Genomic DNA, 56,070 nt, shown 5'->3' on the forward strand with positions numbered 1-56,070 from the left:
CAAAAGATGATAGTTAATTCTGTCACTTTCATAAATACTAATAAACAGTGAGCAAGCACGCACAAGTTTCTCCTCACTTGTTAACTTGTGAAACAGAATAAGTGAGTATGTTTTCCACATTATCTCCAATAAAAACATATGGAAGCAGAGGGTTTCAGGTCATAAAAACAGTTTTGAACCTCTGCCTTGGGGCAGGGCTGCCAGCACAGAAGCAGAGACATGACTTTCCAGCCATGAGAGCAATTCCTGTGTCACTTGGATGATCCAGTAGAAGATTAAGATAAACATGGATGGTCTCATGACTTTAGAAGTGTTTAGGGAGCTGCTAGAGGAAGATCTCTAGAAAATAAAAATATCTGCTCTGCTGAGGAACATATATTACTCTCCATCTATGGTACATAAATCTGGAATTAAGGACCTCAGAAACTACATAATGTAAAACCCACATCACCATCATCATGGTAGTGTTAAAGTGAATAGTGGTACTGTTGAAAAAATAACAACACAGAATTTGAAATTCAGCAGTCATATTGATGAATTACATTAATTTATGTGGATACAGATCTGAAGAAACAGCAATAGAATCAGACAAGAACTAAGCAGAACAGTAATTACACAGGACCTCAGAGTATATTAAGAAATATCCACCATAGATCTAAGGTTTATTTACTTAATAAAGTGTGGTATTTTACCAAATCACAGAATCACAAAACAGTTAAGGTTGGCAGGGCCCTCTGGAGGTCACCTGCTAAAACTCATTGCTCCAAAAGGGCCACACAGAACAGGGTGCCCAGAATCACGTCCAGGTGGCCTTTGAAGATCTCTAAAGAGGAGACTCCACAGCCTCTCAGGGCAACCTGTGCCAATGCTTGGTCATCCGCACAGCACAGAAGTGCTACCTGATGTGCAGAGCAAACTTCCTGTGTTCCAGTCTGTGCCCATTGTCCTCTTGTCCTGGCACTGGGCACCACTGAAAATAGCAGAGCTCTGCTGTCTTTGCACCTTCCCTTCAGGTACACATTGATAAGATTCCTCCAAGCCTCCTCTTCTACAGGCTTAACAGTCCCAAGCTCTCTCAGCCTCTCCTATTAGGAGAGGTGCTCCAGTCCCTACTTCAAAGATGGTATATTAGACTAGCAAAATATTCTTGATGATGTTTAATAAGTGGTGGAATATTACTAGTTGAAAATTTCTCAAGTTTATGTTTCTAGTAACACTATAGACTATTGGGAATTAAAGAACAGAAAAAAGTTTTGTGGAAAAGATTGGATAGAAAGGGTGAAAAGAAGACTCAGCACAGTGAAGTCATGTTGCATAGCTTATTTCACAGAATCACACAGAATCAATTTATCTCATACTTTTAAAATAACATTAGAATATATGGCAGAATAAACTACATCCAGAAAGGCAGCTCTTCAGACTTACTTTAGAAAGGCACAAATAATGATTCAATAGTGCAGTTTTATTGAGGATTAAGTAATCTGTATTTCAGACTTAGTGAATTCATAGAATCAGTCTTAAGTGGGGTGGCTATTATTACTACCTAGAAAATAAGGATCCTGTTGACTCTTAACTATGTTAGTTGACATAAAACATCACACCAGGCTGTAATATACAAAATGTGGAACAGAACTCCAGAAGTATAAGCTTTAGCACTTGCTAATTTCAATTTGTGCTATATAATGGTGAGATAAGATCACTGTGCTTCGTGGAAGACAATACCTCCCAGCATGTCCACCCATTTTATCAGCTCTTTTTGTCTTGACAGAAAGCTACAGAGACTGCCTCTTTCCTCTTTATATATTTATCTATTTATTTATTTATGCAGTGCTACAAGCTTGTTAGTGATTTATAGTCCCTGTCTTAACAAAAAATAAAGAATTAAAAAATATTAAAAAAAAAAGATTATGGCATGATAAAACATTTTATGAAGTCTGTTGAAATCGTAATAATGAGTACACTGGGAATTCTGAAATATGAAATAATATGGTGAGTTGTCCATATTGTAGCTACAGCTTATGTTGAATAGTGTGGGTTCTGATATTTTCTTTAACACTTCATGACATATTGCATCTACAGAAGTTCTTATGGTCTTATTTCAACAGGAGTCCAATTTAGCTTCTTGACGAAGATGACAGCCTCGTTTGTAATCATGATTGAACTCACCATTCCAGAGGAGAAAAAGAAACAATAATAATTAAAAAAAAAAAAAAGTTTTAAAGATCAAAATTCATTCAGGGGTGATCCAAATGAATTTTGATTGATTCTGATTGTAGTACAGTAGGCTCACAAAAATGTTAAAATCCTTTCATCAAAGGATGAGTTAGAAAAGTAAATACCATCACATTGTACACATGGCTAAGGTGGAAACACATCCCCTCACAGGCATAATTTTATGGTAAACATGGTCTTTTTGAAACCTTCTATGCCCTGAAGAATCCTTAACATGGGTGATATACATGAGATAAATATAGGACTCTGGTGGTGTTACAGGAAAAACAAGGAACAACAAGGCACAGTTTTATGTGCAAACACCTGGAGAGGATGGAATTTTCACCTTCAAGCATTTCTCCAAGCTAAAAAATACCCATGGTAATTGTAGCACGTTATAAAATGTGATAGACAAAGACTGTAGGAAATATGTGTCAGCTTCAAAGGGAAGGGAAGGGAATAATTGCAGACCCATGAGACAGATTGATGTTTGTCCTGTTCCTTTTCAGAGTGAAGCCTTAATCGGAAAAGGCTTTGCTTTTTTGGTGCTTCTGAAGCCCAGTGACAGCAAAGGCTTAAAAGCTTTGTTAAGAAAAAAGGAAACAGTGCCACCTAACTGCAGTAACTGTATATTTATTTATTTTTATCATTAAAGCTGAATAAACTGATATTTTGTATTGTAAAGCTTGGAGGGAGGAAGGTTCCATGTGAAACACAATCATCTGTAATTACAATTTTATTAGTGTCTGCTTTTTCTAAAATCATTACAGGGAAAAGTCTTAATTAGAGTAAAAAAGTTTTCTTGACCACTTCATAAATGTTGAAAATTGTGGGTTTATTTATTTCTTTGTTTGTTTGTTATTTCAAGATAAATAATCTGAACAGGATTCATTAAGGCTAACTCAGAACAGGTATGATGATGCTTAGCTTCAGGGACTCACTTTTAAACTGAATACCTGTATTAATGTGAACATTATTTATGTGTACCTGTATTAATGTGAACATTCCACATGTGTACACTTTTCCTGTAGTTGTTTTTTTTTTCCTTAACTTTTTTGTTTTAAATTGATCACTCCCATATTTCAAAAAATAAAGCCTATTGTGACTAATTATCATAACAGTCCCTCAACTGTGAGTAGAATGAGAGTTTTATGAAACCATCCACTGGTTTCATAAGAAATTTAACTCACACTGCCAAGGGAATCTGTACTTAGTACTGGCAGTGTGAACTGAAGTTATACATATGTAGGCTCATTGCTTCATTTCTAAAACTGTTCTAGCCACAGGTATTTGTGCAAAAACACTACACGTAATTTGTGAGCCTACTGCAAATGTTCGCTTTCGCAAGTATCTACTATAAATTCAAATATATAAGCATATTTTGATTCATTTTTTTACTGTTTGCAACAGGGTAAAGATGTGACATGGTGAGCAATGGGGTTGTCCTAAACCGGAAGGAAATCTCAGCTCTTATGTGGCATCTTATTCTTGTATCTCCTTCTGAACCTACCACTCATCTTCATACATACATATCTACTTCATGTCTCAAAATCTCTCACAAAGAAAAGGGGGAGAATGTGCAGCGAATGTCCATCAGCTCAAATTGAAACTTTTGTTGTTGGTGGTGGTGGGTTTTTTGTTTGTTAGTTTGTTTTAAGAATAAGAGCTAATAGTATGCTCTTGGTTATGGGACTTTTACCTACTTGCTTTGATGTTTTCACTGTAAACAAAATTTAATGTCAGCATCTGTATCATTTTGCATGATTTTGCCTAACAATGAGCTTTGCTGACTAACGGTATTGTAGATGAGAATCTCTTTACTTCAAAGGACAGCTTACATCTGACATTTTCAAATATTATTAAAGTATTCAGAGAGGCAAAGTGTTGCTTATTCTATCGCAGTAAGAAGAATTACACTTGAGTCTGATGCTAAGCATGAGATAAGGTGTCATTCCTAGATTTGGCATTTGATAGATGTTCTTCAACCAGTACATAAACTTACAATTATTTCCCTTTGAATTTTTTAGCTTGACAAAAAACACCGGTAAAACATTTCTATCAGCTGTAATATTTCTATATGATCCTTTCTGAAGATTTCCCTCATATTTTACTTCAGAAATGTTCTGGGGAAAATAAATAAATAAATAAAATACAATAAATATCTCAGGCTTAATCCTTGAAAGATTATGTGTATCTGAACATATAGGACAACCTCATACTCATTTCTGCAGTGTGAATGCCATGAATAGAGGCCTTCTTTTTTTTAAGGGTACTTTGACTAATTAACCAAATATAAGAAAAGAGCAATTTGTGGCTGCAGAAACAGAAGTTATAATCTATGTAACTGCTTGAGAAAGTTTATTCTCTTCCAGTAAAACTGAACTGTGGTTTTTTTGTCTGTTTGTTTGCTTAATCAGTTGTTGTTTTGTATGTTGTTTTTTTTTTTTTCTTTTTTGAGATCCCACACTACTTCAAAAGTTTAAAAAAATAAAAATAAAAAGATCAATTTAATTATTTTAATGCTAATGATAGTTTTATCATTAAGATGGAAAGGACAGCAAATTTTTACTATTTTATTCAGTTTCTTTATTAGGTGTTGATATTAACAGCTACAGTGTTAATGTGCACACAGAAAAGATTTCCCTCGGGCTGTAATTTGTTATATTGCTTTTTGACTTCAGTCAACAAATTGGAAAAATGCCACAGAGAGTTTATGCTGAAGTCTGCTGAAGTCTGCACAACAACTAGAGAAGAAGGTGATTGTTCAAAAAATCTGATACTAGTGCTGAAATATAGCACACATCTAACAGGGGCATTTAAATGTCACTCTGCTCTTCGCTCTTGCTGTCACACTTTCAGTCTCTCACATTCTGCTGAATTTACCCTCCCCCCTGCCTCCATACAAACATACTCACACACACAAATACAAACACAAACACACAGAGTTAGCCACATGGTTCATGAACAATTACAAGAGAGATAATTGAATGCCACATTCCTTAAAAACAATTTTAAAAGAGTATTTGACATCTGCATGTGTATGTCTTCTGTGTATGTACACACACACATATACATACACAAACAAATATTGGAATATATGTCAGTATATTTCCTTTTGCTACAGGAAATAACAGGTGAGTACTATCCACATCAGCAAATAGATAAGCTAGGCTGTAGCATCATGATCTGGAAGTCATAATGTATTTTGTGTGTTTTACAGAAAAAGGACATCTGGGAAGAAATGGCAGCATGTGGAGCTCCCTCTCCTTCTGCATCTTCTTTCCACACCAGCACTAAATGTCTGAATGACAGTGACCTGATGTAGGCAAATGCCTTTCTTACCTTGTACAGAAGTAATCCAACCCCTTTGCAGCAACCTACATTTGACCAAGAAGCACCCAGGAGGCAACACACTGCGTGTGCTTTTTCACCGGAGCTAGACCATGGGTCAAGATAGAGCACCTTTCATCTGGGAAGTTTCGAGCACTACTTAGCTGGAGTGCCATTACCAGCATACCAGCAGATTTTTTACTTTTAAAAGCCTTCCAAAAGAGCAAAACCTGTATAACTGACAGTCTCTAGTGCCTTCTCTGTTGCTACTTTCTGGTTTATTTTCTTCTCTGTAATTCCCCAACCCACAAGACATGCTCACTCTTAATGCAGGGACCCTTTTGCCTCTTACATGAGGTTTCATTAAGAACTGATTAAAATAAACCACCTGTATAAATACCATGGGATAGCAAGACAGATGGCTACAAAACCTCCTGATATTTTTAGATTAATCTCTTTTGTCTTTCAGAAATCAAAGCAGGTCCTACCCATCTAATATTGTATCAGGGTGCAAACCAGAGTCACCTCCCATTTTATCTCAACTGAAATAGAAATAGACATATTCATGGACATTTCTGCAACAATATATAATGTATATGTACATTTAAGCACACAAACTTACTGCTATATACCTACGTATGTGTATGTATATATAAATGCATACACATATATATAGACACCTGTTTCCTGTTGCGAAGTTTTAAAATAAAATATAATAAGGTTATTATACCCATTTCTTGAAAATGTATTTATGCTCAAATTCACACCATAAATAAATAAATACATTACCTTATTTGTGTGATGAAAAATTTGAACTTCACTAGTCAAAGGCATTTGGTTAATGAAGGATTATTTTAAGTTCGTCTACTTACAAATGTATCCACTTAATTTCACCCTGAAGTAGATTTGTGTTTAAAAGAATAAGCAAAATAAATGAGAGAGGGAAAACAAAAATCTCAACATGAGACACAGACTGCCTTTCTTCTTTGCAACCATTTGATCTTATTGTCCACTAAGCAAAAAGTGTTGTCTGTGCTATTAAAGTCCTGGGTCTATTCAAAACCTATCCAAAACCAAGTTCAGAATAATTGACCCTGTATGTATAACATATTTACATTGATTAACAGAACAGAGAATTGCTAGGATGCAATGGAGAACAGGTGTGTTCTTCAATATTATAGGTACTGACAGTTTGAAATTAAGAAAATCATCTTTGGTATAACTTATTTCAATGTGATTACATTGATAGTTTTTTGTTGGTTTTTTTTTGTTGTTGTTGTTGTTTGTTTGTTTGTTTGTCTCCTGAGAAAATTATTCTGGGATACATTATTCCATGATACAATATTTCAAGGATATTTGAATAACAGACGAGGTAGCATACATTTTCCTAAATATCCGTCACATCACCTCATGTGATGTGACATCTCAAAATGAGATGGTGCTCATTTTTAATTCATATTTTTGTCATTCTTTAAAACAGAAAACTTTCCTAGAACTACTTTTATTTAAAATAATGCTACATATGCTCAGAATTCCCCATGTGCAGGGTTTTAGCACACATCTGTTAAACTAAAGCCTATGTGTTGAGGTTGCACAAGGTGGCTGTTGTTTACACTGTATATTTTCTGCTGATAGCTCTATAAAAGCTCCCAATTCATTACATATGTTGCTGCTGAAAAGAGGAACAGATTACTGGTCAGATCCCGAAGGAATTGTACAACTCACTGTACTTTAATGAGAGTCAGTGGGATGCAGGTACAATGAAAATGTATTATCACTCAGGCTGTGGATGAAATTGAAGACAAGATACAACAAGAAATGCTGACTAATGTTGGCAAAAAGGAAGATGGAAAGTCAAACAAAAAGTTTCCCTAGAGGTAATACAATAAGTATGGAGGCATCTATGTCAGTATATAGGATTGGTGCCTGCTGCTTGTCCGGGGAAGCAATCAGAGAGGCAGCTGAACTTGATATTAGAGCAATTCCCTTGGGTAAATGGAATCAGTGGGTGAAAGATAGATAGCAAATCAGAGGTGGAAAAAGTAGAGCCAAAGGCCCTTATGCCACATTGGTTCTTGGCTGCCAAAGTTGTCCTGGTGGGTGATAGGCAGCTGGATGTGAGTCATAGCAGTCTGAAACTATTCTCACTTATTATCTAGAACTGGAGAACTGTGAAGCTGGGTGTTCAGCTGCATTATCTCTTCTCACCCTGCAAGCACCTGATCTGATTTCAGCTTGGCTATTCCTACAGGTGGTAACTGAAATAGGACCCAGTAGTGAAACATTCTGGCCAAGAGGAGCCATGGGCTGACACTGTAGCTTTTGTTAAACAAGACACCCCTGAGACAAGAGACTAAATCTGGGACACAGAACAGAACAATAGGTATAAGGGTGAATAACAGGCTCAGAGCTACCCCAGCATTATGTCAGGGCTTGTGGAGAGGCCACATTATTGAAAATAAATAAATAAATAAATAAATAAATAAAATACAAACATTCAGGAGAAGAGATCCACCTTCCCTTCTCTCTGGTTGAAATCATTAGGAAAGTTACAGAATGATTCTGCTTCCAAACCTTTGCATCTACTTGTTCCTTGTATTCGTACATTTCATTTGTACATTTTGTTAACGAGAGCCTGCCTTCCTGTTTTCCTTCCTTCCTTTGTTTCAATTCCATCATGGGCTTTCACATTCTTATATTTCCAGAACATCTTAACGACAGATGCATTTCTGCAGGTATTTGTCACAGCACCTCATATGCATGTTATTGCAAAATGAGATGGTGCTGGTGTTTCTTATTTATTATGTGCAGAATCTCTAGAGATGTATTTTTTCTGCCAGGGCTGCTGGACTTCTATTCATTTCAGGTTGTTTCTGATGCAGTGACCAAATTTCTGTATAGCTTATTCTTTTTGAAAATATGCTAGTGATTTCTGTAATGGTATTACCCTTACAGTTTTCTCTGCTTCTCTTTATGCAGCTCACTAAGAGCTCGATAATACATCTGAATATACTCTGCAGTAGATCTCTGAAGATGAAGAGATGCTGTTGGACATTTTCAGCAATTTTGGGGAAAAAAAAATATCTTTTTAATTCAGATTAATCAAATGTAAAATCACTCCTCAACATCCATTTAATTACATGTGTTCAAACTGAGTTTCACTGGCCATTAGTAAAGGTTCATTTATTAATTTGGTAGAACAAGCTGATAGAGAGTGCTTCTCTCCTTAGTGGTTAATTATTATTCTTATTTCTACAGTGGGAGTGTGAAGTTTGAGGTCATAGCTTGACAACTAAGATGCTCAAGCCCTGAATAATTTGGGATGCATTCCTAAGAGGCCATCTAGGTTTTGTTATTTGTTATACATTCTTGCCATTCATTGCAAAGAATAACATGATTGAGAAAAGAAGAGGGAAAGACTAAATGCTTTTGTTGTAATATTTAACACGTAAATCAACATGTAAATATGATGAATGTGTTCTAAAATGCCATTAACCATCAAAGTGTATTTCTGAACAAAATTCAGCTTCTTCTAGATAAGAAAACAACAATCATTTGTAATAATCACTCTTAGTGGCTTATTGAGTTTACAGTCACAAACAAATGTGAGGTTCTTGGAACCAGATATTTATGCTGGATATGCTATTTAATCCTTCAGCCTTTGTTGCAGAAGGATGTCTGTAGTCACATTTCATGACCCTTAGGCCTTTTTCTCAGTATCTTTTGCAGTCTTTTCCAGCAAACACACAATATATATATAATGAAATCCTGATCCCTTTGAAGTAAATCACAGTTTTGTTATGGACTTTCAGGATTCAATTCTTACATGTTTGCTGTTTAAAAATGGAAAGTAACTTCCTCAGGGAGATTAAGTGGGGGGGGGGGGGAAAGAAAAAGAAAAAGAAAAAAAAAGTTAAAGCCACTAATATGCTTTGTCTTTGTTTATTAATAAAGCATTCATTAGTTCTTTATACAGATAGAATCTGTCAGTTGCTGAATAACGTATTTTTCTGTTTATTAAAAAATTCATATGTATTTACATGGATATATGCAAAAAATGATATACCAGGTTTAATTTTGTTAAAATATAGTGTGTGTAGAACTGCTTTTGACTACATGAGTTCTTATTTCAGAACCTCATTCAAAACAAAATTAGTCCCACTGTACAGCTTTTCAGCCATCTCCTTCATGATTTCCCTAAAGTCCTTTTTCCTGCAACAATGATAAACAATGCTCAAATATCTGTAGTTCTACATATGCACTCATTTTTTGGTTTTATATTATCAGAGGATACTTCAAATGCAGAACAGATTTTTGTGAAGCAGACATCTTTCATGGAGTATTTAACATCCCATTTTGTTCAGTGTATCTATGTTAACAGAAGCTTAAAGTATTAATGTTACTCTTGGAAGATGGCTTAGCTTTTATTCATTACACTTTTGCTGTATGCTATACAAAAACAAAATTAACATAGTTACAGCTTGTTAATATATCTGGCACAAAACATGGATGCTTGGAATTACTGGGCTTTTGGCAGCAAAATACCAGTAGTGCAGCATGACAGGCTTGAGAGGCTTGTGATTATCACTCTGTGACACCTTCAGCATTCAAATTATTCACCCATTTGCCTAGTTAGCAGGTCAGCCACTGGTGAAAAAACTACAGACTTAATGTTTTTCTAAAATTCAGTTCCCCACCAAGATCAGTTCATTAAGCTAAAAGCTCCTAGCTATGCTTTCTTGGCCAAAACCAATTAGTACCATTTAAAGGTTTGAAAAGAAAAAGAACAACTCACTCTGTCATGTCCAGGCAAGTGAAATCAAAATTGCTAATTTGTTTGTCCTTTTTCCTGAGATTTGTTCTTATATTAACAAAAGAAAACACCTCAGAACTTCTGCATCATCTAATACCTCTGTATAACATTGGTCAGATTCTGCTTTTATTTCAACCAAGTATTTCTCTCTTTCTTGACTTATATCTTCGAACATTTTGCTTTTGCTCTGCTTGGATCTGTCAGTGATCACTTTATGTTTTCTTATTTTGTCTGTAATCCAAAAACAGTGGGAGACCCATATAACTTTCGAGAGGTTTATATAAAGCAAGAAAACAGACTGCTGGGACATTCAGTGATATGTTAGTCCTCATTTCTTTTGGTGTTGACTCTGTAAGGGGATTGAATGACTTTCCTTAACTTCAGAAAAAAAATATTTGAGTTGTTCCATTACCTTTAGATACTATAGAAGGCATAAAAAGAAAGTGTATGCTATTAATACAGCAGCAAAAGAGAACTGTGTTGCCTATGCTTTTTCTGAAGGCTGCTACATAGTGGAGGAATACTTAGAGTCAGCATTGGCCCATACATTGTAATGCCAATGTATCCCAATAATAATTATTATTAAAATATTTTATTTATAACATATATAATATAATATATAAATATATAAATAATATATAATGTTTATTATATATAATATTATATATATTATTTAATAATTATTAAAATGTAATGCCAATCTAGACCCAAAGCTGGGAAAAAAAAAAAAATTGAAAAAGTTTGTTGTAACAGTTCAAAGTTCACAAAATGACAGAAATCTGTCTGAATCATAATGATTTAAGGCAAGCATTCAGACCATTTTTCCAAGGCTCACACATTGAATCCACATACACAGTTTTTGCCACTTTTTTGTTTTCATAGATGCCAACAAGAGTGACAGTACTTCAGCAAATTCAACAGCTAAATGTATGTCTGTCCCTTAAGTGCAAAACCCTGTGGCACACATAGTATCAATTGCGCACCCATGTTTGAGAGTCAGGAGTCAGGCAAACACCAGTATATGTTTAAAAATCAGCCTGAATTACTCCAAGTATATTTTACCTTTTTCCTGAGTTCCATAAGTAAATAAATAAATAAATAAATAATGACAACAACCACCACTTTGGATATTTGACTGTGACACTAAAACCCCTTTATCTGTAAAACTGTTCCACTTAATATAAAGCTGTGACTGCAAGCATCTGCCTGTGCTCATTTTCTGGAGAAGTAAAAGGTTTATGCTCTCTTTGGAATACCTTTCCTTTTTGTTCTGTAAAATGAAATGCCACGTTACACTGTTAGATGAATGAATTCTTATTACTGTATTTATATCAAAGCAGACTTCAATCTCTTCTCCAGAGATCAAGTTGCAGATATTATACCAGCCTTATTAAGCAACAGGACCTCTTACAAGTATCTTCTTTTTCTTCTTCTTTTTTTTTTTCCTCTCTCTTCTTTTTTTTTTTTTTTTTTTTTTTTTCAAAGCCCTGAGAGAACAGGAATGGGATTTCAAAGCAGCTGATTTTTTTTTTCTTCAGCTTTTAGCTTTATATCAATTTTATATCTCACAATACTGGTGGGAAGGTACCTTAGAAGGTCTCCAGCGCAAGTTCTTGGTCCATACAGGGTCAGCTATGTGATTCATCTGGTTTGCTCAGGGATTTGACCAGTTGGATCTTGAAAACCTTTAAGGACTGAGACTGCACAGACTCCCTGGGCAGCCTGTGAGCCTGTGCCCCTGCATAATTGTCCTGAGGGTAAAAACCTTCCTGAAAATCAAGCAAATCATGTGAAACTGAAGACTGAACCCCTCTTATTTCCATTTTTGCCTGTCGTCTTACATCTTCCCATCATGTTCCACTGTGAAGAACCTGTTTCTGTTCTCTGGATGTCAAGGGTTGCTGTTAGGTGCACCCAAAGCCTTGTCATCTCCAGGCTGAACCAGCCCTGGTCCCTCAATCTCTCCCCACAGGACAAGTGCTCCAGCCCCAACTGACCTGGTGGTCCTCCACCTAGACTGTAACAGCCTAACACCGATACCACAACACTGTGGGAGAAAATTTCAAAAGCCCTGCTAAAGTCACAGTAAGTAACATCTGCTGGTCACCCCTTGTCACTGTATCACTGAGGGCAGTTGGGCTGCTCAGGCAACACCCACCCTTGGCAGAGCCATGATGGCAACTCCAGTTCAACTTCTTCACGTGCCCAGAAGCATTCTACAAGGAGACACGCTCCATGATTTTCCCATAGATCAAAGTGAGTGAGGCTTCTCATTTATGAATCAAAGTTTGTTTACAAATCAAAGGCAAATAGGAAAATAGCATACAAATATGATGAACTCATGAGAAACATTCTTTGGGCAAGTTACATTATTTTGCTGAGCAGTTCAAATTTCATTTTCATGTTAGAGCTGAAGGTAGCAAATTTATCTGTGGTTAATAGCAGGGAAGATATTTTCTGGTTTTTGTTTGTTTGCTTTTTGGCTTTTGTTTTGATAACTCTATATTTTTTAAAACATTTCAGAGAATGCTCCTGCTTAGACCTCATTCATAATTAGTGCTTCTGCCAGCCTTCACAAAAACTAAACATTTATGAAAATGTTAGAAAATTTTATTCAACCTTTTTTGCTATGGAATATGTATATGTAGTTCATACTGTGTGCAGAGCTATTTAAATATTTTTCTTTAAACAAAAACTTTGAAAATATGAATTGTCTATAGTAAGAAATTATAATTCATATAGATTCTGTTAGAGGAAGAATTAATATAAAATTAAAATTGGGTGAACCATATCTTTCTGCAGTAGCTCTTTCCTGGTTTGAATATCAGCCCCTTATTTCCTTATTTCAAAATATTAAAGGTTTGATTATTTTATTTATTAATTTTATTCTTCAGAAATAATTGATGAAGGTGAAATATATTCTTAATTCTGCACACCACTGATATGGATACTATTGAAAGGTATTATAGAACATTAATAACTTATGCAAAATGATCTATGCATATGGATTGATTTAAATGTATTTTGTTGTGATATTTATTAACAATAATAGTAATGAAACAATGTAATGCATGTGAAAACTACTAACAGTAAGAGTTTTCATATGTATTGTTGTATTGCCTTACATTTCTGACCTCAGCATCTCATGATGCTAATGTGCCATGCCATGTATATTCAGATGGTGTTTAGTAGCTGAATATGTTTTTGACCCTCAGCAATTTCATCAGAAAGCTGTAAGAACAGAAAACCTTTTCATGCTATTTCCAAAACTGCATAGTTTCCTGGAATAGCAATATGAAAAATAGTATATTATTCAAATGCATAATAAATTAATTAGTTAATCTATGCATCCTTTTATAATTATCACTGCTTCTCCTGAATATTTTTCATTCATTTTTTTAACCTTTTTCATTATGCTTATGTCGCTGTCACCTCTTACACATTCCACATACATGGAAGCTAAAGTTTCCCATTTCCCAAGTGATGGCCAGACAACAGGCTGTAATCTTGATTTGACTATACTTAAAATGTACTCACAGTCTACTGAATAAACTCTGATGATTATTTGCCTCGGTAAATAATCATCAGAGTTTATTCATTTGCCTCGGTAAATAATCATCAGAGTAGGTTCACATCAACTCAGTAGGTTCATATCTTCGTACTGTAGATTTCTTTTGACAGTATTTTTTTAACATCCCAAATAACCAAAACATAGCTTTGCCCATGGTTGTAGTTGCTGCTAATCTGATTGGCTGTTTACCGTTCAAAATTTAGCTGCAACAACAAAGAGGAAGTAATCTATTAAACTAAATGAAATTAAGATGATTAAACGTTTACAGTCTCCATAATGTTTATCTTATGTAAATAACGTGAAGAATCACATACTAATAAGCCTACTATGTAGGTTCCTCAGTAAATTGTATCACAATTACTTAGAAACATTCAGCCAACACTTTCTTGTCTATATCTTCAGGCCAAGTATTTTAGAATAAATTACCTCAAACCTGACCTCAATTTTGGAGTCTTTTTACAAAAAATGACCATTGATATTTAATAAATAACTGTGCATGTGTTATATAAATTTAAAATCCTTCAAATATTCTGTCAAATGTGGAAAAGATAAAGAAGCTGAGAAATTTTATATCGTACTGTGAGAAAACAAACAAACAAACAAACAAACATTTTCTGTCCAAGTCATCATATTATTTGCTACTGTTTTTATTATGTGTACTAATAAAATTCTAGCTCTATTAACTGCTGCCTTAAGTAGGACATAATAAACTGGAATCAGTATCTACATATAAAGATCTAGAGCAGTAGGGATGCAATCTCCATTTCTGGGAACAAAAAAAAAAAATAGCTCTTGAATTGAATGTTTAATAGGTGCCTATGTCCCCTTGTTAAGCTATGGAGTAATTATCACTGTTTAGAAGTGAAAGTAAATGAAATATATTTTTTTAAATTGACAGATTTTATTAACATAGCTTTAGAAATGAAGGCATTTATTTCGTAAAGGTATTTGTGACTCTCCGTCTGAAACAGAGCAGACTAGAATGAGATGACTAGGAAGATGAATTTCTTCTCAAGTCACGTAACCCCCAAAATGAACAGGATATAACTTGAAAAAAGCAACTATACAGTGATGACAGTATAAAATCAAGTCATTTGGTTGCATATAGGTTTCCTTTTCATACAACCTTTTTTTCTGATTGAAAAAGAAAAAGAAAAAGAAAAAGAAAAAGAAAAAGAAAAAAAAGATAGAAAATCTATTTTAATATGAACTGCAAATAAACTCAACACATTTTAATAAGAATTAATTATTTTTTTCCACATACATGAACTTCAGTGTTAAAAAATGCCTCCACTTATCACTAGAGCTAAAACAAGCAAACAAACAGAAAAAAAAAAAGTTATTATTAATTCAGTACAGTTTCAGCCACTAAGAGGAATATTTTAAAACTGGAACATTAAATGTTGATAAAATGGAAGGTGAAGTCATAGAAAGCAATGACTCCATGAACTAGGCATTTAACTCAGAGTTTCTCACAAGTAATACAATTACTTGATTCTTTCTTTGTAATGAAAGGCTGAAGATATCGCTAGCTCTCTAAAAGGGTATGATGATATAAAAGTAAGAAAGAGGCTTAGCTTTAGGTTGTAGCAGTTGACCATGATTCTGTGTGGCTATGGAAACTGTAAAAATTTCAAAATCCACTGAAAGATGGATCATTTCCTATAGTTGCATAAGGACTTTGGTTGATTCAGCTGCCCAAGGAGAAGACCACAGAAAGATTAAGCACTTTCTTTAATTATATGAACAAATGTAAAATCGTGATATTCTAATGAGCTGTTGAGAAGGTCCAGCTGCTGCAACTAAAAGCTAAAGCAGTCAAACTCATTCAACCAGTTTAATCATGGTAAAATAGGTCCTCACTGAGAATCCCTATCTTGAAACAGCACAGCTTTTAGAAATATCTTCAGAATGGTTTGTTTGTTTGTTTGTTTGTTTTTGGGGGGGGGGAGATGGGAAGGTGGAGTTCTCTAACTTGTGCATGGAAAAAATGGGTCAGAAGAGCACTAGACAAATAACAATCATGGTCCATGTGGGCTTAAAATATATGTTTCTGAGTTCCCTTGTTCACTCTTTTCCTCTGGCATTCATGACGTGTTCCTAACACTAGTAAGTCTATGTTAAAACAAGAGTAACTAATCCTGAAGTTCTGGAGTTTGATTCAGTGCCTTGACAAAGCTAAAGGGGATGCTTTATTCCACAGCATCCTTTCTGTTTTGCTTCTGTTTTGTCTTTTTGCCTTCCTTTGAAGCATCAGAAGCTGACCACCTCTGAAGACACATTAAAAAGCTGGGTGGCCAGTGGTCTGAGAAAGCACAAAGAATTCATATAACACCATTTAATACTTCCTGCACAACCTTCTCCCTGCTTTGATGTTATTACTTTATTGAACACTAAATATGTGAATATGTAAGTAAACACTCTTAGGAGACAATAAGCATTTTTGTTGTAATAGTTCAAAACATCTTACTCAATACTCTGTTTTGGGCTGCTATTTCTTTTTCCTTCTGCTTTTTATTTGCCCAATGTAGAAAAAGCTAATGTTAAAATCTCTATTCCTATCAGGTAACATTTTCCTTTTTCTTCATTTCTTGCTCTGATTTGTTGCAGTGATCTCACCAACCAGGGTCTATGCTCTAACTCATATTCTTTCCCTGAGAATGTGGTGCTATTTAGATTATATTCGTAAAGGTAATTTTGTAGAAAAATTACAATTTCTTTGGTTATGGCATGTCAACTAGTGTGCTTTTATGATTTTATTTATCTTCAATGAAGAATATATTATATATTGTCACTTTGAACCTGTGTATAGGAAATGCATGTATATACATTTTTTTCTGATAGTTGAGTGATTGTTTTTTGTCTTGAGTAGAATTGAACCATGTAGCTAAGTTGCCGGATATATTTATTCACAGTATTTTCTAAGATTTTCTTGCTCAACTTTACTGTCTAGACAAGCCTTCCTACAAGATAGTATCTAAGTGTTTCTATCATTTTAATGTAGTTGGAATTTATTTTCTGATTTTGTTGTTCAATGATGTTTAAATGTGCAGAACTCAAAGAAAAAAATAAAAATAATAAAAATAAAAATAAAAATAAAAAAGCCACCATCCTCGCTGTTTATATAATGCTGTATTGACTGAAAGAGAAGCAAGATTTTGTTTTGTTACAGGGACAGAAGTGTATTTATAGCCCACAAGGCAATTTTTTGCAGTTTTCTTCATAAAAGAAGAAACTAGGAAGTCACTAGGGGTAGATCTTGTAGGAACCTCTTCCTTATTTGAAGTCTTTCAAAACCTAGGTCATCTGGAATGTCTGGTTAGAGAGAGGAGCTCACAAATCTCCATTTGAGAACTGACTTTAATAATACTTTAATAATCCCAGAGTTACTGCAGTCCAGGTTTTACTTAGTGACATGATGGCAGGGAAATAGGCCTAGCAACAGGTGTCTATGTGTCTCTCGGTAATTTTTATTCCTACCTCCTCAACAAAGAAGAGAGACTGTCAGATGTTGGGGGAGGAGTATTGCTGTAGAGATGCAATTTATGAAATGCACTTTCATTTCTGTAAGATATCCACACATACTAAACAAGTCCTGTCCCCAGTATGTGACTATATTCATAATGCAGCTCTGAATTCCCTTTAAATATAATTGAGAGGATATGGCTGTTATTCCTTAGCAAAGGATGCAGACTTCTTTTCAAGAAAACTGAGAGGTGGCTGATGAGAAGTTTCTGAAAAGTCAGAAATACAAACATATTTGTATTTCATATGAAGCATAGGTCAAAAGATACTTTATCTAAGAGACTAGGGCAAATACATAGTATAGGAGAATATTTGAAGTTGCTGTAAAAATAACTAAGACTTTGTTACAGATAAAAGAAAAAGGAAGAGAGAAAGAAGGCCTGTTTATATTATTGGTGTCCTATATGTATATGGATATGGATATATTCATGCACAGCTATTATTTTGAGGAACAAGTACTGCCATCTCTTTGTGTAGTCTAATCAGCAATGTGATATCTGCTGCAACTCTGCTAAAAGAAAAATCATTTCTTTATCAGTAAAAGAGAACTTTACCTCTGTTAGTGTTAAAAACAGATGATATCTATTCAGTGCTTCTTTTCTAGAGCTGACAGAACGTTTCTAACCACCTTTTGTATTGCAGACTCATATGGATGCTCAATGTAACAATGCTCAACAGATTTTAAATGAAAGGGGATTCCATTGCTGAGGGATTCCTTGAAACGTGGGGTGTTCTGTAAATGCATTTTTAGTGCCGTCTTTTCTTAGTGCATTTGACTACATGCCACTTTGTAAGTTGTGGAAGAATGGAATGCCACTGCACATATATAAAGCTTATACTTCACTGCAAAAAACTACTCATGAAATTTCCAGTTGCATGTGTGATTTAAAAAGGTTTTGTGTTGGTAATACCTGAGCAGCCATCAATTGCTTGGAGTTATATAGTATTTTGGAGGAAAACAGTTATGTCTAACAAACATCTGGTGAGAAATGGCAAGTGCTGGGGCAGTGAATGAAAACAGAATGTGAATGTTGTTTTCAGATGACTGAGTTTTGTTCTGAGAGCAAAAGTATGTTATTCAATAAAGAGATGGCACCATAGCACAATCACAATTGCTATTGATACAACAAAAATACACTTGACCAAAATTGTTTTAGGTTTAAATTTTCAAAAGCTTTTAATCACTTGAAGGCACAGGAAATCTGTATTTTTCTTAGGATTTTCCATAAACCATCAAATATTAAGCAGAAGAAAATTAGAGGAGGAACAAAAAAACACCTCTGAGTACCCTCTGTACAAGTAGGGCAAGTATGTAGCCCTTATTATGTAATTCTTTAAGGAGTTGCCATGAGCTCTGAGTAGTGAGTGCAGAGACACACCTGGAGTACTTTGAAATTTTATGGAAGTAAAACTCTACTACCATATTCCTTCACACAAGGAAAAAACTTGTCATTTCATTATCCGTTTATTTGACACTCATTTTCTTTCATCAGTAAAAAAATAAAAAATAAAATCATAACAACTACTAGTTCTTGCTTCTTAATAAAGCATGAAGGATGTTTCTTTGGATTTTATAATTAAAAGTATCTTCAAACATATTCGAAATAGGCCAGTGCTATTTAACCAATTAGATCATAATAGCCGTCACCAACTGCAAGGGTGGCTCTTGCAGCATCCCTCACTTCTCTGCTAAAGTTATGAACAATGTGTAGTGTTTTGGGAAGAGAGAGGGGAACATTTTTCAAAGCCCTGAAACTTTAAGCTGCATGTCATTCTATGAAACCTTAGTGAGGACTAGGTTTATTTTCTTTTCCCCACTTTTGAGCTGCCAAGTTCTTATACAGCCCTTGTTAATAAAAATGAACAGGCACATAATAACCCCACACAGCCCTGGCCCGTTGTATGACTGATAACTTCAGAGCTACATTCCAGACCTGACCAGGTTTGTTTGTGTGGTAACGGGTGCTACCAAATGGTGCTGTCCAAATGGAACAGCCTCGTTGAATTCAAAGCTGGATAGGCAGTCTCTGCCATTTCAGTCTAATGTCAAGATTTACTGTGGTGAAAGGAGAGCATGGGTTAAGGCAGAATTTCAAATTCCGTGGTTTATCTGCTTTGGAGTGCAGATATAATGGTGACAACACTTGCAGCTTCCAGTAACACGACAAAAATCTTCACCAGTGAGTTTTTCTTATTCTTTTGACCATAAGGCCTCCTCCATGATATTTAGGTCCTGACAGAAGGTCCTGAGAGCCAAGTGGCCTGTGCTGCAGCCAGAGTAAGGGCCCATCTTTGCCTGCCCAACACTGGGCACCAGAGGTCCCTGTATGGCAGAGGGGATGGCAAAGGATGGAGAAGCTCATGCTAGCTGGTTTACCTGAGACATTTCACCAGGTAGGCTCCTAGGGGTTAAACTGGATATCTGAAATATTTGACACTAAACCCAGGCAAAACATCAAACATAATCCCTTTGTAGATCTAGAGATGTGGAAAAAAGTATTTTTCATTCTACAGGCCCTCCAGATTTTAAAACCAGAGGCTGTTATATTAAATTATTCAAATAAATACTGGAAAGAGTATATAGGAAAGTATGAGCTCCAAGAATGACACACGGCCACCAGCTACAGTGTTTGTATCACGTTCATACAACCCAATCTCAAGGAACTCACACCCAAAGCTCAAAACCTCCTCTGATGTAATTCTCAGGCACTCAGTTCAGCTGAGAAATCCACGAGTTTATGCCCAGGAAAAGGACGTTTGATAGTAAAACTAGCTTCTACCTTTTGAAGCCCCACCTGACACAATTGAGAATATATGCAGAGAAAACATGACAAGCCCAGTGTTGTAGGTACTGAGGGCTCATACAGTTCATGCAGGTATTAAATCACACTGAAAAATGGACTTCTATGAAAGGTAACAGTAATTCTAGTTGATTATGTGTTGCCTTTGATGGAAATACATTAAAGCAATGTATGTGCTACTGACATTGTTTTCCTTCATTTATTGCTGATTTTCTCCTGTTTGCAAGGACAGACCACAGCAGTTCATAATTCTTTTGAGTACTATCAGAAACAGCAAAAACTACAACAATTTGGAAAGGAAACAAGAATTGTATGATTCCCATCTATTATAGATAGCACATTGCTTTATGTAATAAATATAATAATATAATATAGCATAAACTAATATAATTAATATAATATAAATACAGTTGCAGATCCTCCTTTTTCATGTACTAAATAGATAAAGATTTTTCACTTTCAAAAAATGTCTTAGATTTTGTATTCATTACCTTTTTATGTTTATAAAATACCTAATAGAGCTTAGGTCATGTTAAAACCTGTAGCTCCAGTGTTGTTGGCTTTTTTAATCAGTGTCCCAAAGGACTTTTTTTTTAATCAGTGTCCCAAAGGACTTTTTCACAAGGGACTTTTTTCACAAGGTTGCTTCAGTGGCTCCTAGAAGCAACCAAATTTTCAAAGTCCAATCTCCCATACCAGTACTGTTATTTACATCTTTATAAAAGGATGGATTTGAAGAGCCTCATGGAACACATGAGGGAAAAAGAAAAAGAACAGCGGGTAAACGTATGAAAACAGAACAACAAAAGAATACATCACAATCAAAGCAAAGGATCCTCTCACTGAATTTTTTCCAGGGCTGCTTTGAGCTCCTGCCCACAGAACCTTTGCTTTTATCAACTTTAGTTAAGGCTCAGGCACTCAGTCTTTACCAAATTTTGGTACTTAGGATGCCACCATTTCACATTTTAGTATAACCTCCATCTTGTCTGTCCTTCTGTCACCTACAGGCAAGCTGTGGCTCGACACTGATACCAGGAAAAAGTTAAAGCAATAGCTTATCTGAGAGATTAATTTTGATATGTAGCACTCAATGTAATACCAAACATTTGCGAACGTATCTACTGTACTATGAATACTTGAGTGAGCTATAGATTAAGGAAATGATCAGTCATTCCACAGGAATCCATAAGACACATTTTCTACACTCCAGCCTTAATATCACACAGCACATAAAGTGCTCACAACTGTGTATAATTTACACCCACTACCACCTTCAACATGTAGGGGTAATTAAATAAGACTACATTTGTTTCTGACATTTCACTTCTGCCAATATTCTGCAAGCAAACAACAGACCACCAAAGTAGCTCATTTTTCATATATATGACTGCAGGGGGCTCAGAACTTCCTTGTTTTTCTGTGAAGCTTTGAAATGAATCCTGCTTGTTAACGCCTGTTCTTGTCAATTCTTGTTGACATAGAAGAATTTATTGCTGAGGGGCCAGGTGTGATGAAAAACATCTGGAAACTTGATGCTTGTAATTAAAATCTAATAAGAAGCAGCTCACAGTAAGGTCTACCATCAGAGGAAATACCTTTTGTTAGACAAATTCATATGTGTTGGTAGTGCTGATCAGTGTGGTGTTCATATCGCCTTAGCACACAGTAAAGCAAAGACGTTCTTTTAAAAATAGAAGTGTTTGATAAGTTGCCATGTGATATTGCCTTCAGTAGAAAAGAGTTTTCATCTGTAATGGATAGTTATTTGAACTAATGAAAACTTAAACATTTCCAAGTTGGTTCATATCTTGATCAGTATATATCAACAGCTTTTAGTTACTTAGCCTTGAAGAATATGTAGATTATTTTCAAAAGGGTAGGAAAGACACCAGGAAATTGTTCTACTTCTTAGGTGGAACTTCAATTACATAAAAATGGCTGTGAAATTTATAATCATAACACCAAACGGGAAAGGAAAAAAAATACCACCACTAGATGGCATTAATTCAGCATCCAAACCTAGAGGTAGACCCACATTTCAGTGAACACACTATATTAAGTGCAAGCATAATCATTGTTAAGTGTAGTCTATCCATTCTGCAGCATTATCTTTACATGTGTAGCTAGTGTATCATTGGTATGCACTATCAAACAGCTTCATTGCTGAGGTGGATACATTTTTAAAGATGATGTCAGTGAAAATTTTAATTCTAATTCTGTTCAATCACAGACAATTCTTTGCAGAGACTTAGGAACCTCTGAGATTATCAGGGTTTATACCCAAATCCTTCACAGACTATGGTGAACATTGTCAGCAACTGCAGGAGGTTAGAGGAATGTGTCTTCAGTTCCAAGCTGCTCTGACTGTCTTACTGAACCTCAGATTTTCACAACCAGAGGCTGCCTCACTATCACTGCCTCCTCTGTGAGGTCTGACATAAAGCAAGAACTAACACCTGTTCTTGCTCATTCTATGTCTTCTCTTTAATGAGTGAAAAGATAATGCTTACTTACTGCATATTTCCTGGCTTCATGTCTGGTCAGCATTCAACCAAACACACCTTGGTGGGAGGCAATGGAAAAGAGAACAGTGACCTTTTTTCTTCTGTGAGTGGCAGCTACACTGGAAGGATACCCTTAGGGTGAAAGTCCTACCTGAAAGGTGATGGTGCCTATGTGACAGACTGGAAGTAAATATTCCTTACTCTCTGTGTTTCTGATCCCTGTTGAACCCTCCATAATCACCTCGAAGTTTTATTACTTCCATTTGGGACTGGAACAACAAGGACCAAGCACCCAAAGTATCAGGATGACACTCATTCTGGATGCTCTTTCGACCTTTAACGCTGAAGGTACGAGAACACCAAACATCCACCAAGATGTGCACATAACTCAATCTACAACCCATGGTTACTCTGACTCTGCCCTCTCAGGCCTCCATGCCTTCTTTTGTCCTGTGTGCTGGGATGTGCTGTATCAGCAGTCGTCAGGATACCACAGAGGGCTAGATCTGAACTGTCATCCAGGAAAAATGTTGCTGATTAGCTGCAATGCTGCACAGTGCAGGAGAAGGATGGTGAGCTGGGGGCTGGCCAGAGGAATTTGTTTGCTTTTTTGCTTCGCGCGGAGGTGGCAGGGGAGCGGGAGGTTGTGAGGAAAGGAAACATGATAAAGTCTGTGTCAGCTGCTGCAGCCTGGGAGAATGAGACTGGATAAGAGCTGTGAGGCAGAGACTGTCATTACCTACTGCTGAGGGAACTTCTTCCTTTTCCCACCCTGAGTTGAAAGCTTCTGGACTGTTCCTCTCAAAGTTCCTTTTCAGATATCAGAAGAAATGATTCAGCTGAGCAAGTGTAAAGACACTGAGTTCACCTACTGTTACATGGCCAAAGAGATTTAGATGACCAAGAATCAGTTTTATTTGTGACTTGGTCATGTAAATCCCACTGTCATTCGATGAAACTAAGAACAAGGTCTACAGGAGAACAAACATGCCTAATCAGCATCTCCAAATCTACAGCCAACAAAGTCCCCAGGGGATGACCAAACTGAGCCATCCCAGACTTACCTACACTCCCAAATTGCTATCAGTATCCTTCCCTGCACACTTTTCTGTCTGTTTCTTAGCAAGCTGAAAGCATCCTAATGACCTGAAGGTCCTAAAGACCTTTTTGACCAAAAGGCCTAAAGGGTCCAAACTGCTTTGTCTTTCTCAGACCACACTTACCCAATTTTGTCCTAACAAACTTGTTGTTCTTTCAACTCATTGTATAGAAGGCTGAAGGCAGAGCAGATAAACACCTGTATCCTGTGAACTGTTAATGAAGTCAGAGTGACTTCCTGTTATAGGAAAGATTTGGGTTCAGGTCACTTTTCTCCTTCTAAGGACCTCATCCCTCGTGTCCTTGCTGAGGGCCCCAAGTTACCATTACTATCAGATTTCTTTTGTGGCTTTTCTCATTAGTTCTTAAATCAAGTTTGAAAGTGGACACAGACTTTGCAAAGCTTGGCATTGTACTGTACAAAGGTCTTTGCAAAACTGCATCCTAAAAGTAGTATTAGTTCCAGTAGTTTTGTGGGATAGTTTCCAAGGAATTTTTATCTCATCTCCCAAAATGTCTAGGGTGGTTTTTAGTGTTTTATTTTCTCAGAAAACTGTTCCTAATATCGCAGACGTATTCACCTAGTCTCTTCTACAAAAACAGCATAATCCCAGCTCATAAATTCTGCCCATAATGAAGGCTGAATTTATGACAGATGACAAGCACATGGGATGAGTGGATAGGTTGGACGGATATAACACTGGGGCCGGATGATTACAGGTGCCAAAACTTGCTTAAGTGTGCAAATGAGGTGGGAAAGACATGGAAGGAAAATCAGTTGGATTTTTGTGAGGTCTCCGTGTGACTCCTTAGAGTTCCACAGTGAAGCTTTTTGGTAATCAGGAAGTGTTACATGACAAGCATTTATTTCTGGGTTTCCATATGTGTGTTCTTTGTGGAATCATATGTGAAGCTTGACTCCTGCCTGATGTAAGAAGCACTGAATATGTGGCAAAGAAAACACTACCCAATGTGCCGTGTTCTTTAACTAAAGCAGTGTTAAAACCAGTGTGGAAAAAAAAAAAAAAAAAAAAAAAAAAAAAAAAAAAAAAGTTTTCTCAGTGCAGTTTTCATAGTTTGCCAGCTAGCAATGAATCACAACTGTTTAGAAAATGATTTTATTTACTGTGAATTAGAGAAAGATGATTAAAGATTTTTTTTCAACTCATGCTCATTGCTCCCTGGACAGTGTCATGATGTGTGCTTATTTTTAATACAGTGCTTGGTTTCTGCCTGAATAGACATTGACTTGATGTCACTAGATGAATTTTTATGAACATAATATAAACTCTCTAGTTGACAGAACTTCCATAATCCAGTTTGTTCCCTGTCAGAGAGATTGTCTCAGCTATATGCCTTTCAGAAGGCATATAGGAATATTTCAGTGAAGTTATTCCTCTGGTGTTCTGCAGCCTGTATTGCTTAATCTATCTACAAAATAATAATAAAAACAAAAATAATAATAAAGTTTAATCAGATCAGCAGAATTTTTTAACATCTTTTCCAAGTAGTCTTCAACTTTTATTAAAGGAGTTTGTCAAGTGTGCTGTTCATATTACAAACAGCCCTGCTGTTCTTATTTCCAACAATTATGAGAGCTTTTTAGGTTCTGTATTGTAATTAATCCTTGTCAGTATTTTATACATCTTGCTCTTGAGATTTGCTTTTACAGGAACAGCCATTTATAAGGCTAGTCCTTTAATACATCCTCAAGACACTTTCCATATTGTTGACTATTTTATATGGAAACTGGAAGCAAACATCATTGCTACAAGAGAATCTGGATCTGGAACTGTAGGTGAGCTCATGAGGCTAACTCATAAGCCTCTGGCATAATAATGTGAAACCTTATCACAAGTCACTGTAAAGTATAGGAAGGCTTAGTGACTGTGAAAGTGCAAATCATCTGAGAGGCATCTGTAAGATGGAGGAGGAAGTGCACGCTAATGCAAGGTGTAGGTTGAGGATATCCTCTTGCGCTCCTTCTCTGAAAAAAAATACTGACATACACTGATGAAGCTCAGACATGCTCATATGAAACTTGCCTCAGTGTCTAGCAGCATGAACCCACATACCCCTGTAAAAGTCAGTGGTTCATTTTATAGCCAAAGGGGAGAAAAGCAAAAGGAATTGTGTCTGGGTCATCTCCAGGCATATATGTTGCTGGGTTGTGTGAGGTGTAGTTCAGTTGCGTATGCTCCTGTTGTGGTGACAATAACTACTTTAAGGATGTCTTCATACTCCATGTGCTGTCGTGTCCCAGGGCATCAAGGCCATTTCCAACAGGCTGACACCCCCACCTCTGCCTTGGCAGGCAATGGAGCTGCAAATGTTGGTGCCACTTGGCAACAGCTGGCCTAGGCTCAGGGGACTTTGTTTCTGCAGTCCCTTGGATTTTTCTCCCAAAAGAAACATAGTCTGTGGTAAGGCAGAGCATGTAGGGGGCAATCAGGAAAATACAGTTTATGCTTAGAAATTTAATGTGCACAGTATGCTTCCCTGGCACAGAGATGCTCATACTTATTTTAAACTCTTTTATACATCAAAACCAGCTGGAAGCACCTGAACTGCTTTTCAGAGATGGTGCCTGGCCCACACGAAGCCACTCACAGTGTTGTGAACAACTGGCACCAGTCCCCATGCCAAGGACCAGTATAACCACTTACCAAAGCAGATTACCAGTGCTTCCTGACTCCACTTAGCCATAGACAAGGAGAATTACACCCAATTTCTAGGACAGCATATTCTCCAGCTAAAGGTGTATAGCATTAGAATTAAACCTTGGGTTTATTCCTCCCATAATTTAAAAACTGCTTATCTTACCAACACCGAGCAGCTGTAAACATTTCACCTCTTTCTGAAGTATACAGGAATGAAATGTTCATTTCCAGGGTAGTAAAAAAAGAGCAGCCACTCCTGTATCTCTTGTGCATAAATGTTCCTTAATAGCTGCCAGAGCTCTGGGACCAACCTCACTGCACAAACAACTCTTCATCTTGGTATGAAAATGAACTTCCAGAGTGGTGTAAGAAGAACCCATAAACTTGTGAGCATTTATCATGACACAGATGTGACTCCAGCTCCTGCCATATGATAATTAGATTTAATGCACAAATGCAGGAAGCAATATTACATGGAGACACTTTCAGTGGATCTCTGAGGATGCTTTCATAATTCAGCAGAGGAAGTAAAGCCAATTAAGTCTACCTAATGAATAACTACCAAGGACTACAAAAAGAAATCACAAAGATATCTACAAGAATAAGACACTTTTGCCTTCCCTTTTGCTATCCTTACACGAGAGATTGTATTTGAATGATCTTTCTTTCATTTCAGAAAATCAGCATGTCCTAAGAAGTGTGAAAAGGACTGAAGGAAAGAAAAATCATGCCTTCCATCTCTGAATACATTTGAAGATAAATGCTGGTTTGGTCATACTTACCATATTTGCTTGAAAGATGAGCTCTCCTGGGGCAACATGAGCATCTTGTTTTTCAAAGTGCTGCTCACTTGTGTTGAATGCTGCTGAATGTTTGACATCTGCCCCTTTCTTCCTGAGACTAATCACTGACCTCTATGTTCTGCCAACAAAAATCTTTTTTTTTCCATTTATTTCAGCATCTACAGTATCTGTAGCTTTGGAAAACTTTTACCTCAGGCTGTTTTTTCTTCTTTGTATTTTGGCACTGGAATTATTATTGTTTTTATGAGCTATCAAACGCATGGCTACAAAATCAACTGAAATATTTTGAGAAGAAGAGGCATTATTAATTTTAAATTCCCACATTCTTTGCCAACAGTTAGCTTTTTACTTCCAAAGAACAAGGCAATATAAAAATAAATATATAGGAAATAAAAAGTAACAATTAAAAGCTTTTGACCTTAGGGAGGTTACATTTCTTTATTCTCAACATTAATCTTACAATGGAACAGTGATTATCTTTAACCTTCCAACATATATCTGTGGCTTGAGGTAAACTGTGCTTGGCTAATGGGATTATCTAATGTAGCCCAAAGTACTTGTCAAGGCTAATGACAATGCATAAGGTTAGGATATTTTTACATCAAACTACAAATCTCTTTCATGTACATGTACATGTACATGTACATGTACATGTACATGTACATATACATATACATATACATATACATATACATATACATATACATATACATATACATATGTGTATATATATATACATATACATATCAAACTACAGATCTCAATATATAAATATATTAAAGAGATGTGTCATTTGATATATGTATATATACACATATATGCATAACAAAAGTGTTACTCTACCTGATTTTCTACAGAGATTTACTTTATCATGTTCTTTTTTGCTGCCATAGAGAAGCAGCACACTTAAGGTTGCAGGTCTGCCTGCAGCTGAAAGCGAGTTCATTTACAGTTCTGAGGACAATACAATAAAGTCATCTGGCTGATGTCATGACAGCATTTAATGTACTGTAAATGAAAACTGCAGATAATATTTTTTAAGTATGGCGGTTGATAATTCAGAATTAAGGGGACAGAGAGGACAAGGGAACATTTCACAAAAATTATGATGCAAGGTGCAGCCAATAAGAAAGCATTAAAAAAAAATAATTAAAAGTCAAGAAGGATTTGGCAAGACTCACCTGTTAAGCAGGAGTGTGTGTACTTAGCAATGTAGTACACAAACACCAGAATCTAAGGGCAAAGAGAATTTGATGAAAGTTACTGTTTTTTGTTGTCATGAACATAAAGTAAGACAAGAGGGTGAAGAAATAGAAAAGCAAGTACATGTAAGAGCTGCAGCTTACAAAGTAGAGATATTCATGTTGTCTGTACACATTCAATCTAAAACATACCATGTTAAATAAAGCTATCTTAAACATTCTGTAAAAATGCAATTTTCTGTGATGCTTTTTTAACCCAATCCCATTGGTAAAAGGGCTGCCCCTTCCAAAGCTATGATTCCTAGGCATGTCTGAGACAGCCTAAAAACAAATTGCACAAGGTACAAACTTGTTAACAATACTGTTATTTTCTGCCATAAGCTACTGTAGTCTGTCCTCTGCACAGAATGCCTCCAAACCAAGTGATGAACTATCATATACAGCAATCCAAGAAAACCTTTTTCACACAGAAATAATTGCTAGTAACAATAACAAATGTTCCTAGTCTATGCAATTTCTGTCACATCTCTGCTTACTTAGATTTTGCAGCAGATCATGTTTCTGGAGTGGTAACAAGTTGCTTTTTTAAATTATTTTTTATTATTATTTTTTATTAAATCTTCCAGCTGTGTAAAACAGCATGTATTGTTATTGCTAGCAAACATAACACGGATATGTTATGAAAGGGTGGGACAGAGACTTTTATATAGTATCATGTATTCATGTCATAGGATTCTGCTCCACAGTTGTACTTTTCATGACAGGTGGTGCAACTACATCATGAATTATCACAGTAATATGAAACTTTGCTGAAATTTATAAATTCTGAGACAGACATCTATACAAAAGCCTAGTGTTTATCACTGCAGCACATCTCATTTTTAGCTAGGAGACGTACTGAAAATATCATTTCATCTTCAGTGAATGAGTGAATTTGGCCTTTTTCTGACTATTGCATATCCTTATTTACTAATTTTGATTGAAAGGATAATTTTCTCAAATTATACTCTGTGCAGATTTTCAGCTTCAGGTACGTGTTTATTTTTTTTATTTATTTATTTTACTGAGTTGGAAAGTCATAAAATCCTTTTTAAAACTGCATCCACAACCCCACCAAATATACTATCAAATTTTCTGTATTTTTCTAAAATATTATGATAAAAATACAATTGTTTTAAGCTCTTTAAGAACTCAGAACAATTCCTGGCATCTTTGAGAAAGCTCTGAATACATTTTTACATTATTATTTTTTTAATAGGATAAAATACACCAGTAAAACCACAAAATGAGGACTTGTAAATATAAGTAATATATAGAATATTCATTTGGAAAGGGCCTGCTACTGATGGAATGTTGTATTTTTGCTGTCTGTAATAATTTCCTCTGTTCTGACAGGCTTAATCTTCTCACATCTGATACGGGAGCAATATCAGAAAAGATATCTATCAAGAAATATAGCCAATTAAGGAAAACTATATGAAAACCTTCCATTTAGCTGTCTGTCTTCAGGCTGATAGCAGTTAATTTGCTGTTTATGTGTTACAGAGCAGATAATAACACATCCTGTGCAGTCTGTTGTATTTTTGGGGAAGAATCCAAGACTTTGTCACTGCTAAAGAATGTGCCTTTTTCAGAACTGCCAATAAAAGAAGAGATGCACCAAAGACACTTGAACATGTAAACAAACATGATAGTGTTTTTGCAGATTTTGGGGAGGATCCTGGCTGATTATGGCATGGTAGTGCTGTGTTAGGGTCATGGGTAGAACTAGCTACAGAGCTTAGATTCTGAAGTACATCTGATTTTTCTTAGACAAAATTCCCTTGGTCCCAAGGAAGTCATGGAGGAAAAAAAAAAAAAAAAAAAAAAAAAAAAGTGTATAAATGTATCTATATAGTGCATGTGCCCTTGCTGATTGTAAACAAAGTTTTATTTCTCTATATACTTAGTATGAAAAAAGTGAATATATGTGAAATTTAAAGACTATTGTTACTTTGAGCCTTTTTACTTGGAAGAATTACTTACTGATATATATATATATATATACACACACATATTAAGAGCATTTGAGTTAAATACCAAACCTAATAATTTTTTCTAGGTAAAAATTGAGTACCTGTAGAAAATTTGCTGTTATTCATAGAATCGTATACTCACAGAATCACAGAATATCCCAAGTTGGCAGAAACCCACAAGGGTTTTTTCCAACTCCTGGCTCCACACAGAGACACCCAAAAAATCAGACCATGTGGAATATTGTCCAAACACTTCTTGAAATCTGGCAGGATTGGTGTCATGACCACTGCTCTGGGGAGCCTGTCCCAATGCCCGACCACTCTCTCGGTGAAGAACTTTTTCCTAAAACCCAGCCTGACTCTCTGCTGATGCAGCTTCCTTGGGTCTTACCAAATACCTAATGGTAATTGCATTAATGTTCATCTTTCTTAATGCAGGCACAATACTGCCTCCTACTTCAGATTGACTAATGTCATTATTAGCATGTTTTTGTTGACTTGGAAGCATATTTACCATCAACATTTAAAATATGGAAATATATTGATTCTCATGGTTATTTTATCTTGCCTGTAAAAATAATATAAATACTTATGTATCTATCCAGATAGCAGATCGTGTAACCTCATCCAGGCTGTCTGGCCCAGGTTACTACTAAACCATGCCCAGGCTGAATCTAAGAGAGGGCAACTTGACATTGACAGGCTGTATGTACTGTGGGACAACGCTTGCATATACATTGCTCCTGCTTATCAGTACACATGCAGCCAGCTTTATTGGATAATACAGGGTACAGTGACAGGATCAACTGAATGTGTTGGTATCACTAGGTACCTTGCACATTCAGAACTTCATGAAGGTTCTGGTACTTCACCTCTAGTATAAAAAACAGCTTCTAGATCTCAGTTTGAGACTGCAGACAACCTTCAGAAAAGGCTTAGGTGAAACAGCTTTGCTTGAAGTGAAAGTTTTCTGAAACACAAAACTCCTAGCAGTAATCTTTTAATCTCTTGGTTGGTTTCCTTACAAGCCCTAATTCTGCAGTCTTTTGTTCAGACCAACCAAAGCATCATAGACAAAAATCAATGAAAAATACTACAAAAAATACTATTTTGCAATGGTATGGTTTGTTCTCTCCTCCAAATTCCCCTTCCCTCCCCCCTTCCTAGGTCACTTTCAATGCTTTCCTTTGCTCTGAATTGTGACTCCATTTTCTCTTCTCCTCCTCATTAGAAATCTTCTTTATGGAGACTTCTTCCCTTCTAAACTGGGATAAGAAACCTTCACAGGTAATATTCTGGTGCCTATGAGTAATAATAAAGGAAATAAATAAAAGTTTCAGGGTCATAGATACATAAAAGTTTCAGGGTCAAACAGTGAAAGAAACTAGAAAGAAACATAGTGGGTAATATTGATAGTAGGAGGACAGTTGGACTAGATGGTCCTAGAGGTCTTTTCCAACCTTAATGATTCTGTGATTCTGTGATTCTAAGAGGATGACATTTGTTCCTCAGAAAAACATACAGTAGAGGCAGAGAGAGGAAACCTCATGAATGTAATGGAATTTTTCCAAAATTTGCATGTGCAGACATCAGCATTTTTGTATATAGCTGTATTTGTATACATCTTCAGTTCTTCCTCTACTGATTTACAAGGTTTCTATTCATTTCTTTTTCATCTCTCTTCTTTCTCCTGCATGTCTCATTTTGAAGGGTAATTTGAGTTTTTATTTCCACCAACTACAGAGTTCTGCAGGTGTCAAGGAGAACATTGCTGAAGACAGAAGGTTTGTAAAGCAGACCTGAAACCTCTGACTAGCCCATTATTTAAGCCAGCCCCTAAAATGAACACAAAGAAAATTATGATTCAGTGATAATTTTATTACAGAAATGTTTGAAATAAAATAAATCAATGAAGATCTGAGGAAAAGGAAAATATTTATAAGGTTTCTTAGAAACTCAGGGTGAAAGAAGACTGTCAGAAAAATCTTGATTTAAGGTACAGAGCTGTTGAATTTTAAAATTGTGATGAAAATAACTTCACATGAGAAAGCACATGAGAGTTAAAGAAATTATGTCTCTCTGTTATCATCCTATGTAGAGTACAGATAATTCTGAAAACTTATGCTTGGACTTATTCTCATGCCTGTAGGTACATGCCTGTGCATATGTACAGATTAATGCTATCCAGATCTGGCTTTGGTTGCTTGGATGCTTATAAAAATGAATTCTGCATTTTTTATATCAAATATTTCAAATATAGGACTGAAAGGAAATACTGAATCATAGTCTGAAAAAAAAATGTCTGTTATAGTACAGGTTTTACTTCAGTTTTGAGCCCAGCTAAATTCATGTTGCTGTTACGAGTAAATGATTGTTTATATCTCTGTGTGCATTGTTTATATCATCCTGTGTGTATTGGAAAATTGGCAACAATACTTTGTAATCCATCAGTTGTTTTGAGTCAGGGGACGGTGCATCTTGAACTGCAGGACGAAGGATTATACAGAGTCACAAAATATTACACCCGTCAGAGATGAATTAACCTAATAACAGAAGCTTTACGCAAACTTTGCAGAAATATGCAGAACAGTGAGTTCTCAGACATTAAATTGTATTAACGTATTTTTTTCTTTTATCCATTTAAACTGACATCATTTTATTCAGTTAACTGATGAGTCATGATTGGAAACAGCCACAGTGAAAAAGGAGGCTTTCTGAGAGGGCAGCGTTAAGAGATAGGAAATATAAATAACTTAGCTATTTTTGACATAAAGTTGCAATGTGGTTACACTCAACTTCACACAGTATGCAACAACGACAGTACTCTTTAAAATTCACTAAGCAATTATATACTAAACGTATTATCAACCAATTGTGCATTGGTATATGGTTAATGCTTCACTGCTGTCTAAATAATTACCCTACTCAAGAGATTTTTGTCATTCAAGATTTTGTCATTTTCAAACAAAGTTAACACTTGCAAATCAACCCATGGGCCATTATATAATTTTCTGAATTTTGAAGATATTGTATGACCCCAAGAGAGGTGGGTGCTTAGGATGTAGCAAATGACCCACCCTGAACCTTTTATTTTCTGCCTCGATATGGGTGACCAACTGTTTCTGGGAACACAGAACACATTACACCTCTGAATCTGCTGAAGGAAGTTTCTCTGTACATTTGAATTATAGCTTTACATGTATCTCAGTGTTCAATTTTTGTTGTCAATTGTCTGGAGAAAAGAACATCTTTCTGCAACATCATCTTGCAAATTATTAGTAGGAATTAGAAAAATATTAAGAGTTATAATGAATGAAGATTCTGAGATATAAATAGTTATAATTCAAGTTAATGGTGATTATGACTCAGGAAATGTGTATTCCAGGCAAATTGCAGGTTCTCTGTTTAATGATGCCTGTGACAATAGAAACAATATTATTACTCTGCTAGCTTTGGCAAATGTAAGAAAATCTCATGTCTGGCAAAGAGATTACACATTTCCTGTTGTTTATATTATTTCTTTTTAGGTAAAGAGAAAAGCTTAATTCTACTTTAATTTCATTTGCTCTTATTTCCTATGCTGAGGAAAATTACAAGACCTGCATTTTTCTGTCCTGTGAAAAAGGTATTTTCACTACAATTTCACGTTTGCAGCATGGCTGGAGGGAATATAATATCCTCTCCACCAGCATACAAAGCCAGGTGGGTTTTTGTTTGTTTGCTTGTTTTTGTTTTGTTTGGTTTGGTTTGGTTTTATTTCTCCCTCTTCCTACTTGTAAGGTTGATAGTAAATGATTGCAATATTAAAAAAAAATAAATAATAATCCCTCTGTTTTCATTCTATAGCATTATTTCAACAGATCTAGTCATATACTTGAAACCTTTACCCACAACTGATATTCACAGGAATTTCTGAACAGCTAAGGGGCCACAATGTATGTCAGCTCCCTACTGTTCTGTGTATGTCTCCTGCCAGTGATTTCTGAGACACTATTTGGAATTTGCTAAACTTAGCTGGACCTGCAGCTATCAGCATGATTTTAGCAGCCTCATTCTTTGAGCTAGCCATTAACATGAGGAAGACTCCAGTCACTTGGGAAGAGTAACAAACTATGTGTTCACGTACCTATGTGCCTCAGTGCATAATAAAGCACTTTGCTTTCAAAAACCCTCCATGCCTTTCCTCTATCTCTCAAGTGACAGCAACAACATCTCCGAGCCAGCAAGTCTATAGCCTACATTAAAGCGGTTAAATTATCCTGTCACTAATGGAAGAGAAAAAGCCAAGCACAGGCCCCTTCAGTCCTGTCACAAAAACACAGGCACTGAGTATGCTGGTAGAAATTACCATAATCGCATATTACTGAGCCAAGAATAACAGAAACTCTCTCTTTTACATCACATCTGACTTTAATTTAAGCAGCTCAGGTTTCTGCAGGGATTATACATTGTTTAGTCTCCAGTAGAAAGCTGGTCTTTCAGTAAATAGTAACCAGAATAATGTCAATCAACTTTGTAATAAAATAATGCATGACAAGTCAGATCAGGAAATTCAGTGTTACTTATTAAGAATGCTAGATCGCTTTTTCATGATTTCTTTTGTTAATAAAGTGGTGATTGAATTAATCCTGTGTTCAGTGAACTGTAACACCATGAAAGACCACCAGTAAATGCAAGAGGTAAAAGTAGCACTAAATTAAAAGTCATATGTTCTTCCAATGTAAGTGCACATATAAAAGTGTAAGGGTCTATTGACATGCTTCTCTGGTAACATACATCCATGCACACATGCAAAGAGAACTGAAATATCCCTGCAGAACATCTTCAACACAAAATCCTATTCAATTAGGATAAAACAGCTAATCAGAAAGCTCTTCTGTAACAACATTGCTCAACAAAAATAAAATTCTAGCTCATCTGTAACATGAGTCAGAGTTTCTCAACCTTTTCTGTCTCCCTCCTTTACTTTGAGGCTGGAGGCTTTGGACACAGACAACGATCATAGCAGCTGTGCTATGCAGGGGCTGTGGATACAAGTGTGGGCAAGGCAGGCTAGCAGGAAAGCAGGTGGGGAAATCATTAGTTCTATGTCCAAGGCCATTAACTGAGTGGGCAGCAAGAAAAGACTCGATTGTCAAAAGAATGAGGAAGAATACCTTGTCTATACCTGGCCTGGATTTTATCTTAAAGTGTTAATGAAAAACCATTTTGACTACCCAGAGCCTCTTCCTTGGTACTTTTCTTCTTAGTATTGCAAGGTTCACATCTCTCGTGTCTATGCACTAAATAAATAAATAAATAAAATTACTGGTATATTACTTCAGCCTACTGGATTGCATGCAACAGTTAGACCAAAAAAAAAAAATTAAATTTAGACCAGCAAAATTTTAAATTCTTTCAGCATACTTCATTCAGGGAAGTCCCTACACACCCTCCCAGCAAAATCCGTTGCACTGTTGCCAGTGCAGGCTGTGTCAATATTACAAAAGCTTGTTGCAAGAGCAGAGGCAGAGCTATCCTTCTTGGCCCTATGGCCACAAGCAAGTACCCACCACATCAGTCAAGGCAGAAGAGAGAGGAAGAGCAAGAGGTCAGGCCTTGTTTGGCCAATGCTTGAACTGGTGAGTGCCGAGTCAGCCTGCTGCTTACAGATGAGAATAAACCTGAGCTACTGCCTCTCCGGGACCCAAAGTACCCCTGCAACATTATTATTTAGCATAGATCATATTTACGGGGCCTGTGAACCTATGATTTACAGGTGGTGGGAGAATGAAGAGCACAAAAGATTTGCTACAGGCAAGCGATAATTTTTGGCAGAGAACAGATTTTGTTTGAGCTCTGATAATAGAAGACAGAGCTCCTATTTGTATATTCTCCTGACAGGTAATGAGGCATTCAGAATTATTTCTGCAGCCTGTGAAGCACACGGTATCAGACATCCTGATTTTAAGAGACCAATGCAAAGCAGAAGAAAGTGCCTCTACTCCTTAAATTCTGAAGCTCGTAGAAGTTATAAAAATAAAAGGCAAGTTATTTGTTTCAGGGGTCAGGATGCAGCTCTGGTTAGGTCTACTGTTGAAGCTGCCCCCAAACTCTTCTGTTTTATTAACTCTCAGTCTGCGATGTGAGTAAGGCTCCCTGCAACATCTTCACTGCATCTGAAACAAACAAACAAAGAGATGATTTCACTAAAGAACTTTTACTCGCTTTAATGAAGATGCCACAATACAAGCCTCTGCTGCATTTTAAATGTCCTTTCACTTGAAGTGTGTGCTGTTATGTTTTATGTTTGTTTGTTATTACTGTTTTTTTGTTGTTGTTGGTTTTTGTTTGTTTGTTTCTTTGTTTTTTTCAAAGCAGTGATTTGAGCTTTTCAATATAAAATTAAAAGTTGTCAAGCATTTCTTAAATTACAAATTAGGCAAATTGGGTTCAGCAGCACTCAGGAGGTCAAGGTTGCTGTCTGTAACTTCCGAAATTAATCCAGGAAGGAAATCTGCAGTTTCACCCTGAGAGCAAGACAGTCTCATGTTGTGTCTGGGCCTTGGAAATGAGAGTCAGGACTCTGCTAAAAAGATATTAAACATACAGACCATTCTCCCAAAGACAGAATCTTTATGCAGATTTATAAAAAAGCTTGCAGTTAAATGCAAACTGAAACACTTCTGAGCAAAACAACTGCTCACTGTTAAATCTACTTCATCTGAAATGACCATGTACCTGCAGATAGCTTAAATGATTAATTACACAGACCATATTATGGTCTACAACATACATAAATAGATTTAGATGAAACATTATCATGTAAAAGGATATGTGGAAGATTGTCCAGGATTTCTGAGCAAATTAATATACACTATTTTCATGATATTAGAAGACAATTCATATAATCCATCCATGTGTAAATTTTAGACCTTATAAATGCTAGTTTCAGCTTATATTTCACATTCTATTATTGCAGAGGTCTCTGAAGCATAAAAGTGTTGTATATAAGAACACCATGTAAAATTTGCATTTCTATCAGAAGCCATTAAATTCTTTATGGGAGTGCTCTAATTATTTTTCACCTTCAGAAAGGAACCAGCTATTTGTTAATATAGAAAGCTATTCTTTTACTTTGGTGAATGAGAAACTGAGGTAATCAAGTTGCACAGTTTATCAAGACTCACTCAGTATCACCCCTTCATTATCTTACCATTGCTCAATACCATTTGCCAACAATTCTCACTTAGGGGATTGTGCCAATGGAATTCTGGAATTTGCTGTGATTGTGGAGACTATTTTAAGCTGTGTTGTTATATAGCCAAGTGATGTCAATGTGACACCTTCACCAGTTGTCACCTCCTTTGAAACACTAGACTTCAAAACCAGCTGGATCATTTGTGTTGTTCCAACTCCACCTTATCCAGGATTTCCTTGCATGAGAGACTCTCAAGTCAGTTGTTTGCATCGTAGATCTTTCATAGAACAAAAAAGTCAAGACTCACCAAGGCTTTCTGGGGGAAAATTATCAAGAAATTTCTTTCACTTGGTAGTATCTGATATTTTCTTTTTAACGCTTCTTCAGATGAAGGGAATCTATATTCTGCTACATGAATAGAAATGTACCTGCTTGTTGACACTCGTACAACTGCCAGATGAAAACTTGATGAGGTCAATTCATGTTATGTAGCCATCCTCTTGGTTCCAGAAAACTTACTTCCTTGAAATGTGTATGAAGAAGTCTTACCTATATTCACAAGACAAAGGAAATACATAAAAATTGGGCTGAATCATAGTAAAGAGCAGTCTAGAGGTTACAGCTGGGGTAAAGAGAAGGGCAAGGCATGTACAACAAGGTCTGCCTCCTTTCACCTTCCAGTCAGCTGCACTCTTGAGATTTCAAGGCAGAGGCTTAATCAAGAAGATGCACAGATCCTTCTTTGAAACTCCTGGGGTCCAGCAGACCTCCCGCCTCAATGAGTCTCTCTGCTTGTTCATTCATCAGCTCTATGTGGAATAAACTCCTCAAGACTGATGATGTCATGTCATTCAGAAAGAGATGAGCATTTAAATAATCTTACTTAAAATTATTTGACCAAGCAAAACAGTGAGATTAACACATTAACATGTAGATTGTGACATCCTGACTGATATAGTAAAAACCAGCACATTCATTTATCTTTCTTTATACCTTCACTTAATACAAGAAGAAGTTATCATCTACTACTGTCATAGCACTGGCAAAAGACTCTTACAAAACATTTAACCTCATGGTTATTTATCTCAAAAGAATACAGAGCATAATTTTGTGAAAATAAATTTGGGGACATTTCACTTTTGCAAATATAGTAACTTCAATCATTTTTGCGTTCTCTCCAATTAGTTTATTTTTGTAATATATGGCCAATGACAGTGTTATAACTAATGTTCTTTCCTACAACACATCATATTAAATTGAAATATTTAATTACGAATATATTTAATAGCCCATGAGATAAGTACTTTTATTTCATAATATTAATTCTTAATTATTCATTCTTTCATTAATTATAATGATACATTTTATCTGTGGAAAATAAATCTGTCCCTTTGTGAAGGAGAGCTATACTGTATTCTCATCTTTCCTATGCTGATGTTTAAAAATTGTGGATTAACCTATACAAATATATAGATATAAATAAAATCACTATTGGTATATTAATAACTGTAGCTGTTGTTTTGTTTTTTTTTTTTTTTTTGTTTTGTTTTGTTTTGTTTTAAAGCTTATGCTCTCTAAAAAAATAGCTTCTACTCAAAGTTTCTATGAAGTATATTTAGCCTTATTTAGACATTTAAAAATAATGGTACAATAGTTCAGCGGCATTCCTTAAGACATTAAAGTGGTTCTGCAGGAGGAAAACGTACTGTCAACAGCACATACAGATAGATAAGACTAGACATTCAATGACACTTAGCTGATGATATCAGCTACTAATGTACCTTTACCGTTGTAGTCTAAAAAATTGCACCTTAATCTTTAATATTTAATTATAAGCATCTCAGAATTTTAAATATATAGGTATATGTATATTTATATACTTATTATTAAATATTTATATATATTACTAATATTAATGATATATATAAATAACATACATTAATGTATATAATTATATATATATGTATATTTATTTATATATTTGTTTATTAATAATATATGTAAATATTTGTATATATTATTATTAAATATACATTATGTAATATATATATTAAAATAAAATATATTTTTATTTATATATATATACCATATTTATATATATTTTAGATATAGAAATATTTTGAAGTTTACTGAAAGAACCTTGCACTATAAATGGTCCATAGACTTTTTTTTTTTTCTAAACATGCTTGTTCAATAGAACAGCAAAAAAAAATGCCATGAGTAAACAGTCAATGTCTTTCAATATGCTGGATCTTTGGAAGGCTGATCCAAAGCTCAGCAGAATCCTTGGGAGTCTTTCTAGATCATTTACTGGGTGTTAGGGAATGTTCCAAATATTTAGTTACATAAACAATTATTTTGGATAATAGGTCAAGTTAAAAAAAAAAAAGTCAGTTAATACTTGCAATTAGATTCCACCAATGTTATGTAGATCTATTGTTTATCCATCTTTGAATAAAAGTTATTCTGCATTTAAGCTTATTCAGTAAATCCTTACTTTCCATATCTTACTTTTAATACAGTACAAGAAAATTAAACATCAGTAAACAGACCTGAGCATAAAGATTAACATGTATAAAACCATGTACATGCAGAAACCATTACTGTGTGTTTATTGTTTTGGTATACCACAGGACTGTTTTATGAAATACGAATGAACTACAAACACAGAATAAGCAAAGATGGCTCTTTTGAATCAAGTTAATCACTTTGTTTTATAGTTATATTAGTATATAACTATAGTATATAATAGTTATATTATTACCCGTCAAAAGAACAATCCCCTGCTTGGGTTCTTTCTCTGTCACTGTAATTCCTGTTTCTGCAGAAATAAAGGTCCTTGAAACAGACTTGCTTATTAGAGCAAGATTTGATCTATGCATACCATTGCTCAAGATACATTCATTTTAATGTTCATATTCCATTTCATGATTTTAATGAACATTGTTTAAAACTTTTAAAATGATAAAATTTCCAGTAGTATGACTTTCTGTAGAGCACATTTCTCCTATCCAGCAGAAAACCTGACTAGCTTTTGGTTATATCTGGTTGAATTGTATGTTACATGGTTAAAATTTAATAACCCTTTACTTTGTTATGAATACTTTCTTAAGATGATTTTTTTTCTTTGAATGTCATGTAGGATACGTATAGATAGTAACAGTATAGGTAGAAGTATACATTCATCCATTGAATTTTTATCAGATATTAATGAAAATGATCCAGATATTACTGCTAAGATATAACTACTAAGAATTCTTAGTTCTATTCTAAATTCTTTATATGGTTCTAGGTCACATAACAACCTCTTTTGTAACACTAATACTTTTTTCTTTGTTAGAGGAACACCTAAATAAAAAGATAACAGCTGGATAACAATCAGTGGCATGTGTCTGCCCTATAGTGGAGACGATGATTCCCTTTGACTGCAACCCCACGAGTGGTGGACTACATTTCATTCATGGTTCATGTCGGAGCTTTCTGTTTGTGTGTGGAAGTGTTAGAAAAAAAAAACATATTTTCTGCTAAAAACAACAACAAAACTGTAAAGTTTTTCCTGCATTTTTATATTTTTTAAAAGAGCTTTAAATAAATCTATGGGCTTTATTATCTATTGTTTGCTTGTTAAATATGTACATCTTCTGTTTTAACTTCCAGTAATCATCATATTAAATTTAGGGTGTCTTGCACTCAAGTCAGTAACACAAATTTACTGACCACTCCATTATACAACTTGCATCACACTTAATTAGGAAATTCTGTCCATTTGTTAGCACAGTGCTTTTCATAAGTAGCACATTAAACTATTGAGTTTCTCTTTGAGAACCCATCTCAAATGTTTTATCTGACATTACAAAATTTATGTCTGCAATAAGTGGGTTGCAGTAGTCATTAAAAGGCTGTAAATTTCAAAGCTGTGAATACACTCACACAACTGTGTGAAATACGTGTTTGTGAAGCTCTGAAAAGCAACTCTACCCTGTTTCTAAAATCATTATTGATTTTTTCTGTCTTTTAAGTTGTTAGCTGTTGAAATTGTAAAGAATCCTTTAGTCTGTATGAAATGAAGTAGGAAAGGGGGACAATTTATGTCAAAATTTGATGAAGGGAAGATTTTAATTGTGTGCAGAATGAGAAAACAAAGTGTATTCTTTGAACAAGCTAAATAGATCGTTCCAAAACTTTTCTTCTCCAAAGAAGGATTTTTTCTTTATATTGACCCAGATGTAAACCAATATATACTTAATTGTATACCTTATCATTTCTAAGTGATAAAGTTGTTAGAGAGCGAATACTGTGGTCTTGACCTGGACTGTGATTTGACATTTTTTAACAAAAATGCCTAAACAGGCATTTTTGTTAAAAAAAAAAAAAAAAAAAATCTAATGAGACGTTTGTGGGCTTAAAATCAAGGTAAACCTTGATTGTTAAATCAGTGATAGTTAAATCAGTGAAGTTACCCCTGGTTACCCCGGTTTAGAGAAAATCAGATTCAGCATATGAAAACTGGTAAGAAACAGAAGCTGTATATACCTGGATAAGGAGCATTTTTTGTCAGCCTTTTGAGACATTATGACCATGTCAATATTATTACATTTAGAGATTTTAGTATTTTTGTGACATAGGTAAAAAATGTAATCCCTTTTCTAAAAGAACAAGTAAGAAACTAGAGATAATAAACCAAGATTCTTTCTTACTCAAAATGACCATTACAACATAATAGATTTTTCTTTATATGAGAGGTCAAATTTTAATGTATTTTTTTTATTTTATTTGCTTCCCAAAAGATTTTTTTTTTTTCATTTCAGCAAGGAAAAATGCAGTTTTCAAAGCATAACTGTAATTTCAGTTTAATATAAGTATCTCACTATTTCTTTTTTTTATCCCTTTCTTAAAATCATAGTTCCTGCTGTTACTATGGTGGCCTCCTCTGCAACAATGTGTTGCAATTGCCGCCCCTGGCCTTTGCTGCCAAGCTGGAGCAAGGGCATTGGAGGGAGATGAGCCTGAAAATAACAGTGAAAGAAAAGGATAAAGAAAGGATTAAAAACTAGGCAGAGTGCAAGACCTAGTTGTCAATAAACCAAGGTGGTGCTTTAAACGCTGGAGTTTTTTCTCTCCTGACTGGAGAGGAAACCATCAGTTTGACAAATGTAATGATGGCTAGTATGCAGTCACTACACTAACAACTGTGCTGTATACTTGATCACATCCAAGACAAAACAGGTATTTCCTGGAAGCCTAAGCAGACTTAACATGAGATATCTCAGCTATTAAAAATATCCCTGTACAAGCTGACAGCTGAATAACAGCTTTACAGACAAACCAGAAGACTCAGGACTTCATGGAAAATCTCCCACGTGCCTGGTGACAGGACAAGGGGGAACGGGCTAAAGTTGAGCCAGGGGAGGTTTAGGTTGGATATTAGGAAGAACTTTTTTACTGAAAGGGTTGTTAGGCATTGGAATAGGCTGCCCCCAGGGAAGTGGTGGAGTCACCATCCCTGGAGGTCTTTAAAAGAAGTTTAGATGTAGAGCTTAGTGCTATGGTTTAGTGGAGGACTTGTTAGAGTTAGGTCAGAGGTTGGACTCAGTGATCTTGGAGGTCTTTTCCAACCTAGATGATTCTGTAATTCTGTAAAATGTAGAAAGATATAAAGGCAGATATCCTGACAAAAACTGAGAAAAAAAGTCCAGGACTTCTGCTGATAATTTTTGCCAAACTTGTTATTTTTTTTTTCAAAGAAGTTTTCCTGGGGCTGAACCCCATGAGCAACATGGATTCTGAAATATATATGTCTCTGTGGCATCAGCACCTATGGTATTACTTTAGGACTGGCTATAAAATTATCAATGTCATCCATTCTCTGGCAGAGAAAGACCCATACAAATAAAACCACACTGTAAGTTTCTTACCAGGCTCAAGTCCCTCATATAGGTTAAGTATTAACATTAATTTTTGTTTCCCAGTAATTTAAATGAGAGCTCTTTCACTAAAAGTACTGAGCCTCTCCTGTAACTTAAGTGTTCATTGAACATAATTGACTCAGCTTCATACTTTCATTTCACAGCAACATATTTGATTTTAAAGGTAGTTTTCTATCTCAGTTGTGTTGCTCTGATCAAAGTCATATAATGCTTTATAAGAATGACCAAATTTCTGCTTCTCTTCATTTAGTATTGTTTGTAATTAAAACATGCCTACAATTGTTAGAAAATATAAAAATCAATTGTTATATTATTTCCTTCTATTTATTAAAGTCAGAATATCTCTGTGGTTAGCAATATAGTAATGAGTACAAGGCATGTCTTCTGCAGCAACAAGGAGCTCACTGGCACATTCATAGTTAAGACTTAAAATTGAATTCAGAATTTTCACATTCTACAACAGGTCAAACAAACAGACCCTCCCAAATTCACAGGAGTGACCAGTGAAGCAGGTGGCACGGGCAGACAATCAGAAACAGCCTACAATCACAACAAACACTGTGTGTGTTCCTCCACACTGGTGACCACCAAATAGCCTCAAGGTCAGTTCACATCATTGATAATCATGTGAATTCCAAAAAAAAGAAAAAAAAGAAAAAAAAATAAGAAAAGAAAAAAAAGAAAAAGCTATGTCCATTGCTAACAGAATGAAAGCCAAGTGAGGTAACCAGGCTCCTTCAAGGAAAGAGTCACTATTCAGACAAAAAGGTGAAATCAAGTTGTAATGAAGCTTAGTAGAGTTGGTTGGGAAAGGAACTGCATAATACATGTAGAAGACAAAAGCATTTTCAGTTTCATCCTGGTTGTAGCTTGCTTTCAAATTTGCAGGGTTTTTTTGTTTGTTTGTTGGTTTCCCCCTCTGTTTTTCATAATAGAAACTGCAAGAAAACACTCAAAGCAGTATCTTTTAATTTCAATGTAGATAAATATCTTTTCCTTGTATGCCAGGAAAAAACTTTATATTTTGTGTATTCTTGAAGCTTTTTGTATTTTCAAGGCTTTGAATGTTCTGATTTATGAAAGTTTTTTAAGATTGCAGAGTATCTAATGCTCTAAAAGCATCAAGCATTGACCATTGTGACACATTTCTGAAAGGAAAATATTGGAATAAAAATGTTTTTGGATCAGTAAAAACTTTATGTTGCAACAAAATTGCTTCACTTCAGTTTTACCTTTTTCCATAATTTAGCAGACATTCTGCTAAAAGAAGCTTTAAAATGAACAACTGAATAATGTCAGGTGTTTTTTCTGTTTTCCTACGAAATAAATTTCTGGAGAAATATAACTTCATGAAGCATTTCCTGTTTAATGGATTTACTTTTTACAAGAACAAGTATATGGAGTTATACATAAGAGCCATTTGCCTCAATATCCTGTCTTGGAAAGTGGTTGGTATGCTTATGGAATTATGTATAAGATGGAGAACTCATAAAGTGTAATATTTCCCCTGGTATGCCATCTCAGTTTCCAGCAATTAGGTAACAACTTCCTAAGCTGGAGATCTCATCTGGACCATCACTCTCTACCAGCACTGATGCAGCTACAACTCGAGAAATTATCCAGTCCATTTCTGTTGAATACTGTGGTTTTGACCATACAGGAATTGGTGCTGTGGGAGCAGCACCAATTTGTGGCCTCATATATCTTTCTTTTTTTCACTTACAAGAAACGGATTACACATTCAAAACAATTCTTCTAGTTCATGCACCATTTTATAAAGTCGTGGAGAAACAGAAATATACAAAAATGAGGGCGCATGTGAAAAAGGGAGACTGAAAGAAGGATTGAAGTATATTAAATATACATAGGCATAAGAAAGTACTAAGAAAGTTTTGAAAAAAGATGAGTGAAAGAAGAATGGTAAGAAAGAAAGCTTGCTAGAAACATGAAAACAGCTTTCAAAAAGATGAAATCATGCATATTCTAATTAATATAAAAAGGGGGATGAAATTTCAATGTATCAAATGTAAAATGTAAAATAAAAACAAGACAGATCAAAACGAAATCTGAAATAAAAACTCATATTAAATCCTTTAAACACAACAGAAGAAACGCAATGCATGGTAAGTAGGGACAGCCAATGATCAGGATTTGATGCTAAACAAACTCTTTGCCTTAACATTCCCTGTGGAAATAACTGAACTCCTTGTTCTTGGAGTGCGCTCAGCAGAGGGTCTGTCCAGAATTGAAGCGATTGTAGGAAAAGCTGTGGAAGAAACTGACAAAATGAACACTAAAACAAATTGCCAGGCCTGGATCGTATCCTCCCAAGGGTTCCAAGAGAAATAGCTGAATTAATAACAGCGCTACCTAACCTCTGGTTTAGGAATCCCGTAGCACCTGAGGACTAGCAAGTGTGGTATCAGATTTTTTGAAAAAGCTCCACGGGGACCAAGAAACCCCAAAGTCTGAGTTCTTTACTGGGAAAATTAGCACTACTGCACACCAAGTGCACAACTTGAGAAATATGGTCTGTCTGGGAAAAGCTAGCATGGCTTCACTAAGGTGAGGACTTAGTTGTTCAGTTCTCATACATGTGAAAAACTTCAATTCTCATTTGTTTTATTCTACAAAAATGCAGAATAAACTAGACATTAAGAAAAATAAATTAAAATATCTTTTTGGCATATAAGAATTTTAAAATGTATATATTTCCCCTCATAAAATGGATTATACTTTTATTTTTTAACATATTTGTCTATTAATGGTAGATCTTTTTCCAGAGCTCTTAGGAAAGTAAGGTTTCCAGCTTTATGAGTAATTAGAGGTCAGTTTCTTTTGTTCCCAAGGATATTCATAATGCAAGAAGAAAAGGAGAACGGAAAAGATGCAGAGTCTATTACTTTCCTGGCCCAGCCCTGACTAAATTGATTTAGCTTAAGGGGCAGTCTACTCCAGAGCCATTACAAGAGACACCTTCACTCTTTGAAGATCTCCAGACCAGCTCTGAACTGGCATTGCTTTCTTTTTCCCTTTCCGTTCTCCCCTGATCTTTCTCTCCATGTCCTGGCCAGCAAGAACAGAATCATCCTGGCTGAAGCCTTCCTAATTCTCTGAGATAGGCAATTCCTCACAAATTCCTCTCTGTACTTTTTCTCAGTTGAAAGTTAGGATTCTTATTCTATTGAAGCCTCCTGACTGTATATAGGCTGCAGAAGTCAAACATATTTTTCCCTGTCTCTATATTCAGTGTTTTGCTGTGTGATGGAATTTACAAGGGAAAACTGGCTGTGTATAATTTGGAAACACAGAAGGGTCATGTTGTCTCCTTACAGTTTTACCAGTCTTCTCCCTCTCTATGACCAATAAGCCATTATACACGTTACTTACTTACATTCATTGTTCTTTCATTTAAACAGCCAGTCTTTATGTTCATCTGACACTTTTAAAACTAATTTACACAGAAAGGGCAATTCTACTTGTCATATTTTGGAAGGTTTTAGTTTTTTAATCAGGAAATTGCAATTGAGCTGTTGCAATTCCACCTCACATATTTATTACCTCTGCTTTAAAGATACAGAAAAAGTATTGCACATTTCTGCCCTTCAGAAGTGTTCAGCTGCAGTGAGCTGCTCTAGTTGCAGTTTGCAGCAGACCTTCAGCTGAACTGGGCTGGCCAAGTGGAAATAGCTTGAAAGAATTCACAAATAAGATTTGTTTGACCACTTAATAAAATGTTTTTTCTCTTGCTCCTTTAAAGCACTAATTTAAGAAAAACCCGTTCTACAGTTATCGAGCCCTGATTCTGAAAAACATTTCATGCCTTGATCTTGTTGCTTTATTCCCAAACAATCCTATATCTCCCTGTGCCTTGGCCAGGGCTCTACAGTGCTGCCCCAAACCCTTTCCTCTTCACAAGTGTTATCTGGAGTAAGTTCCAGCAATGGAAATAAGAAGCAGCCAGGGTCTGCAGCAGAACAGCACCCCAGCACCTGACAAGTACATGAGGTGGAGAAACCAGGCCGAGGAGCAGCATCCCCATGTCCTGGGGAACAGAGAAGGTGGAAAACAATATAGCAGGTCTCCAGAGACTTTCTGCAAGATTTCTCCTCTAAGAAATAGTAGGACATTGAGGTAGACAGAATCCACTTAATCTTTACTGTCCTCAGGCCCAAAAGTTTAACAGTACAATAACAATATTAAGTTTCTCTTTTTCTCCCAACTGGTGTTGGTAATCACTAACATTCTCTTTAAAGGATTGTAAGTACAGAGGAATGTTCACTTTAAAAAAGTATCTGCCCACACCCCAAAATATTTTTACTCAAGTAAACTGTGCATGTCTGAATACCACAGATTAGAGAAACCCTGTGCTGGACTTGGCAAACATTTATTTTGACAGACAAGTTAGTTGCCTGTTCAGTCCACAATGACTGAGTAATGGTAACGAATGGAGAACCTCTATGGTGGGGAGGAGAGCTAGAAGGAGTGAAGGGTTTGCATGAGGGGAGCTCATAAGCTCAGTGTTTTGAGCAGTAGTATGAGAAGGAGAGAGACTTTTTCTCAGTGCACATTCAGAGTCAGAGAGGATCCTAGCAAAGGTTTTGGCTGGGCTGACTAAGCTGACCAGGTCGTGCTGAATATTCCCATCTGCTATTTACAGTAGACAACTTGGTACTGCTAACTGTGTTTCACACATTTGCATCCAGCCTGTTGGCCCTGGGCTTCATGAACACTGCAAACTTTTTCTCAAATTTAGTATATCAAATTCAGAGACTGTTTGGCCTCATCCAAAAAAAAAAAAAAAAAAAAGAGACCATTAATACAATTGTTTGGATTGATGATACAGTAATCTTGTTTCTCATATTTAATCCTGAAAATGGGAGATCAGGCAAATCAGACAGCCAAATTCAGAGAGTATTTGTTGCTGCTAGAAAATGTAATTGGGATTTTGAAAACCAAGACCGTAGGATTTTTACTTATTTATGGTAATAATTTTATGTTTTTCTCAAGGCTTACGTTGTCAAAAGCCCAGTGAATTCTGCCTTTTATTCAGCTCTGGTGATTATTATAACACTCAAATACTCCAAGGGAGCATTCTCCCTTGCTTCCCCTGGCACTCTGGAAATCATGGATAGTTTCTCCGTTTCACCGTAGTTTCTCATAAAACACAAGCTGCTGAAACAGCTTTGTTTTGTCCTTTGGTTATCCTTCACCTGCCCAACTTCATTGAACTGAAATTTCCTGTAGTGGTCATCAAGCCTGAAGAAACTTTATAAAATAATCATGTGGATTCCAAAGAGGAGAGGGAAGGTTCCCTTGGGCTTTGTTTCGTGCTCCAAGGAAGGGATTCTGCCTGGGGCTAGAGTCAGCTCTGTGCTGCTCTTCTCCTCTGAACCACACTGACCTTGGGCAAGCCTGGACTTCTGAGTGGACATTGCAGAACAAGAATACAAATATCGTTTCTATAAGGGCTGTGAATTTTAATTAAATCCTACAAAACTCTTTGATAGCTGTTAAGTAAAGCTCTGTGAAATACAAATAAGTAGAAAAAGGTATGCAAAGGAAGAAGGAATTATAATATATGTGATTAGCAACGTGGTATGCTAATGTATTCTTGCCATCAGATCATTCACATACAAAGTAATGCAATTTTAAAGGGATTTTCACAAATTATGAATCAACATAAGTAACATTTGTTTAAATTCCTTGTCCACAATCTTATAACTTACAAAACCATTTCAATATAATAAAAGTTTAAAACTTCTTCACTGAATGCCTAATGAAAGTTATGCAATTAATCACAAGCCAAATACTTTACCCTGAATAAAATGCAAAATCAGTAAGTGTGAGGAACTAACAGGAAGTTGCATGCATGAATCTACCAACTAAATTAGAATGGTGGATATGAACCCTCTTTTCTTCTTTTTAATAAAAGTGACTAATTTGGCTAGAGGGTAAGATGAACCATATCATCATTTCTTATCATTGGAAGACAAATTACAATAATGAGATTCAATAATAGCTGTGATGAAAGCAATTAAAAGGTGTTTATGACACATTTAAAGTTAAAGGTGTCTGTCCAAAGTTATGATTTCTGTGATTCATTACTGTGTTTGCATTAGGACATATGCATACTTAGTTTTATTCCATTAATATTCTGCTCCTAAACAGCTATCAGTGGATTTCAGTAAGGAACATCTGCTAAAAGCAACTTCAATCATTTTATCTAAGGAAAACAGAAGCAGAAAAGTTGGCTGATATGACCCATTACATATAAATTTTCAAAGAGTAGTCATAGCACAAACTTGCAGCATCAAGTTTTAGAACATCATCATGTCTGCATCACTATTTACAGAAAACTAACATGGGAAGAGGTGAATCTTTCCTGTCTTGTAACAAGACTCCAGAAAATGACATAAGCAGGCATAAAGGGGGATGCTCTGTTAAACAAGCTACAATGATATGATTCCAGATAAGTCTGTTTAAGATAGCTAGACAAACAGAGTTATGTATTTTTAACACTGTTCATATGAAAGTACTTACACTTGATGTAGACCCCAATAATATTTTTTTCTATCTCCATAGGTGTAGACAGTGGAGCATTTCAAAAACTTTTCTTCTTTCTGAGAAGTTTTTTTCTTCCTATATAGAAAACTAATGCTGAATTATCTAAGTTGATAATGCTTCTTAGCTCTTTTGGTAATTATTCACTTCAGGATCATTATCATTTTTTCCTTAAGGAAGAATCTTACAGAAGAACTATCACTTTTCATTGAAAAGAACGTGTATATTCTTGTGTTACAGCTGCTTACTATATTTTTATGTCATTCTTATTTTTCTTGAATGGGTCTTGCTCTACTCTAAAGATGGAATAACACTGGAAGAGCTGCAAAATAGACTGAGTGGGGTCAACTTGGTGAGAAAAAAACTGGTTATATAAATAATTTGGTTATATAAATAATTTGGTTATATAAATAAATAATTATTTGGTCATTACTGCATTTTATGGTTCATTTTGTACTTGTCTTAAGGTTTTGTGAACTGTAAACCCCTACCTAATAAAATACAACTGTATAGTTGTTTCCCCGATGAGGAATACCCCAGTATTCCTCCACGCTCATATAGAAGACCAGGGGATAATTCAGTAGGTCAACAGCAAGTGTAACTTCATACAGCCATAATCATGTCCTTAACTCCTTCTTGTGAGGCACGTGATAGCACCTAAAAAACAGAACTTCAAAATGCCTCAAATTTTCAGCCCACAGTTCCTCTTGTTTCTGCATATCTTGTCAATGTGGCATCCACAGGACAACACCACATCACATCTCAAGCAACCTTGCAAAGCTGCAGAGTGAAAAATATTGTCAGGATCATATTTACTGTCCCTTGGGTTTAGTGGGAGAACCCACAAAAGCGATTTGCTCTTCAGTGCTCCAGATCCAGAGCATCTTCTGACCTGTTGTATCTGTGTTTTAGAGGGACTTGGAAATATGAGGCTTATTATGTTGAAAATAATACCCAGCCTGAGAGGTATGAGCCAGAAAAAAACATATGTTCCTTAAATCCCTATTGAAAACAACCAGAAAAAAAAATCAATAAAGAATATAACTATGCTTGTAAACTATTAAAATGGAAGAATTAAACACTGTAAAAATATTTTATTCCAATTAGCAAGTAAGGACATCTTAAGAAAAATGCATTTTTTTCTTGTTTTCTAACAGTGGACGGAGCAGTAATTGCTTCTTTGTAAGGTGTTGTAGGTTCTGCATTTGTATAAAGAGGATCTGGTCATCAGTATGCCAAGTCTTCTGCCAGCAAGAGGATTATCATAGCTAATACATCCCTGAGTCCTCCATGAAGATGTGATTGTGTAATACCATTAATTTGCTGCCTTTCAGCCATCTAATATCCTTAGCAGTGATTGTATAACCATATATGGTTATACATATAACCATACATATACATACACATATAACCATGTATATATGGTTATACATCTTGTACAAACACTACCTTTTGGGCTATGTTCTGAATTTTTACATCCTTTTGTATTCTGTGAATCATACCTTGGCTTGTGCCTATTGGCATCAATAGATCACTCAGAGGAATCCACTCCCATAAGGGGAAATCTACTTTCTGTGGAGAAATAAGTCTGGAGTTTTTACATATATGTAGGATTTGCTTTATACAAATCACAATTAAGAATTTGAAGGTCTCAGTTGCAACTGAGTGTTGACACTGCTTCCTTCCAGAACCAGACAGCAATTGTATCTAAACAGATGTCATTTTCTCACATTAAAATAAAATTTTCTCAAATAAAATAAAATAAAATAATAATAAAAAGAGGTTGTTCTCTACAAGACATAGGTAGCTATCCTTTCATTCTCTTCTATATATAAAAAAAAAAGTCTTAGCTGGAATATTTCAGCAAAGGATTGAACTAGATTATCAAAGTTCCTTTTAGATCTATTCCTACTGCTATTATTATTATTGCAATTATTATCATTGGAACATAGGAACTATATTGTGTGCTACAGCAAAATCTGTCTTGGCCGTGTAATATAGTCATAGGCAGCTACCAAGTCATACCATGCTTTCTGAGGCCTCTCTGTGCTATACCAGATGTGGCAAAATATTTTAACATGTAGAATATGTCATGTTCAACAGGCCCTTGAGAATCAGGAGGTAAGCACTTGGTAATCAGATTTGTCAGCAGTGGTGCTATTTCACTTTTATAAACTGTTCAAGCACTAAAGTTGGATCCATCAGTTAAATACAATTCCAGATTTTGGAAACACAGAGTTTGTATCAATAAAAGTTAACTGTTTTTTTACACTCATTTGTGTGATTAAAGACGCACAAACACATTTGCTATTACACTAAGTGAACTGACAAGAATTCAGTTTCCACCATGCTTACACAGACTTGGCAACAACGATGATTTTGGTCTCTTGAATAATTGTGTGCCTAAGGACCATGGCAGTGCTGATGCCTGCAGTGATTTTCCTGGCAGGGACTGTGTTCCCTTATTGCCTTATCTGTGCCGTGCAGAACTGCAGTTTTGCCTTTTCTGCTTCCATCAGCAGTAGCAAGAGATTTCTCAGATATATCACCTATTGCTTGTACTTTTATCTTCATTTAAGCTCTCGTTGCTCAAAATATGTCTATAATAGATAAGAGTATGGTAGGCTGATTTCTTAGACTGATTTTCTCTTGCTCACTGAAAACCTGCCTAAATCCTTCAGCCTGCCTGTATGGTTCCTAACCCATATTGTACCTTTTTATTGGAACATCTTTGTCTGCTAGTACTCCAAGATCTGCACAATTGCTAAAAATAATACAAATGAAATGCAGAATACTTGAATACTACCTGAAACAAACTAGAAAATGAAGCCCATCTTTCTAAACGTAAATCCAGCATCTTATTTGGACATACTGAAGAGAATTTTGTTTTTGTCTGTTCAGTACTTTCTCAGGAATCTTCTGAGATAATGCTTAAACTATAAAGTTTTATTAAAGTCTGTGTGCATCACTCATAACCTTGTTTTGTCTTTGCAAATACAATCGGCCACTAACTCAAGATGCAGGCTCTTCTATCTTCCCATTCATAAAGGTCTTTGCTTTCCCCTCTTGTCACAATTAACCTTTACTCTGCTGATTGGAGGAAATTAATTTTTTGTTGAAGAAGGATTGATGGAATAAATTACGTTTTAGTATTTAGAAAACATCAGCATATGTAGAACATGGTCTCTGCATACTACGCATAGTTCTTTGGCATTTACAGCAAACTCAGTTTTAACTGTCTTACTAGAACAGAAGGTTAATGGCTTAAGAGCAGAAATGCAACTGCATCTCCTGTTTAGAAAGTGACATGATTTATTAAAATATATTTGAATAGTTGCACATATTTGTACTGCTTTTCTGGCTGGAACATTAAATGAATTTTACTTTAAACTTCTCTGCCATTTCCATACTTCAAATAAAACATAATTTCCTTAGGATAATATTACATTGTGCTTTTCTATTTATTTTAAATCACATGGTTCTGTAATTAGTGTTCGTCTCTGCTGAAGTGCTTTATTTTTCATTACACTCAACAGATCTGAATTGTTACTATGTTGTTCCTTCAGCATTGATTGTAAGACTTATTCTCCAGGAAATTTTATGTTTTGATCATCTGAACAAATGCTGAGTGATCCTGTGGCTCATTTCCTCATCTATTTAATGGAAATTTTGTCAAGTCAGAAATCCTTTTTGAGCTGGGGAAAAAAAAAAAAAGATGCCCAAACAAATGTACTTCACTCTCATAATTGGCTTAGAGCAATAGACAAAACAGACAACTAACTTAAAGCAGCTGCTTTATTTTAGAGAGCTAAAATAAGATAGCATAATACTAATATATCCTACCTCAAGAATTCAGCATTTCATAGACTTTGTGTTTTTGAGGGATGCTTTCTTGTTTCTGCTGATTCTACTGGCGTGAGTTAAAGTTAAACAAGCTTCCTTTTAACAGTACTCAGCTGAGTGCAATCACACTCTGTAAACAAAACTGGCTTAAGATTTTCTCCTTTCAAAAGGGAGAAAAATTGGAAGATTTATTACACATACAGGTTGTCTTTTCTCAAACAGTTATAAATGTCCTCTAATAAAAGAGCAACATAATTGCCAATTATGCCATTAATAACTTTATGATTCATTACAGACATATAAAAAATTGTCTCAGGCTATCATTGCCTCGACCTCTGAGCCAAACTGTGTTTTTGATATATGACCATGTTCCACACTGGTCTGAATGTCTGTGCAATTTCAGCTTCAAGACTTACTAAAGTGTCTGCACTTTTGTTTATACGGTTTCTTCTGTGTTATATTCTTTTGCTTCAAAGGTAGCTATTCCAACTGATTTACTATTTAATACTATAAATATTATGCAGAGCACTTTTCAGGCTTCTGTGCATTTGTTATTTGTATGTTGAATCCATTCAGCCTTAAAAGAGCCTAAGTCTAAATGTAAGTGATCCTACAGTTGAAGGTGTACTTGTTTTAGGGGATGGAGTCCCACAAGCTGTGTTTTTACTTCAAGGATAGGTGAGAACAGTGAGCATGCAGTCCTGCTTTATTGATCACATGGACCGTGCGTATGTGCCCAGGCTCCTGTTAAACTTAGCATGGAAAGGAGTAAGTTCACATATCACCCAAATGCTGCCATTCAAACATTCAGGCGGGATCTCACCAGTGTGCCTCTGTACTTCTGGAATTGTCTCCTCAATTGTACTTACTTTTTAGATATAATTTAAACCAAATTCCATGTACAATATAGCTCTCAGGAAACACTAACTAAATGCATTGTACAGCCAGAAATACTTGCAATCCACAGCCAACTTGGTCTTAAGAAATATACTCCCTTTGGATCAGCTGCAGAAAATGAAACTCTATCAACTGTAGGACTTTCTTTCTTCCTTTAGGTCTGTTTAGCATCATTCAGCTGGATCAAGCTCCTTTATGTATCATGAAAAAAACATTTTGAAATCTATCCAACATTGTTTTACTAAAGAGTCAGCCATTTCTTCACTCAAAACATGAAATATATCTGATTAAATTATGCTCATATGTGCATCATAATTACATAAATGAAGGTAATGATTTTTAAAGTACCAAAACTTTGATTAAACTAATTAATCAAAGATAAAGACTTGACCTATGAAAATCAGGAAGATCTTTTCCCCCACACCCTTGGGTAAAGTCCTAACAAAGGAAATGGTCTTAAAGTTCAAATAGGACTTAAAGTTCAGCATGCCTTAAAGTTCAACAATTTCTTGACAATAAGAAAACCTAACTCCAGGGTACAAACCTATTAGAAACACTGAGACACCAGTTTACTTGGAATATATTATGGATCACAATTTATTGCCAGACATCAGACATTTCTTGCAAAACTTTATTACTATGAAAATATCAGTGCTTTTCATATGGCTATCCCTTTCTGAAACTTGAGAAACTTTAAACTTTCATTTATGTGTTGAGAAAATTAGTTGATACTTCACAAGTTTTTCCGTTCTCTTGAAAAGCTATGTCTCAAAGTCCCTTTTCTAATTTGGGGGAAAAGTAAATTAATACCTCATTTCCAAAATAACTGAGAAGAAACAAAACAAAATAAAAAATAAAAAATAAAAAATAAAAATAAAGGAAAAAAAGATGGAAGGTCTCAGTTCAGTGATTCTGCAATGTCACTTAATGAAGGATGAATCTTAGATGAAAAAATCTGCAATCAACACTATTTCCTCAAAGAGGCTAAGCGTTCAGTAGAGTCAAACGGGCACATGACTTTTGGAAATCCATCCTAGAATTGTGTTTTTTTTTGATTCGCCACCTTAAGACTTTAAAAATAATGGACAGCTATATATTTTAATCTCAAATACATGTATGACTG

The 56,070-nt window shown here is 35.5% G+C and overlaps 1 long non-coding RNA gene across 2 annotated transcripts; it reads right to left on the reverse strand.

The window, feature by feature from the left end:
* Positions 1-33,029: 33,029 nt before the first annotated feature.
* LOC137850966 (uncharacterized) lies at positions 33,030-54,113 on the reverse strand. Of its 2 annotated transcripts, XR_011092928.1 has the most exons (6): positions 54,051-54,110; positions 50,187-50,285; positions 40,481-40,537; positions 38,391-38,549; positions 38,145-38,265; positions 33,030-36,694 (listed from the first exon to the last, which is right to left on the reverse strand). It is a non-coding gene; the product is annotated as an uncharacterized lncRNA (long non-coding RNA). The 2 variants fall into 2 exon arrangements; XR_011092929.1 differs by lacking the exons at positions 38,391-38,549; positions 40,481-40,537; positions 50,187-50,285 and having other exon boundaries at positions 54,051-54,113.
* Positions 54,114-56,070: the final 1,957 nt, after the last annotated feature.

The sequence above is a fragment of the Anas acuta genome, chromosome 2 (assembly GCF_963932015.1).
Source record: "Anas acuta chromosome 2, bAnaAcu1.1, whole genome shotgun sequence".
Lineage (NCBI taxonomy): Eukaryota > Metazoa > Chordata > Aves > Anseriformes > Anatidae > Anas > Anas acuta.